General features: G+C 42.6%; 1 protein-coding gene across 2 annotated transcripts; it reads left to right on the top strand.

Annotated features, from left to right (window-relative positions):
* Positions 1 to 20,927: 20,927 nt before the first annotated feature.
* Positions 20,928 to 54,628, top strand: mmp23bb (matrix metallopeptidase 23bb). Of its 2 annotated transcripts, XM_072572117.1 has the most exons (8): positions 20,929 to 21,756; positions 24,550 to 24,692; positions 33,889 to 34,025; positions 37,443 to 37,610; positions 44,867 to 45,031; positions 47,003 to 47,113; positions 49,820 to 49,949; positions 51,967 to 54,628. In XM_072572117.1, the coding sequence occupies exons 1-8, from the start codon at positions 21,607 to 21,609 to the stop codon at positions 52,184 to 52,186; spliced, it is 1,224 nt and encodes a 407-aa protein (XP_072428218.1). In that variant the 5' UTR covers positions 20,929 to 21,606; the 3' UTR covers positions 52,187 to 54,628. The 2 variants fall into 2 exon arrangements, with proteins under 2 accessions (XP_072428219.1, XP_072428218.1); XM_072572118.1 differs by lacking the exon at positions 44,867 to 45,031 and having other exon boundaries at positions 20,928 to 21,756.
* The last annotated feature ends 17,461 nt before the right edge of the window (positions 54,629 to 72,089 follow it).

Below are 72,089 nucleotides of genomic sequence, written 5' to 3'. Positions count from 1 at the left end.
ATGTGGAACCTTATCAAATGTTTTATTGAAGTCCATATATGGCACATCAACCACCTTACCTTCATCCACCTGTTTTGTCACCTTCTTAAAAAACTCTATGGTTAGTGAGGCACGACCTACCCTTCACACATCCGTGTTGACTATCCCTAATCAAATTATTCCTTTCCAGATGATTATAAATCCTAACTCTCATAACCTTTTCCAACACCTTACCCACAACTGAAGTAAGGCTCACTGGCCTATAATTACCAGGGTTGTCCTGATTTCCCTTCTTAAACAAGGGAACAACATTTGCTATCCTCCAGTCTTCTGGCACTACTCCTGTTGACAATGACAACATTTAAGATCGAAGCCAAAGGGTTTGCAATCCTCCCTGGCTTCCCAGAGAATCCAAGGATAAATCCCATTGGGCCCAAGGGTCTTATCTATTTTCAGATCTCCCAAAATTGCTAAAATCTCCTCTTTGTCAACCTCAACCCATCTAATTTTGTAACCTGTATCTCAGTATTCTCACTAACATTGCCCTTTTCCAATGTGAATACTGATAAAAAGTATTCATTAAGCACTTCCCCATGTCCTCAGATTCCACACACAACCTTCCACTACTATTTTTGGTTGGCCCTAATCTTACTCTAGTCTTACCCTCGTCATTCTTTTATCCCTGATATACTTATAGAAAACCTTGGGGGTTTTTCTTGATCCTATCCACCAACAACTTCTCACGTCCCCACTTCTTAGCCCTCTCTTTCGAAGATTTGCTTATAAAGTTGCTGAAGAGTTTAGGGACAGTATTTTCAAAATGCTTACCTCTGTATGCAACAGCGCGTTTCCAGTGGTGATTGTTTCGCACAATTCATTCTGTGCATGCACCAATGTCAACTGCTAATAGAGCAGCTTTCTGAGAGAGGCATTGTATAGAGAGCAGTTTCCTGTGAAAGGTACACTACTCCCAGATTATTGCTTTTTTTCAGAAAAAGTGGAGGGGCACAGTAACAGGAATGTTAGCAAGAGCATCTGGTGATAAAAATTGTGGGTGGTGAACTCAAAAAGGAAGGCTATAACACTAGAAGAGAAGCTAGATATTATAAAGTATTTTGAGTGTAAGGAAAGAATATGTGATATATTTCACTTAACAGGAATGAGGGAGTCTATCTAATGTACAATGAACCTCTATCCCTGCTTTAACAATATTTTTTAAATGTGCTGTGTAAAATTTACTTTTGTTTCATTGATAAATTTGATTTATACCTTCATTCAGGTGCTATACTTTGTGTTAGACATTTGGGTGACTTTTGAGCGATTGTGAGTGATATTTTTTGTTGGTTTACACCTAATCTCACTTTACCCTTGATTTATATCAAGCAATTTTCTATTAAGTGAGATTTTGCTGGAACACAACTATGACATTCAGAAGAATTACTTGTTTCAGTCTTTTTCAGAAAGGTACACCAGTGTAGAAACACATAAAAGTGGTGCAGGAATAGGCTATTTAGCTCTTTGAGCCTGCACCACCATTCCGTGTGATCATGCAATCTCAGTATCCCATTCCCGCTTTCTCTCTGTACCCCTTGATTCCTTTTGTTACAAGGGCCATGGACTGGCCCCATCAGATTCCTGTGGGAGAGCATTCAACAGGTTCACAACTCTAAGTGAAGAAATCCTTCCTCAACTCAAGCCTGAATGACTTGCCTCTTATTCTTAGACTGTGGCCTCTAGTTCTGGAACTTCCCCAACATCGGGAACATTCTTTTCACATCTAGCCTGCCCGGTTCCATCAGGATTTTATGAGACTCCTCTAACTCCTAATCTATCATCATTAACATTTCTTGTTGCTTTCTTTCCTCATGCTTATCGGGCTTCTGTTTCAAATGTATTTATGCCAGTTACCTTAATGATGAGAATGTACAGCAATTATAAGATGTGGAATGAGGTTAAATATGGCAGATGCAATTCAACGTCAGATCAAGAAATGCATTTTGTAAATAAACAGTAATTACAGGCTGGAGATTTGGGCCCGTGGCAGAAGAGTAGAAACATCTGAGGTGCAGCACCTCCGATTGAGTTTTATTTTAACAAGAGCTAATAGTTTACTATGGGGTCTAGAATATATAGTGAAGAATTAATGAGCCTGTGGAAAAATTTTAACAGATTGGTTGAATTATTGTGTCAGGAATTGGGTTTCACATTAATGGAGGTGGATTGAGGCTCCAGGGAGGAGACAGTTGTGATATGTCACCTATTAAGAAGAAATACAAAACCGAAATTGTCAATATGGTCTGTTATCCCATTAAAAGGACAGATATTACATAAAGATATGACCAGTATATAAAGTGATAAAAGAATGGGTTATAGTAGCTTGAGGAATAAATTCTACAAATTACAATGGTTAGACCCAAGGGCTGTAGATGCAGGTTTAATTTTTTTTTAAATCCAGGAGTATATTTGATTCAACTGAGAGAAAAGATCTTGCTGAGAATGAGATTAACTTCCAAAATTTATGATTCCTTTAGGTCAATGTCCAGATGCTGCTTGGAAAGCCAGACGATTAGGTCTGGAAAAGTTTGAGTTGGTGGATGGTCTATTTCAGTGTAGTTCCTATTCATATATGCAAGTTAGTTAAGAAGTGTTTTAAAAGCAATGTTGCAGGTAAAATGCAATGGGTTCAGGGAAGGTGGGCGAGATTTAAATTGAGGTGATTGGTTCAACCTGGCTTCGGGAGAGCTGACAAGAGGGTCGCATTGTCACCTTTTGGGAAGGACTACGACATTAATTGCCAACCAGGCACTTGGCAGTTAAACGACCAGATAATTTGGTGATAATTTACCCAACCCAAGGCCTAGGATTATCCACATGGTTGAATGGGATGGGAGTTACAGAGAGAAGGGAATTGGAAATAAGGGCAGGAGGTGGCTTCCTGATGCTGCATTCCTCAATTAGGTGTTGAGAGTTTTTGAGAGAGGGGTAACAGCAGCTTCTAAAACAATGAGAGTGTCCACGGACACAGCAATTTCGTAAAGAGAAGAGTGCACGTGTGAGAAGGGTAGTGCTGGGGATAAATAGAAAAACAGCATCAGAAAGTCCCTTCAATCTGTTTCTACCTGTCAGGTTCAAAGTGTGACATTATCAGTTAAAAAAAGTCACACAACACCATGTTATAGTCCAACAGGTTTATTTGGAGGTAAACCTGTTGGCCTATCACCTTGTGTGATTTTTAACTTTGTCCACCTCAGTCCATAACCGGCACCTCCACATCATGGACATAATAGGTGATTGGTGAGTATTTTATCCATATCTCTTTATATGGACCAAGTGATTTAAATCAGGAGACATTATTGCAGCTGGAATATAGTTAGGAAACTCAGTCAAAATTTGTAACATCCATACTAATTAATTAAATAAAAGAGATGACTGGGTAGGTGATGCATTGCAGCTGTAGTATCTGGACACAGGTGGATGTTACTGTGATCTCTGATGATAACATTTGCAGCAAGTATAAGCATAAGCTGGAGTCTGAGCTGGGAATATGAAACATTGGTAAGGTACATTGGCACTATTTCAGGAGACGGTCATACTCCTTAGACTTATTACATCAAATTTGGATCATGATCAGGGACAGTAGGGTGTTATTGCAAGGTTAGGCAGGTATGGGACTCAGGAATTTAACTTTGGAGGAGCCTCACCCAGTTCCCCCCTCCAATATAATGTGAGGTTCTTGCTCCTGATTGGATGTGGATGAGGAAGTTGAAGTCAGAGTGGAAGGAATGATTTGATGTGAATTGTTGTTCATAGGTATGAACAACATACTGAGGGATAAGCAGTTCAGGGTGAAGTTAAAAAGGAGAACCACAAAGGTAATAATCTCCACGTTACTACTTGATCCATATGCAAATTGTCATAGAGTAAATAATTATGGAGAGATAAATGCATGGCTCAAAGATTGGTGTGGGAGAAATATGGTTCCACTTCATGGAGAAATGGCAGTAGTACTGGGGAAAGAGAAAGCAGTTCTATTTGAATGAACTTCATTTGAACCATGTTGGACCAGTGTCCTTGCAAATCATGTAACTAGGGTAGTAAGCTAAATTAGTGTGCAATGGTGAGTTCAAGTGAAGGGAAGTTTCAAAAGTTTAAAACAAAAGAGATCAGAAATCAAAGGTAATGAAGAGGAGAATTATTAAAGTATGATAGGAAGAGTATAATATACTTGCAGAAGAGTGCATCAGAAATTAGATCCAGAGTAGAGTCATAGAGTCTGCATTTGGCCCATGTCCCTCTAAGCCTTTCCTATTCATGAACTTATCCAAATGTCTTTTAAACTATATCTGCATCCATCACTCTCTCTAGCAGTTCATTCCACATACAAACCACTCTGTGTAAAAAATATTGCCGATCATGTCCTTTTTGTTTCCTGCCTCCTCAAAAATATGCACCCTAGTTTTGAACTCACCCAACTTATGAAAAGATCCTTGTCATTCACTTTATCACTTCCCGTCATGATTTTGTAAAGTTTGATAAGATCACCCTTCAACTGCCTATGCTCTCAGTAGAAATTCCCAGACTTTCTAGTCTATTTTTATATCTCAAACCCACCATTCCTGGCAACATCCTGTTGAGTTTTTTTCTGAACCCTCTCCAGCTTAATAATATCCTTCTTATAACAGGGCGACCATAATTGCACACAGTACTCCAGAAGAGGCCTCACCAAAGCCCTGCGTGATGTCAACATGACGTCCCAGTTCCTATACTCAAAACATTGAGCAAGCGTGCTAAATGCCTTCTTAACCACTCTGTCTTCCTGTCACGCAAATTTCAAAGAATTATGTGCCCGAGACCCTGAATCTTTTTGTTCTAAAACACTACCCAGGGCCCTATCATTAATTGTAGAAGTACTGGCCTTGTTTATATTATCAAAATGCAATATTTCACATTTATTTAAATTAAACTTCATCTGTCACTCCTCAGCCTACTGAACCATTTGATCAAGATCTCTTTGTATAATAATTGCAAAAATGTCAAACCTTAAGAATTTATTTGAAGGCATGCAGCTATTGTAGTAAGATAGATGAGTTGACAGCACAAATTGAAATACATTCATGATTTAGGAGCTGTTAAGGAGATATGGTTGCTGGATGCCTAAGACTACAAACTCAGTATTCAAGCATACTTGATGGTCAAGAAGACTAGATAAAAATGAAAAGGAGGTTAAGTAGCTTTATCAATAAAGGAAGGTATTAATGCAGTTGCAAATAGCGATATATGTGTTATATACTGTGATGTGGAATCATAGAGTCATAGAGATATACAGCATGGATCAGTTTGGATGGGAATAAGGACTAGCAAAAGAAATAATCTATAGGCCTCTGAAGAGTTGCCTCACTCTAGGACAAAGTATAACTTTGGAAGCAATAGAACATTACAGCGCAGTACAAGCCCTTCGGCCCTCGATGTTGCACTGACCTGTGGAACCAGTCTGAAGCCTACCTATCCTACACAATTCCATTTTCATCCATATGTTTATCTGATGACCATTTAAATGCCCTTAAAGTTGGCAAGTCTACTACTGTTGCAGGAAGAGCATTCCACACCCGTACTACTCTCTAAGTAAAGAAACCACCACTGACATCCGTCCAATATCTATCACCCTTCAATTTAAAGCTATGTCCCCTCATGCTAACCATCACCATCTGAGGAAAAATGCTCTCACTATGCCCCCTATCTAACCCTCTGATTATCTTATATGTCTCAATTAAGTCACCTCTCAACCTCTTCTTTCTAATGAAAACAGCTTCAAGTCCCTCAGCCCTTCCTCATAAGACCTTCCCTCCATACCAGGCAACATCCGAGTAAATCTCCTCTGAACCCTTTCCAAAACTTTCACATCCTTCCTGTATTGCGGTGACCAGAACTGTATGCAATACTCCAAGTGTAGCCGGACCAGAGTTTTGTACAGCTGCAACATAACTTCATGGCTCCGAATTTCAGTCCCTCTACCAATTAAAGCTAAAATACCGTATGCCTTCTTAATATCCCTATCAACCTGATGGCAACTTTCAGGGATCTATGTTCATGGACATCGAGATCTCTGTGCTCATCTACACTGCCAAGAATTTTACCAATAGTCCAGTACTCTTTATTCCTGATGCTCCTTCCAAAGTGGATCACCTCACACTTTTTCACAGGAAACTCCATTTGCCATCTCTCAGCCCAGCACTGCAAGTTATCTATGTCCCTCCGTAATCTACAACATCCTTCAGCACAGTCCACAACTCCACTGACCTTAGTGTCACCCGCAAATTTACTAACACCTCCTTCTACGCCCTCATTCAGGTCATTTACAAAAATGGAGGCATCTAAGAAGGGCACCACAATTGTCATGGGTGATTTTAATCTGCATATTGACGAAACAACTCAGATATGCAAGGGCAACGTGGAAGATTACTTTGTAGAGTGATCAGACCATTTTTTTTTAGAACAGTACATTGCAGAATCTACCTGCAAACAAATTATTTTAGATCTAGTAATGTGTAATAAGGTCGAGTTAATAAGAGTTCTTCTAGTTAGGGATCCTCTAGGGAGTAACAACCATAGCGTAGAAAAATCCTGAAGGCAGTTTGAGGGAGAGAAACCCAGGTTTCAAACCATGGCCTCAACGTAGGTCAGGGCAATTACAAAGTTCTGAAGGAAGAGTATTCTAAAGTGGGCTGGGAAAATAGACTAAGGGGAAGGTCAGTGAATGAGCAGCGGCAGATATTTCACAACATTCAACAAGAATGTATTCCAATTCAAAAGAAGGATTCGATGAGAAGGGTGCATCATTCATGGTTAACAAAGCAATCATAGAAAGTAGCCAATTGAAATCTTCTCAAAACTCGCAAATTGAAATTAAAGATATTTAAAGTGACAAAAATGATTTGTGCGCCAGGTGATTGAGATTGTCTTTAGGAACCAGTAGCAGAAGACTAAAAAGCTATTGAAGATGCAGAGAATCGATTACCAAAGTAAATTGGTTAAAAAAAATGAAGGCTTCTACAGCTATATAAAAAGTGGTACTAAGTGTTCGGCCATTGGAGGATGCAACTGGGGAATTAATAATGGGGACCAGAGTAAATTTAAATGCAATTTAAACCAACATTTTACTTTGCTCTTCATGGTGAAGACACTACACACATTTCTAGATAACAGATAAGCAAACTGCTCATGGAAGAAAACTTCTTACAACAGTCTCTAACAAGAGGGACAAAGTATTTGACAAACTAATTATACTAAAGGCAGACAAGTTGTCAGGGCCTGATGGCCGGCATCTAATGGATTTTACCGAAGTGACTGCAGAGATATTGGAAGCATTGTTTGAAATATGTCAGGACTATCTAAATTCCAGGAGGGTTCCAGTGAGCAGAAAACCATTAATGTGATGCCCTTGTTCAAAAAGAAAGGATACAGAAAGCAGGAAACTCCAGGCCAGTCAGGTTAGCATTTGTTGTTGTGAAAATGCTAGAGTCCATTATTAAGTAAGTAATAGCATGACATTTTGAAAAGCTTAAGGCAATTAAACAGAGTCAGCATAGTTTTGTGAAAGGGAAATTATATTTGATAAACTTGCTAGAGCACTTTGAGGATACACAAGCAGAGTTCCTAAAAGGGGAATATGTAAATGAAGCATATATGACTTTCCCAATGGGCTTCAATAAGCTGCCTCATAGAAGGTTGTTGCACGAGATCGTAGCTCATAATATTAGGGGTAATGTATTAGCATGGATTGAGAATTGGTAAACACACACAAGACAGAAAGTCAGTATAAATAGGTCTGTTTCAGATTGGAAAGATTTACCAAGTGAAATACCACAAAGATCAGTGCTAAGGATTTATTTACCATCTACAGTAATGGCTTCAAGGAGAGAGCATAGTATAATGTTCTCAAATTTGCTGACGATACATTTGCTGATGGGAGGGCCTGCTGAGATGAGGATATAGGAATCTGTAAGGACATACAGATAGGTTGAGTGTGTGGGAAATACTTGGCAGATGGAAATTAATGCAGGAAAATATGAGGTCATGCACTTTGGTCAGGAGACTTAAAAGTCAGGTTATTATTTAAAGGGAGAGAGTCTAATAAATGCGGTACAAATGAATTTGGAAGTCCTTTTACATGAAACAAAGAATTAATATGTAGATGCAGCAATTAATTTAGGCAATTTCACATTTGGCCTTTATTACTAGGAGGTTGGAAATATAAGGAAATCTTGCAGGTACAGGATATTGCTGAGACCACAGCTGGAGTAATGTAGACAGTTTGGTCCAGTTACTGAAGAAAGGATATAAGTGGTATTGGAGTCTATTCACAAGAGATTCACTAGACTGATTCCTGGGATGAAGGATAACTTATCAAAAACAACAAAGCAGGTTAGGTCTGTATTCATTCGAGTTTAAGAGAAGGAGCAATGATCTTTTTGAAACATGCCAGATTCTGAGGGGGCTTGACCGAGCAGATGTGGAGAAGGTGTTTCCACAAGTGGGAGAATGTTGTTCTGGGGGACATAGTTATAAAACAAAAGGACACTGATATATCAGAGATTTGTAGAGGCAGGATCACTGAAAGAATTTAAAGAAGAGGTAGACAGACTTTTGAAATATCGGAGAATTGAGGGTATACAGTAATGAGTTGGCTTGAAGGAGGAGTCGAGGCCTGCCGTTGATCAGTTGAATAAAGGGTTCAGGCTTGAGGGGCTGAATGGCCCCTATTTCTTATGATCCCTCCTTCCCCTACCTGTAAACCCCAACAGGATTTGTTTTTCGAGCCTCTTGCATGCTGAGCCCTCTGCCCACTGCTGGGTGAATGCCAGCTGCAACAGAATGAAAGCCTTAAGATGAGAAAACTGTCCACAGATCTTCCCACATAGACTTAATCAAGGCCCATGTAGGTAGGATGCCTAACTACTGCCTGATTAAATCCAACCCATCTCCAAGCTCACCCTTGCAGACAAGGTTAAATGTCCCTGCTATATTGTTAATATTTAAATTCCATTTTAATGGCACCTTAAGCAAAGTGTACTAGCTATTTTTCATAAGTTTAAAGCCCTGTAGAAATGCAGGCTATTATTAACCATGATGTTCTGCCACTCATTACCTAACCTGTCCATTCTCACTGCACACCAGATTTCTGCAGCCAATTGGGAAGCAATCAGATTCTTTCAGCATCATCATTGGCGGTCCCTCGCAGATGAGGATGACACTCATCCACCCACTGGCTGAGTCTGTAGGTGGCTGTACAGTTTGATGTGGCTATCGCAGGCTCTGGTAATGCTTGGGTCAAGTAGTAGTCACGGGAAGAGGCATTGGTGTGCCAGAGTTCTCCTTTTGCAGTTTTTACCTGGCGTTCATGTTTTGCCGACGGGTAAGTCTCAAGCTGCTCGACGACTTCCCAAATGCTCCTCCTCCACTTGGGGCCAGTGATTTTCTGTGGAAATGGTGCACATCGTCAACAAGACCTTGAGAGTATCCCTGAAGCATTTCCTCTGTCCTTCTGGGGCTCACCAGGAGTTTGGAGCTAGGAGTAGAGCACCTGCTTGGGGAGTCTCGTCTCAGTCACAGGGACGACGTGCCCAGCCATCGCAGCCAATTAAGGGGGCCCAGTGCCTTGACGCTGGGGGATGTTGGACTAGTCAAGGACACTGGTGTTGATGCGTCTGTCTTCATAGGGTATTTACAGGATCTTGCCTTAAGTACCTTAAGCTGTCTGCTGTAGCCATACATGAAACACCACAGCTCTATAAACCATGATCCTGATGTTGGACCCGATGTTGTTGGTCTCAAACGCCCTTTTCCTCAGGCAGCCAAAAGCAGCGCTAGCAGGCAGGTGGCAATGCTGGGTCTCTTCATCAATAGCTGCATTTGGCCGACAGGATGCTTCCAAGGAATTGGAAGTGGTCAATGTTCTCTAATGATTTGGAGATGCCGGTGTTGGACTGGGGTGTACAAGCTAAAAATCACACAACACCAGGTTATAGTCCAACAGGTTTAATTGGAAGCACACTAGCTTTCGGAGCGACGCTCCTTCATCAGGTGATTGTGTGACAATCACCTGATGAAGGAGCATTGCTCCGAAGGTAGTGTGCTTCCAATTAAACCTGTTGGACTATAACCTGGTGTTGTGTGATTTTTAACAATGTTCTCTAAGGCCTCCCTGTGGACGTTGATGATCAGGGGTTTGATCCACAATGCCAGGCCGGGTTGATGGAAGGACCTGAGTCTTGCAGATGTTCAAAGTGAGACCTACATTCTCATGTGCCTCCGTAAAGGTGCTGACGGTGGACTGGAGTACATCCTTGGAGATTGCACATACACAATCATTATCTGCATACTGCAGCTCAATGACACCAGTTGGGGTGACTTTGGTTTAGGTTTGAATAGACAATAGCTGAAAATGTGTTGCTGGAAAAGCGCAGCAGGTCAGGCAGCATCCGAGGAGCAAGAGAATCGACGTTTCGGGCATGAGCCCTTCTTCAGCTTCGAGCTTCGAGCTCATGCCCGAAACATTGATTCTGCTGTTCCTTGGATACTGCCTGACCTGCTGCGCTTTTCCAGCAACACATTTTCAGCTCCGATCTCCAGCATCTGCAGTCCTCACTTTCTCCTTGAATAGACAATAGACAATAGGTGCAGGAGTAGGCCATTCTGCCTTCGAGCCTGCAACACCATTCAATATGATAATGGCTGATCATCCTTAATCAGTATCCTGTTCCTGCCTTATCTCCATAACCCTTGATTCCACTATCCTTGAGAGCTCTATCCAACTCTTAAATGAATCCAGAGACTGGGCCTTCACTGCTCTCTGGGGCCACCGCTCTCTGGGTGAAGAGGTTTCTCCTCATCTCTGTCCTAAATGGCCTACCCCTTATTTTTAAGCTGTGTCCTCTGGTTCGGCACTCACCCATCAGCAGAAACATGTTTCCTGCCTCCAGAGTGCCCAATCATTTAATAATCTTATATGTCTCAATCAGATCCCCTCTCAGTCTTCTAAACTCAAGGGTATACAAGCCCAGTTGCTCCAGTCTTTCAGCGTAAGGCAGTCCCGCCATTCCAGGAGTTGACCTCGTGAACCTACGCTGCACTCCCTCAATAGCCAGAATGTCTTTCCTCAAATTTGGTGACCAGAACTGCACACAATAATCCAAGTGTGGTCTCACCAGAGCCCTGTACAGCTGCAGAAGAACCTCTTTGCTTCTATACTCAATTCCTCTTGTTATGAAGGCCAGCATGCTATTAGCCTTCTTCACTACCTGCTGTACCTGCATGCTTGCCTTCATTGACTGGTGTACAAGAACACCCAGATCTCTTTGTACTGCCCCTTTATCTAAATTGATTCCATTTAGATAGTAATCTGCCTTCCTGTTCTTGCCACCAAAGTGGATAACCATACATTTATCCACATTAAACTGCATCTGCCATGCATCTGACCACTCACCTAACATGTCCAGGTCACCCTGTAATCTCCTAACATCCTCCTCACATTTCACTCTGCCACCCAGCTTAGTATCATCAGCAAATCTGCTCATGTTATTGATAATACCATCTTCTATATTATTAACATATATTGTAAAAAGCTGCAGTCCCAGTACTGATCCCTGCGGTACTCCACTGGTCACTGCCTGCCATTCCGAAATGGAGCCATTTATCACTACACTTTGTTTCCTGTCAGCCAACCAACTTTCAATCCAAGTTAGTACTTTGCCCCCCAATACCATGCGCCCTAATTTTGCTGAGTAACCTCCTATGTGGGACTTTATCAAAAGCTTACACGACATCTACTGGATCTCCCTTGTCCATCTTTAGAGTTACATCCTCAAAGAATTCCAGAAGATTAGTCAAGCATGACTTTCCCTTCATAAATCCATGATGACTCTGTCCTATCCTGTTACTGCTATCCAGATGTGTCATAATTTCATCCTTTATAATAGACTCCAGCATCTTTCTCACCACTGAGGTCAGACTAACCAGTCTATAATTCCCTGTTTTCTCTCTCCCACCTTTCTTAAAAAGTGGTACAACATTAGCCACCCTCCAATCCGCAGGAACTGATCCCGAATCTATCGAACACTGGAAAATAATCACCAAGGCATCCACGATTTCCCGAGCCACCTCCTTCAGTACCCTGGGATGTAGACCATCAGGCCCCGGGGACTTATCAACCTTCAGACCTAACAGTCTCTCCAACACCAATTCCTGGCAAATATAAATTCCCTTAAGTTCAGGTCCTTCAGCCACTGTTACCTCAGGGAGATTGCTTGTGTCTTCCCCAGTGAACATAGATCTGAAGTACCAATTCAACTCTTCTGCCATTTCTTTGTTCCCCGTAATATATTCCCCTGTTTCTGTTTTCAAGGGCCCAATTTTAGTCTTAACCATTTTTTTGCCTTTCACATACCTAAAAAAGCTTTTACTATCCTCCTTTATATTTTTGGTCAGTTTACCTTCAAACCTCATTTTTTCTCTGCGTATTTCCTTCTTAGTAATCCTCTGTTGTTCTTTAAAATCTTCCCAGTCCTCCGTTTTCCCACTTACCTTTGCTATGTTATACTTTTTCTCTTTTAACTTTATATGTTTCTTAACTTCCCTCGTCAGCCACGGCCACCTATGCCTCCTCCTAGGATCTTTCTTCCTTTTTGGAATGAACTGATCCTGCAACTTCTGCATTATACACTGAAATATCCGCCATTGTTCCTCCACGGTCATCCCTGCTAAGGTATTGCACCATTGAACTTTGGCCAGCTCCTCCCTCATAGCTCCATAGTTCCCTTTATTCAACTGAAGGTGGTGGAAGTTGAATAATTTCCTGCAGGTTCTGTAAGTTAGCTCCACTCCAACGGGGAGCTTATCGGTGGCTGGGTGAAGCATTACAGCAAGGTAGATGGAGAACAATGCTGGGGCGATTATCTGATTGGGTGCTTTTTTGACGCGTGGTCAATCAGTTTTAAACTATCTCCAAATTATTAAACTAATTGATGAATTGGCTAACAAAATGAGGGGAATTTCATTTTTAATGTCTCTATTGCTATGATGACAGTTAAGAACTTCAAAAATATTTATAGATATTTCTTAGAATCATAGACATGGAGATGTACAGCATGGAAACAGACCCTTCGGTCCAACTCGTCCATGCTGACCAGATATCCCAACCCAATCTAGTCCCACCTGCCAGCACCCGGCCCATATCCCTCACAACCCTTCCTATTCATATTCCCATCCAAATCCCTTTTAAATTTTGCAATTGTACCAGCCTCCAGCACTTCCTCTGGCAGCTCATTCCATACACGTACCACCCTCTGCATGAAAAGGTTGCCCCTTAGGTCTCTTTTATATCTTTCCCCTCTCACTGTAAACCTATGCCCTCTAGTTCTGGACTCCCCGACCCCAGGGAAAAGACTTTGCCTATTTATCCTATCCATGATCCTCATAATTTTGTAAATCTCTATAAGGTCACCCCTCAGCCTCCGACGCTCCAGGGAAAACAGCCCCAGCCTGTTCAGCCTCTCCCTATAGCTCAATTCCTCCAACCCTGTCAACGTCCTTGTAAATCTTTTCTGAACCCTTTCAAGTTTCACAGCATCTTCTCACAATTTCTTCTCATTAGAAAATATATTTTCTTAACAAAAGAAAAGGACTGCTACAGAAGGGGGAGAAATTGGATATAAATTCAGTCCAAAACAAAAGCAAAATACTGCAAATGCTGCAAGCAGAGTCTGAAAATGTTTAAAGAAATGCCATACTGAACTTGAAATATTAATGCTATTTCTCTCTTCACAGATGTTTGCTGGACCTGCTAAGTTTCTCCAGTATTCTCTATGTGTTTTTGATGTAAATTTAGTGACTTGTAAAATCCTATGGGAAGCCCATGGAATGTTGCGCTTGCAAAGTGCCAGGAAAACCTCAGGCAGGAAGAAGCTTAACAAGACGCGATAATCAGGGGGGTTTTACTATCGTCTGTCTCAGCAGAAAGCAAATCTTTGCAAATGTATCTGTTTTACCTTCCAAAAATAAGCAAAATAAAACGGTCTGCAGCACTAGTCTGCATGTGTTGTTGGCTGGAAATTCTAGTGTGTGGACTAGAGAGCTGTGAGAGGCACAGTATTCAAAACAAGTACCTGCCATTTTAAATATACCTGCACTGCGAACCAGAGGAAAAGATATATATCACTCACTTTGTTCACTGGAATTCAGCAACTGCAGCAAATAATCTGAACAAAACAAATTTCTGCCAACCTGCAGCACCAAGTGTCTCAATTGTCTGTTCAACAGCTAATGTCAATGCCATTGGGTCCATTCAAAACCCCCTGCAACCTTGTCTTAGCTGCTCTTCAGAAACAGTTCAGCAACCGATCCTTCTTTTCACTTTTATCTTTTATACCTTGCCTTAATGTTTCTTATGTTTAGCAATTAACAAACTCACCCTTTTTGTTAATTTTAGGCAGCCTGGCTAAATTGGCTCCTTTTAAAAGTTAAGTTCACTTGGTTTGAGAAAGAGGTAGCCACAAGGGAAGGAATATGTTTTTAAAATGAGACTTATGACAAATTGAGGAGACAACAAACCCAAACAAGCAGACAAAACACGTCCAGAAACCCTAGCCATTACCCCTACATCAAAGACATCTCAGAAATACCAGACTACTCAGACCCCTTGGTACCATGGTAGCCCACTAATACAGCAGCTAATGAACTTGAAAGATCCTATACAGACAACAAGCAAAACTAACAAAATATTGTACAAGGACTGTAACAAACACTACATTGGCCAACAGACAGAAAACTAGCCACCAGGATACATGAGCATCAACTAGCCACAAAACGACATGACCCACTCTCACTAACATCCTCATATACAAATAAGGAATGACACCACTTCAATTGGGACAACACATCCATCATAGGGCAAGCCAAACAGAGACATGCAAGAGAATTTCTAGAAGCTTGGCATTCCAACTGGAACTCTATTAACAAACACATCGAGTTAGACCGCATCTACCACTCTCTGAGAAAAAGAACAGGAAATGACAACACCACAGGAAATGACATCACCAACTCAAAGAAACCCAACATATAAATAGAAAGCAGGAATCAGCAGCAGTGCTTCGCCTGGAGGCCCACTGAAGATGTTACCTAGTAGGGTGATGAAACATCTGGAAGTGAATCTTTCAGCTCAGCGAGCAAACCAACATCCAGAGCTCCTTAAGAATCCTACCTGTTTCAATGATTTTACTTCTCATTCTTTTAATTTCCAATGAGTAGGATCCCAACTTTGTTTAATGTTTGCTCATAAGACAATCCCTCCAAACCTTGGATCATCCTACTGAACCTTCTCTGAACAGTGTTCAATAAACTAATATCGTTCTTCAGGTGAGGGGGCCAAAACTGCTCACTGTTCACCAGATGTGGTCTCACGAGCACTTTGCACAGCTGCAGTAAGACTTCCCTACTCTTACACACCAAACTCATTAAAAAGCAGAGGAGAAGATTCATCAGAAAAAGAGAGCTAACAACATACATTGTAGACAGTCTAGATGAGTGCAGAAACTACAAAGATCAAGTTAAATAAAAGGAATGAGGAAATCAAAGAGAGGACATGAAAAGTATTAGCAAGCAAGATAAAGAAAAACCCAAGGGTATTTTACCAGTGCATAAAGAACAAAAGAATAACTAAGGAAAAAGTAGGACCTACCAGAGATGTAGAAGGGAACTTGTGTGAATATGTGGAGGATATGGGAAAAAATTAAATTTTTTTTGTTGTTTTCATATTAACAAAAAGAAAGGAATGATGCAGATAAAGTAATCCAAGACATGACGTGTGAAATATTTGACAAAATAACATTAAAGATAGTGGAAACATTGGAGGAGCTGGAATCCTTGAAAGTGGATAAGTTGCCAGTGCCAGATGGATTGTTCCCTAAGATGTTGAAGGATGTCAGGAAGGAAAAGGCAAATACTCTAAGGCTTATTTTCCAATCTTCATAAGACACAGCCAGAGGACTGGTGGAATGCAAATATAGTTTCATTGTTTATAAAGGAAATGCCAAACAATTATAGGCCAGTTAGTCTTACTTCAGTGGTGGGCAAATTGTGAGAATCGATCTTGAGAGATTGGATAAACTGTTACTTAGACAGGCATGGATGAGTTAGGGACAGTCAACTGGCTTTGTTGGCTTAGTAACAGGAAACAAAGGATAATAGTACATGTATTTGGAAAGGCAAGGACTGACTAGGGATAGTCAACATGGCTTTGTGCGTGGGAAATCATATCTCACAAACTTGATTGAGTTTTTTGAAGAAGTAACAAAGAAGATTGATGAGGGCAGAGCAGTAGATGTGATCTGTATGGACTTCAGTAAGGCATTCGACAAGGTTCCCCATAGGAGACTGATTAGCAAGGTTAGATCTCATGGAATACAGGGAGAACTAGCCGTTTGGATACAGAACTGACTCAAAGGTAGAAGACAGAGGGTGGTGGTGGAGGGTTGTTTTTCAGACCGGAGGCCTGTGACCAGTGGAGTGCCACAAGGATCAGTGCTGGGTCCTCTACTTTTTGTCATTTACATAAATGATTTGAATGCGAGCATAAGAGGTACAGTTAGTAAGTTTGCACATGACACCAAAATTGTAGGTGTAGTGGACAGTGAAGAGGGTTACCTCAGATTACAACAGGATCTTGACCAGATGGGCCAATGGGCTGAGAAGTGGCAGATGGAATTTAATTCAGATAAATGCGAGGTGCTGCATTTTGGGAAAGCAAATCGTAGCAGGACTTGTACACTTAATGGTAAGTTCCTAGGGAGTGTTGCTGAACAAAGAGACCTTGGAGTGCAGGTTCATAACTCCTTGAAAGTGGAGTCGCAGGTAGATAGGATAATAAAGAAGGCATTTGGTATGCTTTCCTTTATTGGTCAGAGTATTGAGTACAGGAGTTGGGAGGTCATGTTGCGGCTGTACAGGATATTGGTTAGGCAGCTGTTGGAATATTGTATGCAATTCTGGTCTCCTTCCTATCAGAAAGGTGTTGTGAAACTTGAAAGGGGTCAGAAAAGATTTACAACGATGTTGCCAGGGTTGGAGGATCTGAGCTACAGGGAGAGGCTGAACAAGCTGGCGCTGTTTTCCCTGGAGTGTCGGAGGTTGAGGGGTGACCTTATGGAGGTTTACAAAATTATGAGGGGCATGGATAGGGTAAATAGACAAAGTCCCTTCTCTGGAGTCAGGGAGACTAGAACTAGAGGGAATAGGGGGTTTAGGGTGAGAGGGAAAAGATATAAAAGAGACCTAAGGGGCAACTTTTTCACGCAGAGGGTGGTACGTGTATGGAATGAGCTGCCAGAGGAACTGGTGGAGGCTGGTACAATTGCAACATTTAAGAGGCATTTGGATGGGTATATGAATAGGAAGGGTTTGGAGGGATATGGGCTGGGTGCTGGCAGGTGGGACCAGATTGGGTTGGGATATCTGGTCGCATAGACGGGTTGGACCGAAGGGTCTGTTTCCATGCTGTACACCTCTATGACTCTATGACTCTAAGTGCTCTTGCAAATGGAAAGCTGTTTCAAGTGGTGTTTTGCAAGGCTTGGTGTTGGGAATCCTGCTGTTTGTTTCATACTTTAAAGATTTGAACCTGAATGTGGGGGGTGGTGGGGGTGAGGTGTGGTGGGCACAATTGGGAAATCTGCAGATGACAGAAAACTGGCCATGTAGAGGGTAACTGTGAGCTCCAAAATGATATGGATGAGTTGTTAGAGCAGACAGGAAAGTGGCAGATGGAGTTCAACTCAGATAAGTGTCAGGATTTGGAGATGCCGGCGTTGGACTGTGGTGTACAAATTTAAAAATCACACAACACCAGGTTATAGTCCAACAGGTTTAATTGGAAGCACATTAGCTTTCGGAGCGAAGCTCCTTCATCAGGTGATTGTGGAGGGCTCGATCGTAACACAGAATGTATAGCAAAAATTTACAGTGTGATGTAACTGAAATTATACATTGAAAAATTGATTGTCTATTAAGCCTTTCATCTGTTAGAATACAGTGATAGTTTCACTTCTTTCATGTGTAAATCACAAAACCCTTTTTTTTAAAGTTGCATTCTCGGGTTAGCTGTTAACAATGGTGATAGATAGACAATATGTTGAAGGTGTTAGCCCCCTGTGTTCTCTGTCTATGACCTGATGTTTAGATTGATTCTAATCTAAAATGTGAGATAACAGAGTTTTCCATAAGTTCATGCAGTTTTTGAGCTCAGGGTTCCTCATGAATGTATGCAGTTTTTGAGCAAAGTGCAATGTAACTCTGCAAGTACAAATTCACCCCACAAAATATATGTGTGCATGTGGGTCTTTGTCTGTCTGTGTGTGTGTCTGTCTGGGGTGGGGGTTGTGAGTGTGAGAAAGTGTGTGTGTGTGTAGTGAGTGCAGAGTGTCTTAAGTCTGTGAGGGGGTGTATGTGTGAGTGTGGGAGTGTGTGTGTCTATAAGGGTGTGTGTGGGTGTCTGTGTGCGCGTCTGTGTGTACCTGTGTCCGTGTGTATGTGAGAGTGTGTGTGTGTGTAGGAATATCTGTGTGTGTGTGTAGTGCAATGGTGGTCACCTGTAATGTGACATGAACCCAAGGTCCCAGTTGAGGCCCTCCCTATGGATACCGAACTTAGCTATCAGCCTCTGCTCGGCCACTTTCCTCTGCTGCCTGTCCCGAAGTCCACCTTGGAGGATGGTCACCTGAAGGTCCGAGGCTGAATGTCCTGGACCACTGTCTGGTAATACATTGAGGGAGGTCAGGTAGTAGGAGGGAAGGCATCATAATGGGAATATACTGAGAGGGGTAGATGAAGTGGGAGATGCTGGTCTGCAAGTAGACAGATCCCTAAAAGTAGCAGCAGAGGTAGATTATGTTGTAGAGAAGGAAGAAGGAATGCTCACCTTCATCAACAGAGGCATAGAAACAAAAGTAGGGATATCATGGGGAAACTGTATAAGACCCTGGAGCGAGCACAACTGGAGTATTGTGTGCAGTTCTGGTCACCACATTACAGGAAGAATGTAAATGCTCTGGAGAGAGTGCAGAGAGGATTTACTAGAATGTTGCCGGGCTGGAGAATTGTAGAAGCTAGGAGAGATTGGGGATGCTTCCCTTGGAACAGAGAAGGCTCAGGGATGACAAAAATGAGGTATTCAAAATTGTGAGGGGTAGAGATGCAGTAGACAGAAGGAACTTGTTTCCCTTGGCAGAGAGTTCAAAAACCACGGGTCATAGGTTCAAACTAAGTGGCAGAGGATTAGAGGGCAGGTGAAGAAAACCCTTTTTTATACATAGGGTGGTAGGCGTCTGGAATTTGCTGTCTGCATTGGTGGTGGAGGCAGAGACCTTAAACTCTTTTTAAAATACCTGGATCTGCACTTCAAGTGCTGTAAGTTGCAAGGTTATGGGTCATGTGCAGGAAGATGGGATTAGAAAGGGCATCTGGGTGTCTTTGGGTCAGCATGGACAAGACAGGCATGTAATCACGAACATTCCATTCGCCCTCCTGATTACCCGCTGTCCTGTATGCTAGCTTTCTGTGTTTTATAAACAAATATTCCTAAGTCCCTTTATGTTGCAGCTTTCTGCAGTTTTTCTCTATTTAAATATTTTCTGCTCACTTCAAACAACTTCACATTTTCCCGCATTACACTCCAATTGCTGACATTTTGCCCCTTGCTTATCCCATCGTTTCCACACTGTAAGTAATCTAATCTATCAATATCTCTCCGTTAACTGTTTGTATCCCTCTTGCAATTTGCCTTTCCGCCTTTATGTGTCTCATTTGGCTTCAGCACATTCACCTCCTTCCCCCATGTCATTAATATATATTGCAAACAATGTGATCCCAGCACATATCCCTGTGGAATCCCACTGGTTACGTGTCAACAACCTTAAAAAAAAACCCTTATTCACACTTTTTGTTTCTTGTCCATTAGTTATTTTTCTATGCAATGAGTGTTCTCACAGAGTAGAAAACAAAATGTATTATTTATACCTTTTTTGGTTCCTCAAGAATGGAATCAAATCTCTCCACACCATAATTTAGGTGCTGTTTTCAAAGAACGTTTCACTTTCCAGCCAGCCGGAGAAAACTCTGCAGACATCTACCTCATGGATTTTTGCCCTCCCTTTTCTGACATTGATTCATAATAACATATTTCCAGAAAGCAAAAATGTGTTTCAGATTGTCATATAGGAATAACAAGCATCAAGTTTCATTGAAATGTATACATTCCCTGGATGACTTTTAACAATCGTATTACTGGTTGATTTCATCTTTCAGATACAAGTAAAACGAATTTTTTTTCTTTAGTCCCGTGACTCTGGCTGATGAGACTCGAATACAAATAGGAAGAATTTATGATGTTTTATGCATCACTTGGCCAATATCTTTTTGAACATTCACCTCAGCAGCGCTCTAGACTTTGAACTGATGTCTCACCCACATAACAAAAAACTTATCACTAAAGTAATTGCACGATTCAATTTATAGATGTTTGACTGGGGGAAGTAGCACTTCTAGGCCAGAGGAGGGACTGTACTGCGGCACCAGAGAAGCCCGGAGCATTCAATTTCTACATAACAAAAGCCCACAGTGAGATTAATCACCAGATAAGATGTTATTGCGACAGCTTAGGTACTTATATTGACCAGGTGAAACTTCTCTGCATATAGGATCATGGGGCGGGCTCTTGTGGCACCTCTGAGCCAGGAGGCCCACATTCAAGTCACGCCCTGCTCCAGGGATATGTAATAATACTTCTGAAATATTTAAAAATGGGTTAAATGTATAAAACTTAGGACCTGAGAGAAAGGGCTCTTGTGATGCGGTGGTAGTGTTCCTATATCTGAGCCCAGGAGGCCCAGGTTCAAGTCCCATCAGCTCCAGAGGTGTGTAACATTATCTCTGGACCGCTTGATTAGGAAGATATCGAGTGCCACTTCACGCTGCCTCAATTTATCGTCTCATTCAAAAGAAAGCAGCACCTTCAGCACTATGCTGCTTCCTGCGGGCTGGACTGAGCCCAGTGTCAGCCTGGCTTCCAGTCTCGAGGATTGAACCTACGACCCGCCGGCAAGATTGCTGCTTGCTCTGCAACGTCTGGGTTTCCTGGAGAACTCAATGAAAAACCCAGATTATGACCCAGAGTCTGACAGACTGAAAGGAAAATGCGCTTTATTCAGTCACAGTGAAACTTTTTTGTGAGAAGAGTCGCTGCCGGTGTGTTTTGCTGGTCGGAATATAGCACAGGGACCAATAATGACCATATAAAATAAGGAGGCCGGAGTGCTGCGCTGGCAGGAGTCTCACTTGGCATTCTCTCCAGTTTCTCACAGCTGCTTTCAATCTGGGGAGGTGAGTCTGAGAGGGAGCCTGCCTCTCAGGGCTTTTCATCCACTCCTGATATTTTGTGAATGTTATCCCATTGTGGCAGAAATGTGCAAGAACTTGCCCCTAACTCACTGCTAGTGGAGCACAGTGTCAGCGACTGTGAAGCCTTTTTATTATTGAAGAGCCACTGTCCAGTTGCCCGCTGCATTAGATATAAAGAGAAAGGGAATGTGCAGACAATCTCGAAGAGAAAGTTGTAGGTGTAAAGGATCTAATTTCGAAATATTTCCTTGGAGTTTCTCTTTTTTCTTGTTGCTCTGGATGTCTGTGAAGTTTCTTGGTCCGGCTGAAGCTTTTCCACCGTGGAAGATTGAGTTGGTAAGAATGGATTTTACAAACATTCACAAAAGCGATTCTTTGTTCACCCAGAGTAAAACAAAAACAAATTATCGAGGGAGAGAAATCTTACCGAGAGAAAACAGCCATCTTGAGATTAAATTGCTTTCCAGAGATTTTAAAAATAATTTGATATATTTCTGTCTATCTGTAGGAATTAGGTTTCAAACAATGAAAGATACTTGTTATTTCATGGTTATGAATACTCTGTCCCCATATGTTTCCCAGTGCATCTTGAACTTGTATTCATTTAAGATAGCAAATAGGGTAAACTTTTGCAGAGATATTTAGATTTTGGCTCCAATACCGACCAGAATAAATCTCTCCCTCTTCCTGTTTACATTATTGCTGTCAATGTTTGTCAGCAACTGGTATTGCCATTCGTTCACAACTGGGCTGGAATGTCCAGGAAATAAAAATAAATCTCCTGAACCCAGCTGTGAGTGAAGCCCAGAATTGCAGGGGCATCTCAAACGTTGTTTTTAATTAGCTTTAAATTATTTTGTTTGAGTTGTGTAAATACTGATGGTTGAAAAGAAGACTTGCATTGACACAGTACTTTTCACAAACTAGGCTTTAGAGCAGGCGAAGTAGTTTTGAAATGTAGTCACTTTTGTAAAAAAGGACAGGAGGCAGCTGACTTGCAGAAAGTGAGGACTGCAGATGCTAGAGATCAGAGTCGAGAGTGTGGTGCTGGAAAAGCACAGCCGGTCAGGCAGCATCCGAGGAGCAGGAGAGTCGACGTTTCGGGCATAAACCCTTCATCAATCCCACAAGCCTCATTCCTGATGAAGGGCTTATGCTCAAAACGTCGATTCTCCTGCTTCTCGGATGCTGCCTGACCGGTTGTGCTTTTCCAAGCACCGCACGCTCGGCAGCTGACTTGCATATAGCAAACTCTCAGCATTTGCTATGTCTAATGTTCAGATTACCTGTTTTTGTGATTTTGATTGGGGGTAAACCTTTTAGACAATAGGTGCAGGAGTAGGCCATTCTGCCCTTTGAGCCTGCACCACCATTCATTATGATCATGGCTGATCATCCTTAATCAGTATCCTGTTCCTGCCTTATCTCCATAACCCTTGATTCCACTATCCTTGAGAGCTCTATCCAACTCTTTCTTAAGTGAATCCAGAGACTAGGCCTCCACTGCCCTCTGGGGCAGAGCATTCCACACAGCCACCACTCTCTGGGTGAAGAGGTTTCTCCTCATCTCTGTCCTAAATGGTCTACCCCGTATTTTTAAGCTGTGTCCTCTGGTTCAGCACTCACCCATCAGCGAAAACATGTTTCCTGCCTCCAGAGTGTCCAATCCTTTAATAATCTTATACATCTCAATCAGATCCCCTCTCAGTCTTCTAAACTCAAGGGTATACAAGCCCAGTCACTCCAATCTTTCAACATAAGATAGTCCCGCCATTCCAGGAATTGACCTCGTGAACCTACGCTGCACTCCCTCAATAGCCAGAATGTCTTTCCTCAAATTTGGAGACCAGAACTGCACACAATATTCCAGGTGCAGTCTCACCAGGGCCCTGGACAGCTGCAGAAGAACCTCTTTGCTTCTATACTCAATCCCTCTTGTTGTGAAGGCCAGCATGCTATTAGCTTTCTTCACTACCTGCTGTACCTACATGCTTGCCTTGTTGAGGACATTGGCCAAACTCCCTTTTGTGCTTCAAAAATGGAGGCATGCAATCTTTTCCCTCCATTTGTATGAACAGGTGAGGCCTCAGTTCAGCACCTAGAAGATGATGCCTTTGAATGTGCAATTCCCCATCAGGATTCACAGAGTTTTGTACTTGTTATCCTGAAGTCAGATTTAAACCTGCAGCCTTCAGGTCAAGGGATTGGAGAAATATACCTACTGACCAATTCTTGACAATCAACTGGGTAGTGACATATCTGTTCACTTTCAACTTACTGGTTAGGTAGAGCAGTGTAATATTGGGTGACCAGTGATTAGTGGATGTAGACAGAGCAGTTGGAGTCAGGAGCTTAAGTATTGGTATCTGCAAGAATCTAAAATTAGTAATCCTACCACTGATCTGATGACAAGACCTTGTTAAACTCCAATGATGTCTCAATGTTAATATTTTAATGTGTTGTCCACACAGGGAGGGTCCACATCACTGGCTTGGAATTCGATATTCGAAAAGTAATATTCTTCTGAAAGTTCACCAGTTGTGAATAACTATATTGATGGGTCTATTGATGTTAACATTGGAGGGGTAAATTTTTATAAAACGTGTTAGCATCTGTCTTGCATCCCAGCCGTTTTAACCTAGAAGCCTTATACTATCAAACAGCAAGTCTGGAGATACATAGAGAAGGATGAATGGGAGCCAAGGATCACTGAGATCCTACACTGGGCACTCGGATATCTATGATATCAACTGTTATAGAGTATTTGTTTAAAATGGATAAATGTGTCTGCTTAATAGGCTGTCATAAGAAAGGCGTAGCCATTTGGTTACTTATGCTGTTCTATTAACTTTTACATGAGTTGGCAACCTGCTCCTGCTACCTGACTACATTAACTGAACCAGAAGTTATAGATTTAGGTCAAGGTCAAGGACAAGGCATTAATAATGTGGCTAAACGGGTTTATTACCAAATTGTATATCCTTCCATTGCACACCAATGGCAGCTGGTCAGTCCTGGAGAAAGTCTAAGATTTCCATCTTTTCCTCTTATCGATCATCGGTTTGGCTCGATCCTTTCTTCACCACCTTTAGCTGTTGTTTAACAGAGTCCTTGCCATTGTGTTTCCAGCAAACAGGAAGAACTGCGTTAAGAAAATCATATCAGATACCTACCTCACCAGAAGAGCTACCCAACACATTCTTACGGCGTCAGAGACGTTATGCCATTAACCCTTTACTGCACAAATGGGACCACTTCAACATCACCTACAAGTGAGTGAGCATAAGAGAGTAGCCAAATCGTGCCACAGATGCAGATATATGATGTGATTAACTTATATATTTTAGTAACATATGTTACGTGGCCTGGAATGAATCTGTCCTTTGTAAAGAGTGAGGATCAGGGCCAGCAATTTAAGTCAGGAACCCCAGTACTGCTGCTGACCTAGACCAGCAACCCTGACTATACCTAGATGTAGAAGACCCGCTGAGGGCATCAAGATCAGATTTTAAGACCCTGACATGTCCTCCTGTCTCAGGCTATGGTGAGAACACGTCCACACATTGTATCCCTTAAACCCTGCTGCATTCTTTCCTTCACCAATCAGAGCTGCCTTGCCCAGTTTGAATTTAAGCAAAAATTTGGGAGTTAAATGTTGCTTGGTGCATTCTCCATGGCATCATTTGTACCACTTGTCAGCCAATCAGCATCTCTTTGCATGCAGGATTTGTTGGAGTTTCCTTTGAGATATTGTATTCTTGTGAGCCAGTCCTGATGGCTTTACTTTCAGTGATACAAATCAATTTTCACCTGGAGTCAGTGCAGCAAATTGACACCTGAATCATTTAGGCAAAATCCAACATTAAGCAGATGAATAAAAATATGCCAACTATTTGTCAGATACTTTAGGGACATTTAAGTGACTCTTGGATAGGTACAAGGAAGTTTGAACAATGAAGGGTATGTGAGTTAGTCTGATCTTAGAGCACGATAGATGGCCAGCACAACAGCGAGGGCTGAAGGGTCTGGATTGTTCTATGTTCTGTTCTTCCATAATTCCATTGATTAACTATCCTCAAATTAATCTCACTCCAAAGTGCAATACTGAGCAGCATTGTACAATGATAGACTGGTCCCCACCACTATTGTACCCCAGTGTTACACAGTGACAGGCCAGTCCCCACCAACACTGTAACCTAATGTTATACAGTAAAAGACAGTGCCCTATCAATTGATTCAAAATCCTGAAATTCTCTCCCTAAGGACATTGTTGATCAACCTACAGCACATGGACTGCAGTGGTTAGAACCAGCTCACCACCACCTTCTCAAAGGTAACTGAGGGCAGGCAATAGATGCTGGCCAGCCCATGTCTCACAAGTGCATAAAAAACAAATATTCTACCACCATCGCTCAAGCAGCTCAAATGTATTTTGCAGTGCAACTCAGCTTGAAAGGAAGTTAAACCTCATGGTTTGACTGCTTTTATCTCTGTTGATTATCAGAATGTACTACTTTTGAGCTGCTTCATGAGCTGACAGATGAGGATTTTAGGATTTGTATCTACCCTAATAGATGCACAGATAATCCCAGGCAACAAATGCTTGATTTTCCTGTTGTGCCCAGATGTGAGCATCACTCTTGAGCCTTCTCACCCTGTTGACACCCAGCAAGGGTTTGGCCTGCCAATTCGAGTTATCACACTCCTGGAAATTCCATCACATTGTCTCCTGCCCTGTTCAATCAAAGGGTTTCTTTGTGTCATCTCCAAAATTTCAGTTGCACGCACACGCACACACAGATACAGACACAGACTCACAGACACAGACACACATTATATCCGTAATGGGAGCTGTATCGGGTGGCCTGTCTTTCAGTCCATCAATGACATTGTCAATTGCTACCTTCTGAAAGGTTTCATCCTGCTATCGCCACCGATAGTTAACTGGCTGAGGGAGGATCAGATCCAGTAGGCAACCAACATAGTACCCCTGCAAGGGTGATGGCAAGCCAGGGGCTGCAGGAGGGGGTTGTTACCTCCATCCTCCCCTGCCATGTTCTGTTCCCTCACCCACACAGGTTGCTATCTCACCATGACCCCTCAAGCTCCAGTCTCTACATCACTTTCTCCAAGGACATCCAGCTTGGCACCCAGTGAGCTCACCAAACACTGACCCAGTGCTACAGCCCCACTGATGACAAGTGCTGGTGCGCTGCTGGGATATAGTGGTTGGCTGGCTGCTCTTTGAGGCAAGGCTTCCAGTTGCTGAGGGATTGAACTCCTGACTCACAGCTCCAATTAGCCTTTAAATGGCTGTGGGGCCACACATTTCCAACTCAATGCACACACCACCTGGAGAGGGCAGTGTGTCCAGTGCTTCATATATTCAAACCCAACATTTAGCTTTTGAATGTGTGTGTGCGTATGGAAGAGATACAGATATTCAAGATCATAAGGACCCCAGGCAGAGAGCTATGAAGTTGAAGGTGTGTACCGTGCCTTTGAGAGAGAGTGAATGCTGTTTTGCATATGTCATAAGCACCTGTCATATGACTAACTAGCAGTCCCGGATTGTACTGGAAAGTTGAAAATATGTAACATTTGACTGAGAAATAGATACCTGAGATGGTTGCTGTTTTGACAACAATTTGAGTTTAACCAATCAGTTTAAATTATGATCCAGGGTACTAAAATCCATTTGAATTCAAAAAAGGCAGACAGTTTGAAAGTCAGACAGAGTAACTTCCAATGAGAGAGCAGCTGCCATTGACAGAGTAACTGCCATTGAAAAAAAACTCTGTCAAAGGTACCTTTCTGTATGAAACAAATTCATAGTAAAAAGAAAACTGATGACCCAAGGAAATCTTTAGGTGGAAGAAGAAAGACACTTGAAATTAAATTGATGTAATTTTAATAAGTGTTTTATTGGAACAGTACATTGTTAGAGTTGGAGGCAGATAATAAGCAGTTAAGAGAAAGAGGGGCTTAGAGTTGTGAATAGTCATTGTTTAATGTTCACTTTTAGAGTTAAAGAATAAATCGATCTTATTTTGTTTAAATAGTGGAAGTTGGTAATTCTCTGTCATTCATGTTTTAACAGAATACGAGGTGAGGTGAGCTTTTCTGGTGTTGGGCTTAATTAACAGAGGGGTTCACCATCACGTCATAACAGGTTGGGGGCTCCGATCCGTGATTTGTAAAGGTTTAGACAGATCCTGTGTGAAATTTGGACAAATTTGAACAGATTTGGGGTACAAAAGCTCCCAGCAGATTTAAACACTTGCCAGTAAGTGTTCCAGATCTTTAAATAAAATGTAAGTGAGACAATTTGTTTAATTTTAGTTACTTGTAGTTGTTAATTAAAAGTAAGAGTAATGGTTCTTAAGATTGATAGAGGTTCTAGAGAACATAGAACATAGAACAATACAGCACAGAACAGGCCCTTCGGCCCACGATGTTGTGCCGAACTTCTATCCTAGATTAAGCACCCATCCATGTACCTATCCAAATGCCGCTTAAAGGTCGCCAATGAATCTGACTCTACCACTCCCACGGGCAGCGCATTCCATGCCCCCACCACTCTCTGGGTGAAGAACCCACCCCTGACATCTCCCCTATACCTTCCACCCTTCACCTTAAATTTATGTCCCCTTGTAACACTCTGTTGTACCCGTGGAAAAAGTTTCTGACTGTCTACTCTATCTATTCCTCTGATCATCTTATAAACCTCTATCAAGTCACCCCTCATCCTTCGCCGTTCCAACGAGAAAAGGCCGAGAACTCTCAACCTATCCTCGTATGACCTACTCTCCATTCCAGGCAACATCCTGGTAAATCTTCTCTGCACCCTCTCCAAAGCTTCCACATCTTTCCTAAAGTGAGGCGACCAGAACTGCACACAGTACTCCAAATGTGGCCTAACCAAAGTCCTGTACAGCTGCAACATCACCTCACGACTCTTGAATTCAATCCCTCTGCTAATGAACGATAATACTCCATAGGCCTTCTTACAAACTCTATCCACCTGAGTGGCAACCTTCAAAGATCTATGTACATAGACCCCAAGATCCCTCTGTTCCTCCACCTGACCAAGAACCCTACCATTAACCCTGTATTCCGCATTCTTATTTGTTCTTCCAAAATGGACAACTTCACACTTGGCAGGGTTGAACTCCATCTGCCACTCCTCAGCCCAGCTCTGCATCATATCTAAGTCCCTCTGCAGCCGACAACAGCCCTCCTCACTGTCCACAACTCCACCTATCTTTGTATCATCTGCAAATTTACTGACCCACCCTTCGACTCCCTCATCTAAGTCATTAATAAAAATTACAAACAGCAGAGGGCCCAGAACTGATCCCTGCGGAACTCCACTTGTAACTGGACTCCATGCTGAATATTTACCATCTACCACCACTCTCTGACTTCGACCGGTTAGCCAGTTTTCTATCCAATTGGCCAAATTTCCCTCTATCCCATGCCTCCTGACTTTCCGCATAAGCCTACCATGGGGAACCTTATCAAATGCCTTACTAAAATCCATGTACACTACATCCACTGCTCTACCCTCATCCACATGCTTGGTCACCTCCTCGAAGAATTCAATAAGACTTGTAAGGCAAGACCTACCCTTCACAAATCCGTGCTGGCTGTCCCTAATCAAGCAGTGCCGTTCCAGATACTCGTAAATCCTATCCCTCAGTACCCTTTCCATTACTTTGCCTACCACAGAAGTAAGACTAACTGGCCTGTAATTCCCGGGGTTATCCCTATTCCCTTTTTTGAACAGGGGCACAACATTCGCTACTCTCCAGTCCCCTGGTACCACCCCCGTTGCCAGTGAAGACGAGAAGATCATTGCCAACGGTACTGCAATTTCCTCTCTTGCTTCCCACATAATCCTAGGATATATCCCGTCAGGCCCGGGGGACTTGTCTATCCTCAAGTTGTTCAAAATGTCCAACACATCTTCCTTCCTAACAGATATCTCTTCTAGCTTATCAGTCCGTTTCACACTCTCCTCTTCAACAATACAGTCCCTCTCGTTCGTAAATACTGAAGAGAAGTACTTGTTCAAGACCTCTCCTATCTCTTCCGACTCAATACACAGTCTCCCACCACTGTCCTTGATCGGACCTACCCTCGTTCTCGTCATTCTCAGGTTTCTCACATACGCATAGAATGCCTTGGGGTTATCCTTGATCCTATCCGCCAGGGATTTTTCATGCCCTCTCTTAGCTCTCCTAATCCCTTTCTTCAGGTCCCTTCTGGCTATCCTGTATCCCTCCACTGCTCTGTCTGAACCTTGTTTCCTCAACCTTATGTAAGCCTCCTTCTTCCTCTTTACTAGACATTCAACCTCCCTCGTCAACCAAGGCTCCCTCACACGACCATTTCTTTCCTGCCTGATCGGTACATACATATCAAGGACACGTCGTATCTGCTCCTTGAAAAAGTCCCACATTTCCACCACATCCTTCCCTGACAGCCTATGCTCCCAACGTATGCTCCTCAAATCCTGTCTTACAGCATCGTAATTTCCCTTCCCCCAATTGTAAAAACTTCCTTGTTGTGTGCACCTATCCCTCTCCATAACCAAGGTGAAAGTGACAGAATTGTGGTCGCCATCACCAAAATATTCACCCACTAACAAGCCCACCACTTGTCCCGGTTCGTTACCGAGTACCAAATCCAATATGGCCTCCCCTCTGGTTGGACAATCTACATACTGCGTTAGAAAAGCTTCCTGGACACACTGCACAAACACCGCCCCATCCAATCTACTTGATCTAAAGAGCTTCCAATCAATATTTGGGAAGTTGAAGTCGCCCATGACTACGACCCTGTGGCTTCTGCACCTTTCCAAAATCTGTTTCCCAATCTGTTTCTCCACATCTTTGCTGCTATTGGGGGGCCTATAATAAACACCCAACAAGGTGACTGCACCTTTCCTATTTCTGACTTCAGCCCATACTACCTCCAGAGGCAGATCTCCCTCAAACTTCCTTTCTGCAGCCGTTATACCATTTCTAATTAGCAATGCCACCCCCCCTCCTTTTTTACCACCCTCCCTAATCTTACTGAAACATCTGTAACCAGGAACCTCCAACAGCCATTCCTGTCCCTCATCTATCCATGTTTCCGTGATGGCTACAACATCGTAGTCCCAGGTACCGATCCATGCCTTAAGTTCACCCACCTTATTTCTGATACTCCTTGCATTGAAGTATACGCACTTGAGCCCATCTCTGTGTCCGTAAGTAGTCCCTGTCAGTGCTACCTTCTCCACAGCCTCCCTACAGTCTTGGACATCCTGACACACAGCTAGCTTACTTGCTGGACTACAAGTCCGGATCCCATCCCCCTGCCAAATTAGTTTAAACCCCCCCGAAGAGTGCTAGCAAACCTACCCCCCAGGATATTGGTGCCCTTCTGGTTCAGGTGCAACCCGTCCTGTTTATACAGGTCCCACCTTCCCCAGAATGCAGTCCAATTGTCCAAATATCTGAAGCCCTCCCTCCTACACCATCCTTGCAGCCACGTGTTCAACTGCACTCTCTCCCTATTCTTTGCCTCTCTGTCACGTGGCACCGGCAACAACCCAGAGATGACGACTCTGTCTGTCCTAGCTTTTAGCTTCCAGCCTAACTCCTTGAGCTCTTGAATGACCTCCCCGCCCCTCTTCCTACCTATGTCGTTGGTGCCAATGTGTACCACGACTTCTGGCTGCACACCCTCCCCCTTAAGGATTCTGAAGACACGGTCCGAGACGTCTCGGACCCTAGCACCCGGGAGGCAACAAACCATCCGAGAGTCTCGCCCATGTCCACAGAACCGCCTGTCCGTCCCTCTAACTAGAGAGTCCCCTATAACTAGCGCTCTCTTCTTCTCCCCCTTTCCCTTCTGAATCTCAGAGCCACAGACCCCTTCACTGCAGCTTACACCTGCAAGGCTGTCCCCCCCAACAGTTTCCAAAGCTGCATACTTATTTTTTAGGGGAACGACTACAGGGGAACCCTGCACTGCCTGTTTCTTCCCCTTCCCACCTCTAACTGTTACCCAGCTACCTCTGTTCTCTGGCGTAACTATGTCCCTGTAGCTTCTATCGATCACCCTCTCAGCCTCTCTAATAATCCTCAGCTCATCCAGTTCCAGTTCCAGTTCCCTAACTCGTTCGGTGAGGATCAGGATCTGACTGCATTTCCTGCACACGAAGTCGGCAGGAGTATCGGTGGTCACCCCTACCTCAAACATCCTGCAGGAGGAACATTCCACCGCCTGTGCTGCCATGACTGTACACTGTCTCCAAAAACAAGAACACTGAGTCAATAACCTGGGGTCTAGAACACACCCACTCAAATACTAATCACTTACCTTCCCGCCCAGCTATGCGCTCCAACCTCACTTCCGCTGCCCGCTACAGGTAAGTAAGGTTCTGTTTGAAGATAATTCCCAAATTTGCCAAGAAAGGCAGAGAAAGGCTATACTTTTAGAATTAGCAAATAGATTAGAATTGGGTCTTACCAGGGACAAAAGAAAAGCTTAAATTGTAAGGGAGTTGGTCAAACACTTAGATGTGTCAGAGAAACAGCCAAGTTCAGTAGAGTTAAAAAAACAACTTGCATTACAATTGAGGAAAATAGAGTTAGAAGATAAAGAAAGTGAAAGAAGAGCCGTGAGAGAGAAAGAGAGAGAAGAAAAAGATAGAGAGGAAAAAGAAAAGGAGAGAGAATTTGAACTTCAGAAGTTGTGTGTTAGTCAGGAAAGTCAAGTTAACAGATGTAGATGAAGAGAGATGTATACAAATATGTTAAAATATTGCCACATATGGATGGGATAGATGTCGAAGCCTTCTTTGTTTCATTTGAAAGATTGGCTAGGCAGATGGAGTGGTCAGCGGACTTGTGGGTAATGCTAGTTCAGACTAACCTGGTAGGCAGAGCTAGTGAGGTATTTGCAATGCTGTCAGGTGAGGGGTCAAGTGATTATGCAGATATCAAACAGGCTATTTTGAGCGCTTATAAATTGGTATCAGAAGTGTTTAGACAATGGTTCAGAAACATAAAGAAGGAACCAGGTCAGACTTATGTTGAGTTTGAAAGAATTAAGCATACTAATTTTGATACTAAGGTGTGGGCCTTAAAAATAGATAAGAGCTATGAGGCTCTAAGAACTGGGGTTAAAAAAAAGGCAGGCAGTTTGCAAGTCAGACAGAGTAACTGCCATCGGAACATTCTCTATCAAAGGTACCTTTTCATATGAAACATATTCACAGTAAAATGAAAGAAGACGACCCAGGGAGATCTCAGCTGGAAAAAGAAAGACACCGAAGCCCACAGCTGCTGTATGGTTTTGAAATTAAGTTGATGTAATTTTAATAAGTGTTTTATTGGAACAGTATATTGTTATTGAGTTGGAGGCAGGTAATAAGCAGTTAAGAGAAAGGGGAGCTTTTTTGGGTGTTTGGTTGAATTAACAGAAGGGTTCACTGCCATGTCGTAACAAGAGCATGAAGAAACTTTGTTTATCCCCTTTTATTTTTTCTCTGGTGTCCTGACCTCTATATTGCAGAGGCTGAGTACCAGCACTCAGATACCTCCTCCTATATCTCCCTAGATCATGACCACAAAGGGGAGCATCAGGCCATGATATCAACTGAGGTCACTAACAAAATAAAAATCAAAACAACTGTGGATGCTGTCATTCAGAAACAGAAACAGAAATAGTCAGAAATGCTCAGCAGGTCTGACAGCATCTGTGAAGAGAAATCAGAGTTAATGTTTTAGGTGCGGTGACTCTTCCTCAGAACTGAATTTATTTATAGAGTCATAGATTGGTTCATGCACAAAATGAGACCTTTTGGCCTGCCATCTATGTGCCTGTCTTTTGAAAAAGTAATCCCCCTTGTGCCACTCCCCTGCCATTTTCAAGTAGTTCTGAACATTTTCCCTTGCCAGATCACGAAAGAAGAACTAATTGACTTTCAAAAGATGAACTGAGGAGTTGGAAAACTGGAGATAGGTTAGGTAATAGGGAGGGATGGGATGATGGGTGGGAAATGCTAAATTGCTCTTTGTAGAGGGTCAACACTTCGCTGGGCTATGCTGTGATCATTCTGTGATTCTAATTCTTGAAGACTCCAGAACCATCCTGAAAAGATGGCAACACTATCGAGAATAGTGAATTTTGAAAATCAGTTTTAGTTTGATCATCTCCCACAGGTTTGATTGAAATCCTCAACTCCTTTTGAAATTATGTTTTTTAACCAATAAAGTTAAAGATAAGTAAGTCTGAGCCATTGAGCAGATGGGAGAGACGGGCAGCAGATGGCTCCTGCCAGACCATTACACTTGTGTCCAAAGTCAGTGTCACTCTCACTGAGACAGAAATATCATCATAAGACCATTGTAGACCAATGGGTTAGAGACAAAGCCTTTTCCAAGCTGAAACTCTTGTATTTCTCCACAGGATTGTGCAGTTTCCAAGCACTCTGAATAAACATGACACCAGGAAGGCCATTGCCATAGCGTTTGTAATGTGGAGTGATGTGTCACCTTTGACTTTCACAGAGGTGCCACCAAAGAAGGATGCAGATATCAAAATCGGTGGGCTCTGATTTCAATGCAGTTTCTTTCCATTTCTGCTGAGGCTGTTGCCCTTTGTGTATTGACTTTACAATATGGCATATTCTCTTACTTAGTATCACAAAAAGACACGTTATTTAGTTATTACTGCAGACATTTTAAGTGGGATTGTTGTTTGCACTTGGTTGCCATGTTTCCTATGTTACAAATACTTTAAAGTATCTATTTGGCTGTTTTAAATGAAAACCTCTCTGATGTAAGGTGGTTATGAAAGTGCAAATCATTCTTTTGGCCGGACAGGATTCTGAACCAGTGTCAGTTTCTAGCGTTAGTGCTGTAGTTGTTATGTTTCTGAAACTAACAATCTTGCTGCTGTGGACAAATGATCCTAAAACATATGGGTTCAAATTCCACATGTAGTTGTCAGATTTCCAATGAAGGAGCTGCTGGAATATTGTAAAAATGCAACTCTTTCCCAAATTCCATGGAGAGTAAGAGGAGGCCATTTCGGAAAGCTCAATCCTGCTCCATCATTCAATAAGAGCACGGCTGGTCTGATTGTGGTCTCAACTCCACATTCTGCCACACCTTCCAGGGTAATCTTTGCTCCCCTATTCATCAAGAACCTCTTTGCCTCTGCCTTGAAAGTATTCCATGACCTTGCTTCCACCATTCCCTGGGGAACAGTTTCAACCACCAAAATGTAAGAGGAAAGAATTCTCCTCTTCTCTGTCTTAACGAAGGCATTTCATAATAACACCGTAATAAAATAAGAACAAGAGCAGGCCATTTGGCCCCTCAAGCCTGCTCTGCCATTCAAAAAGGTCATGGATGACCCAATATTCCACATGTCCACTTTCTTGCCCTTTCCCTGTAACCCTTCATTCCTCTACCCATCAAAAATCTCTCAGTCTTAAATATATACAATGCCCCCACAGCTGTCTGTGACATGGAGTTCCAAAGACTCTCCATATCAGGAGAAATTCTTTCTCATCTCAGTCTTAAATTGGCACCTTTTTGTTTTCTGCAACACTGCCCTCTAGTCCTAGACTGTCCCATGAGGGGAAACCTCCTCTCAGCATTTACCCTGTCAAACCTCCTAAGAATCCTATCTGTTTCAATAAGATCACCTCTCATTCTTCTAAATGCCCAATAGGTAGAGCCCCAACCTGTTTAGTCTTTGCTCATAAGACAATCCCACCATCCTAGTGAACATTCTGTGAACTGCCTCAAATGAAATAATGTATTTTATTGGATAAGAGCACTGAAACTGCTCACAGCACTCCAGCTGTGATCTCACTAACACATTGTACAGGTGCAGTAAGACCTCCTGACACTTATGCTCAAACCCCTTTGAAATAAGGATCATATTCTATTAGCCTTCCTGATTGCTTGCTGCCTCTGTGTGCTGGTTTTCAGTATTTTGTTTGCAAGTATTCTCACATCCATTTCTGTTGTGGTTTTCTGCAGTATTTCTCCATTTAAGTAGTATTCTGTTCCTAAATCCCCAGACCCCTGTTGAAAGTCTGTTCCACGTTGCCCTCTAGTGAAGGACATCTAGATTTTTTTTAACCTCAAATCTGATAAATTATTCTGTTTCTTTTACACAAAATTCAATCCCTGATTTTAGGAATCAAGCTCATGATGTTTCTCTGCATCATGTCAAGTCTGAATATCTTCTCTACAGTCATCCAAACCCTCTCCTTTTGGTATTCTTGCTGTTGGGAAGCTCTCTGCTGTAAAGCAATTGTCAGCTACAATGGATGATTCTTATCTGGCGACATGGGTTGGAGATTAGAGTGGTGCTGGAAAAGCACAGCAGTTCAGGGTGTCCACACCAATCAACCACACCGCCCTGTGGCCCAACATTTCAACTCCCCCACCCACTCAGCCGAAGACATGGAGGTCCTGGGCCTCTTTCACCGCCGCTCCCTCACCACCCGACGCCTGGAGGAAGAACGCCTCATCATCCGCCTCAGAACACTTCAACCCCAGGGCACCAATGTGGACTTCACCAGTTTCCTCATTTCCCCTTTCCCCACCTCACCCCAGTTCCAAACTTCCAGCTCAGCACTGTCCCCATGACTTGTCCTACCTGCCTACATTCCTTTCCAACTATCCACTCCACCCTCCTCTCTGACCTATCACCTTCATCTCCACCCCCATTCACCCATTGTACTCTTTCCTACCTTCCCCCACCCTCCTCCCTGACCTATCATCTCCATCCGCATCCCCATTCACCTATTGTACTCTATTCTACTTTCTCCCCACCCCCACCCTCCTCTCATTTATCTCTCCACCCTGTCGGCACTTTGCCCCTATTCCTGATGAAGGGCTTTTGCCCGAAACATCGATTTTCCTGTTCCTCGGATGCTGTCTAAACTGCTGTGCTTTTCCAGCACCACCCTAATCTAGAATCTGGTTTCCAGCATTTGCAGTCCTTGTTTTTAGCTACATGGCTTGGAGGTAGGGAATGCAGAGGAGGTTCTTACACATGACTGTCCAACCATCATGGATTATGAGGTGGATCTAACCTCTAGCCTGCCAATTCTAGATGTGCATGTGTGAAACTGGCCAATGCACAAATTACTCATGACAGGTGGACAAGGTGGTTATGTGGTAGTGTCATGAGGGTAGTAATAAGAGGCCCAGGCAAATAGGAGTAGGCTATTCAGCCCTTCAAGCTTGTCCCACCATTCAATGCAATTATAGCTGATCAAACACTTCAATACCTTTTGCTCACCCTATCCCCCTAACCCATATGCCATTGGTAATCAGAAATCTATTAATTTCTACCTTAAACAGACTGAGAGACCTTTGTGGTAGAGAATTCCAAAGGTTTGTAACCTTCAGTGAAAAATACTCCTAATTTCAGACTCTTGTATCAATTCCCCCTTACTTTTAAACTGTGTCCCCTGGCTTTTGACTCCACAACCAGAGGAAACATTTTACCTTCATCTAACCTGTATTTTCCTTAAACTATTTTGAATGAGATCACCTCTCATTCTTCAAAACTCTTGAAAATAGAAACCTGGGGAACATGGGTGTTGCAATCTGGGCTTGAAATGCTCGTCTCTGTGGTGATCACAAAACTAAGGACAATAGTTGTAAAAACCCATTTGCTTCACAAATTTCCTTTAGGGAAGGAAATCCACTGTCTTTACTCAGTCTGGGGTACAGTCGTGACCCCAGACCCACAGCAATGCTTCACTGCTCTCTCTGAAATGGCTGAACAAACTGTTCAGTTCAAGGACTATTAGGGTTGGGTAACAAATGCTGGCTTTGCCAATAGCATCTGTGACCAATGAGGGGATGAAGAAGCCACAACAGGTATCCCAACAAGTAGTAAGAAATGCACTCCACAAAACCATTTGTGGATAGAATGAAGCTCAAAACAATTTTTAAAAAAAATTCAAGCAGACTTTAAATGCTTTCCAGGGTTTTACACGTTTAATCACACTGACTGCTGGTTCGCTCCACTTCACCCTTGCTTCGATGGCCTCAATGGTGAGCTTGGTCATGCTTTCCTGCCACCACTTGGTGAGATTCACTTCGACAACCATGAGTTCTGGATCCTGGGGAAGTCCCGATTCAGCTGGAAACAAGGTATTGACGGTAAACGTTTTGTATCAAGTAGCACTCTTTCCTCTGCATTGAGAGGTAATGGGTATTAAGGCTGCTGCCGAAACCTGAACTCAGAATCCAGGTTCAGAGTCTCACTGCAGTACTGAGAAAGTGCTGTCAGGCACCGGTGACCCACATCTCCCCTTTGCGGTGGGGACCAGGATAATTTAAGGCACTAATTCAAATCCCTGCTGAGATGCTCAGCTGATCATTACGTAAAAAAATGCGTATTCTTGTGAAATTCTTTGGTAGAAGCAGTAAGAGGAGAAAGTGAGGACTGCAGATGCTGGAGATCAGAGCTGAAAATGTGAAGGGCTCATGCCCGAAACGTCGATTCTCCTGCTCCTTGGATGCTGCCTGACCTGCTGCGCTTTTCCAGCAACACATTTTCAGCTCTAGAAACAGTAAGATTCTACCACAGTTGGTTAGAAACTAAGTTGCTGTAAAAATATTGAATCACTACAGTGTGGAAAGAGGCCATTTAGCTTTTTCAGTCTGCACTGACCCGCTGAAGAGCATCCCATCCGATCCCCATAACCACACAGTTACCGAGGCGATCCCACCTAGTCTGTATATTCATGGATTTTAGATTAGAGTGGTGCTGGAAAAACACAGCAGGTCAGTCAGCATCCGAGGTGCAGGAAAATCGACGTTTCGAGCAAAAGCCCTTCATCAGGAACGGAGGCAGGAGCCTCCAGAGTGTAGAGACAAATAGGGAACATCTCCAGGACACCTGCACCAATCAACCCCACTGCCCTGAGGCCCAACATTTCAACTCCCCCTCCCACTCTGCCGAGGGCATGTAGGTCCTGGGCCCCCTCCACTGCCGATCCCCCACCACCCAACGCCTGGAGGAAGAACACCTCATCCTCCACCTCGGAACACTTCAACCCCAGGACATCAATGTAGATTTCACCAGTTTCCTCATTTTCCCTCCTCCCACCTTACCCCAGTTTCAAACTTCCAGCTCAGCACCGTCCTCATGACCAGTCCTACCTGCCAATCTCCCTTCCCATTCATCCGTTTCACCCTCTTCTCTGACCTATCACCTTCATCCCCACCCCCATTCACCTATTGTACTTTTTGCTACCTTCTTCCCAGCTCCCCCCCACCCCCCTCCATTTATCTCTCCACCCTAGCGGCTCCATGCCTCCATTCCTAATGAAGGGCTTTCCCCGAAATGTCGCTTTTCCTGCTCCTCGGATCCTGCTTGACCTGCTATGCTTTTCCAGCACACTCTAATCTAAACTCTGGTTTCTAGCATCTGCAGTTCTCACATTTGCCTGCATATCCATGGAGACTACAGTACAATTTAGCATGGCCAATCAACTTTACCTGCATGTCTTTAGACGGTGGAAGGAAACTAGAGCACCCGGAGGAATGCCATGCAGACAGGGGACAGCATGTAAGTTCCACACAGACAATTACTCAAGGCTGGAATTGAAACCTGTTCCCTGGCGCTGGAAGGCAGCAGTGCTCACCAATGAGCCACTGAGTCACCTAGATGGAGTGTCACCTCAGGTAACAAAATATGCATTGCCATTTTCAATAGACAACAATTATCTGTCATTCTGAGGTGCAAAGCAGTTCAGAATGACCCACAGTAGCATTCTACCCTCACGTTTGATGTGTGCCAGTTTCAACTGCCTGACCTGCAGTTCCCAGTGCCAGGGAACAGTGTTCAATTCCAGCCTTGAGTAACTGTCTGTGTGGAATTTACATGCTGTCCCCCTGGCGGCACGGTGGCACAGTGGTTAGCACTGCTGCCTCACAGCACCAGAGACCAGGGTTCAATTCTTGCCTCAGGCAACTGTCTGTGTGGAGTTTGCACATTCTCCCCGTGTCTGCATGGGTTTGCTCCGGTTTCCTCTCACAGTCATAAAGATGTGCAGGTTAGGTGAATTGGCCATGCTAAATTGCCTGTAGTGTTAAGTGAAGGGGTAAATGTAGGCAGAATGGATCTGGGTGGGTTGCTCTTCAGAGGGTTGGTGTGGACTTGTTGGGCCGAAGGGCCAATTTCCACACTGTAAGTAAGTAATCTAACTGCTCTTCTCCAGCCAAGTTATTAAATTGGGAAAAAGATGGTCCTGAGGAGGTCCAGCTCCTGATCAGACAAAAAAAGTTGTTTCCTCATGTTTTGCAATCAGTGGAATCTTGAAATCTGTGCATAAATTTATCAGGGATGTAAGAAGATGAGATCAGCCACTCTCTTCCAGTATTTGAAGTAGGAATTAACAGGAAATTAGAGTAATTTGCACTATAATGGCTTTAGATGTAGGGAATGACATTAAAGTGAGAGTTAGGTTGTCAGGGATTATGTCAGGACGTTTTGAAGGATAGTCACATTGGACTCGAAACATTAACTCTGTTTCTCTCTCTGCAGATGCTGTCAGATCTGCTGAGTTTCTCCAGCACTGTGTTTGTTCACGATATCTGATTTCATTACACATGAAAATCAGAAGCTCTCTCTCAAATAGCTGCTCTGTTGGGGGTTAATTGAAAGTGTCAAGAACGAGCTTGCAGTGTTTTTGTTGACTAAGATATTAAAGATATTGAATCAATATTCTGTTGTTGTGAAAGTGACGGACCAGAGTCTTGAAGCACAGCAAAAATCAAAACTTCATCACAGGACCCTGGTGTCATACTGGATGAAGCCACTTGATCATTCTACAAATGTGGATTTTCCTGAGCCAAGTGGTTCGGTAAAGTCCCAAAACAATCCTTTATGCTAGCACCACCAGGTACAGCAGCAAGGAAGGAGAATGTTGATTCCCCACTCCTCTGTCAGAAACTAGGCCTTCATTTAACTGAGAAACATTCCCTCTGACAATGAGGCCACTGTGAGTATACTGTCCCAAATACAGTATTTCACTGGGATGCCAACCTCAATTGTCTTGTCTCTGGATTAGGACTTGAATCCTTAACCTATGGACTCTGAGGTGAGATAGGTGCCACTGAGCGAAGGTTGGCTCTAGAAGCTGAGTTACTGGGATTGACACACTGAGGTGTTGAATATAAGGGCTCCTCCTGCTCTTACAGAATGTTTAGTCACTATCCATTCATAGAACATAGAACATAGAAAATTACAGCACAGAACAGGCCCTTTGGCCCACGATGTTGTGCCGAGGTTTAATCCTAATGTAAAATATAATAACCTAACCTACGCACCCCCCAAATCACTGCTGCCCATGTGCATGTCTACCAGTCGCTTAAATGTCCCTAATGTCTCTGCTTCCACCACCACCACTGGCAATGCATTCCATGCATTCACAACTCTCTGCGTAAAGAACCTACCTCTGACGTCTCCTCTATACCTTTCTCCTAATATCTTCAAACTATGACCCCACATACCAGTCAATCCTGCCCTGGGGAAAAGTCTCTGGCTATTGACTCTATCTATTCCTCTCATTATCTTGTATACCTCAATCAGGTCACCTCTCATCCTCCTTCTCTCCAGAGAGAAAAGTTTGAACTTTTTCAACCTCTCTGCATAAGGCAAGCCCTCCAGTCCAGGCAGCATCCTGGTAAACCTTTGCACCCTCTCCAAAGCCTCTACATCTTTCATATAGTAGGGCACCCAGAACTGGACACAATATTCCAAGTGTGGTCTCACCAGGGACTTGTAGAGCTGTAGCAAAACCTTGCGGCTCTCAAACTCGATCCCCCTGTTAATGAAAGCCAAAACACCTTATGCTTTCTTAACAACCCTATCCACTTGGGTGGCAAATTTGAGGGATCTATGTACTTGCACACCCAGATCCCTCTGTTCCTCCACACTGCCAAGAATCCTGTCTTTAATCCTATATTCAGCATTTGAGTTCGACCTTCCAAATGCATCACTTTGCATTTATCGAGGTTCAACTCCATCTGCCATTTCTCAGCCCAGCTCTGCATCCTGTCTCTGTCACGCTGAAGCCTGCAATAGTCCTCAATACTATTGACGGCAACCTTTGTGTCATCTGCAAATTTACTAACCCACCCCTCAACCTCCTCATCCAAGTCATTTATAAAAACTACAAAGAGCAGAGGCCCAAGACAGAGCCCTGTGGGACCCCACTCAACACTGACCTCCAGGCAGAATATGTTCCATCTACAACCACACTCTGCCTTCTGTCAGTCAACCAATTCTGAATCCAGATAGTTAACTCTCCCTGTATCCCATACTTCCTGATGTTATGAACGAGTCTACCATGAGGAACCTTATCAAATGCCTTGCCGAAGTCCACATACACCACATCCACTGCTCGACCTTCGTCGACCTGTCTTGACACTTCCTCAAAGAACTCAATAAGATTTGTGAGGTATGACCTGCCCCTCACAAAGTCATGCTGACTGCCTTTAATCACACTATGCTTTGCCAAATAATCATAAATCCTATCCCTCAGAATTCTTTCCAAAACTTTGCTGACCACAGACATAAGACTGACTGGTCTGTAATTGCCAGGGATTTCCCTATTACCCTTATTGAAAAGAGGAACAATGGTCGCCTCCTTCCAATCCTCTGATACGACTCCCTTGGAGAGTGAGGAGGCAAAGATCCTCTCCAGTGGCTTAGCAACCTCCTTTCTTGCTTCCTGGAGCGTCCTCAGATAAATCTGGTCTGGCCCCCTGTGGACTTATCAATCTTAAATTTTTTCCAAAATTTCCAGCTCATCAACTTCATCAATGTTGTGGTTCTGTTCGCCGAGCTGGGAATTTGTGTTGCAGACGTTTCGTCCCCTGTCTAGGTGACATCCTCAGTGCCTGGGAGCCTCCTGTGAAGCGCTTCTGTGATGTTTCCTCCAGCATTTATAATGATTTGTACCTGCCGCTTCCGGTTGTCAGTTCCAGCTGTCCGCTGCAGTGGCCGGTATATTGGGTCCAGGTCGATGTGCTTATTGATTGAATCTGTGGATGAGTGCCATGCCTCTAGGAATTCCCTGGCTGTTCTCTGTTTGGCTTGTCCTATAATAGTAGTGTCGTCCCAGTCGAGCTCATGTTGCTTGTCATCTGAGTGTGTAGCTACTAAGGATAGCTGGTCATGTCGTTTCATGGTTAGTTGGTGTTCATGGATGCGGATGGTTAGCTGTCTTCCTGTTTGTCCTATGTAGTGTTTTGTGCAGTCCTTGCATGGGATTTTGTACACTACATTGGTTTTGTTCATGCTGGGTATCGGGTCCTTCATTCTGGTGAGTTGTTGTCTGAGAGTGGCTGTTGGTTTGTGTGCTGTTATGAGTCCTAGTGGTCATAGTAGTCTGGCTATCAGTTCAGAAATGTTTTTGATGTATGGTAGTGTGGCTAGTCCTTTGGGTTGTGGCATGTCCTCATTTCGTTGTCTTTCCCTTTGGCATCTGTTGATGAAATTGTGGGGGTATCCGTTTTTGGCGAATACATTGTATAGGTGTTCTTCTTCCTCTTTTTGCAGTTCTGGTGTACCGCAGTGTGTTGTGGCCCTTTTGAACAGTGTTTTGATGCAACTTCTTGTGTGTGCTGGGGTGGTTGCTTTCGTAGTTTAGGACTTGGTCTGTGTGTGTGGCTTTCCTGTATATCTTTGTGGTGAATTCTCCGTTCGGTGTTCTCTGTACCATCACGTCTAGGAATGGGAGTTGGTTGTCCTTTTCTTCCTCTCCAGTGAATCGGATTCCTGTGAGTGTGGCGTTGATGATCCGGTGTGTGTTTTTAATGATTACAAAGGTATCATCCACATATCTGTCCCAGAGTGGTGGATCATCAACGCCACACTCACAGAAATCTGATTCACTAGAGAGGAAGAAAAGGACAACCAACTCCCATTCCTAGACGTGATGGTACAGAGAACACCGAACGGAGAATTCACCACAAAGATATACAGGAAAGCCACACACACAGACCAAGTCCTAAACTACGAAAGCAACCACCCCAACACACACAAAAGAAGTTGCATCAAGACACTATTCAAAAGGGCCACAACACACTGCAGCACACCAGAACTGCAAAAAGAGGAAGAAGAACACCTCTACAATGTATTCACCAAAAACGGATACCCCCGCAATTTCATCAACAGATGCCAAAGGGAAAGACAATGGAATGAGGACATGCCGCAACCCGAAGGACTAGCCACACTACCATACTTCAAAACCATTTCTGAACTGACAGCCAGACTACTGTGACCACTAGGACTCATAACAGCGCACAAACCAACAGCCACTCTCAGACAACAACTCACCAGAACGAAGGACCCGATACCCAGCATGAACAAAACCAATGTAGTGTATTAAATCCCATGCAAGGACTGCACAAAACACTACATAGGACAAACAGGAAGACAGCTAACCATCCGCATCCATGAACACCAACTAACCATGAAACGACATGACCAGCTATCCTTAGTAGCTACACACTCAGATGACAAGCAACATGAGCTCGACTGGGACAACACTACTATTATGGGACAAGCCAAACAGAGAACAGCCAGGGAATTCCTAGAGGCATGGCACTCATCCACAGATTCAATCAATAAGCACATCGACCTGGACCCAATATACCGGCCACTGCAGCGGACAGCTGGAACTGACAACCGGAAGCGGCAGGTACAAATCATTATAAATGCTGGAGGAAACATCACAGAAGCGCTTCACAGGAGGCTCCCAAGCACTGAGGATGTCACCTAGACAGGGGACGAAACGTCTGCAACACAAATTCCCAGCTCGGCGAACAGAACCACAACAACGAGCACCTGAGCTACAAATCTTCTTCCAAACTTTGAACTTCATCAATCTTGATCTGGTCAAGCCTGTATCCCAGCTCCTCAAAGTTTTCATTCACAACAAGATCCCTTTCCTGAGAGAAAACTGAAGCAAAATATTCATTTCGGGCTTCCCCTATCTGCTCAGACGCCACACACAAGTTCCCTCCTCTATCCCTGGTCGGTCCTACCTTCTCCCTGACTATTCTCTTATTCCTCACATATGAGTAAAATGCCTTTGGGTTCTCCCTAATCCTTCTTGCCAAGCCTTTTTCGTGCCCCCTCCTGGCTCTCCTCAGTCCATTTCTGAGCTCCTTTCTAGCTAGCCTGTAATCCTCTAAAGCTGTGCTAGATCCTTGCCTCCTCCAACTTACGTAAGCTGCCTTCTTCCTTTTGATGAGAAGCTCCTCTGTTCTCGTCATCCAAGGTTCCTTAAACCTACCCCTTCTTACCTGTCTCAGAGGAACAAATTTGTGCTTCTTGGCCCTCTCTGTCCTGCTGGACTCTGACTGGCTGCACTCTGCTCTTTTGACAGGTGTTTGGCTCAATGATTTGGTGCAGGTAGCGGCTCACGAAATTGGGCATGCACTTGGGCTGATGCACTCCCGCAATGCGAGTGCATTGATGCATCCCAATGCAACCTTTACGGGACAGCGAAGGATCACACAGGATGACATCTGGGGAATCCAGAGATTGTACGGTATGATTATTATTTACTCCAATTGGGAGAGTGCAACCTGAAAAGGGAAAATGATTCAAGGATAACATTCAAAAGGGAACTGGGTAAGTACTTTAAAAAGGAGCAGAGGGATAGTGGGAAGTAGTTGGACAGACAGCCAGCATAGAGGGAATGGACCAAGTGATCATCTTCTGTCTGAGAAAATTCTGTATTTATGGGTCAAATAATGATATATTTTACAAAGGAAGAAATGAACTAGCTTCAGTCTCTCAGATTAGAAAGATTTTGCGAATCATATTATAATATTGCAACATCTGGAGTTAGGCCTTGTTTAATGTAGCAGCTGCCAGTTACCTGCTCATCTATATGGCTTGCTGAGAATTGCAGATGCTCATGTGATGAGTTAGATTAATGATGGCTATATTTATAACTGTCTGTTCCGTATAGAATGTTGCTGATTATACAAATATCAGGGATATGAATATTAATCAAATTCTAGTATTTTCATTTCCACAGTATTGTACTAAAGTGAAAGAAGCCATTTGGCCCATCAAGTGTGAGTTGGCTCCCTGAAGCTATCCAATCAGTATTGTTTCCACACCATATGACAATTTTTTCCTTCTAATATTTTTCTAAAAGGAAGTGGAAAGATGTGAATTTCATGTACAGCGTCTATCGCTGTTTTTCTCTCATTCTTTACTCCTGCAAATGTGACTCCTTCTTATGCCAGGGGTTGACAGTTGAGGTCCTTGCCCAGGTCACTGTTCACTACATATTTATTTATTTATTTTTGTTCACTCATGGGATGTGAATGTTGTCGGGAAGGCTAGTATTTATTGCCTGTCCATAATTAATTGTCTTGGATTCTGTGAAAAATGGCACTCTTTTGTGAAGAAACATTGTCCCAGAGTAAGATGCCTTCTGGTACACCCAGTGTTAGGTAGTGTTACCCACAATGCAGTTAGGGCCGGTGTTCCAGAATTTAGACCCCACGACAGTGAGGGAATGGTGATATGTTTCCAAGTCAGGACGGGGAATGGCTTGGAGGGCAACCTGCAGGTGGTGCAGTTTGCAAGGTTGGAACATGATGTCTAAGGATCCTTGATGGGTTATTGCCGTGCATTCTATAAATGATACATACTGCTGTCTTTGTGTGTGTTGGTGGTGGGAGTTAATGTTGAAAGTGTTTAATGGGTTGCCGATTAATCGGGCTGCTTTGTCCTGAATGGTGTTTTGAGTGTTGTTAGAGCTGCACTCATCCAGGCAAGTGGGGGAATTCCATCACACTTTTGACTAATGCCTTACAGATGGTGGACAGGCACTCGGGGTGGAGAAGCGAGTATTCTCCACAGAATTCCTAACCTCTAACCTGCTCTTGTGGCCACAGTTTTCACATGGCTAATCCAATTCAGTTTCTGGTCAATGGTAATTCCAAGGTTGTTGATAAAGGAGGATTAGGAAATGGTAATGACATTGAATGTCAAGGGACAATTATTGGATTCTCTCTTGCTAGTCATGGTCATTACTAGGTACTCATGAGATGTGAATGTTATTTGTTCGAAATGTCGATTCTCCTGCTCCACAGATGCTGCCTGACCTGCTGTGTTTTTCCAGCACTACACTCTCTATTCTGATCTCCAGCATCTGCAGTCCTCAGATTCTCCTACTTCTCAGCCTAAACCTGGATACTGTCCGGGACATGAGCTGCTTCAGTATCTGAGGGGTTACAAATGCTACTGGACATTGCGCAATCATCAGTGAGCTTTCCAATTCTGGCCTTATTTTGGAAGAAGGTCATTGATGGAGTAGCTAAAGGTGACCCGACACAGGAGTATGATTTGCTTTCAAACAAATGCTCAGTTACAGTACATGCCTAACTAGGTTATGAGATGGTCACATGACATTAACCTGGGTGATTTTTCACTCTCTGATTCTGGTATGTTATCTGCAACAGGCCATCCTACAGTAATACTCTTTCTCCATCCCCGACAGGATGCATTGATAAGAAGAGGCTATGTGATCCCTGGGCTCGTCTTGGATTCTGTGAAAAACGACGCTCTTTCATGAAGAAGCATTGCCCCAAAGTGTGTGACCTGTGTTTTGGTGAGTTTCAATTCAGCCTGAGATCTGCAATGAAAATGCTCTTTCAGTCAGAGCAAATATTGTGGGGTCTGAAATTCTGCATCATGGAAGCATTCTTTATTGCAACTACCCAAGTCCCTGCTTTTACAGGTGGAGAGGGTGAGAAAACAAGTGGATGCTAGATATCCACGTGCACTATGGAAACCCAGACCTACCAGCTGTTTGATTAGAATCTATGATGGCACCTACCTTTTGCATAGTGCTTTCAATGCACATCTGCAGGAGGCCATTCAGCCCCACAAAACCATTCTGTTTTCAATTCAATCATGACTGACTGGTGTGTTGGCTCCATGTCACCAACTTGTTTCTTAATAGCCTCTTCTAACAGTCTCAGTTTTGAAAATTTAATCACTTTAAGAAGGTATCGCTAATGTTTGGCAGGGTTCCCAATATCTGCAGGTGTTTCCTGACATTGCCCCTGAATAGCCTGGTATGAATTCCAAGTTCATGGCTCCTTATGCTGAAGTCTCCCATCCAAAGGAAATAGTTTCTATCCAATTACTCGATAACATTCTTTAATGATCATAATGTTTCAATTAGATCAAGCTTTAACCTTCCATGCACTGGTGAATACAGTCCTGGTCTTTGCAACCTTTTTTCAGAACTTAATTGTTCTTAGTCCCAGTGTCATTCCAATGAATCCATGCAGAACACATTCCAAAGTCAATTGCTCCATATGGAAAGGCAGTGCCCAGCTCAGACAAACCCTTTCAATTAGACCCTTGAATAAATTACAGCCCCCTTCAGATAAAGCCAACATTGAATTAGTCTTTTCAATTGTCTTTTGCAGTTGCCCACTAGCTTTTAGTCACTAGTACTTGGGCTCCTAAATCTCTCACTGCTTGATGGCTTCTTCACATTTAGAAAGCTATTATTTCGATTGATCATTCTTGTGTAAAAGCTGCTACTTGGAATTTCCAACCCTGGTCCCATATATTCCTGGAATTTTCCCCACATGATCGTCCACCTCCAACTGTCTCACTCTTGCCATGGATGGCTTGACATGCCGATCTTGCAATGCAGTTGTACCAACAGTGATGTCTCTTGTTGAATAATTCATGACTGTCTGTTAAACATTTGCTCCCAATCTTCAGTACTTTCAGAACTAGTAATCCATCAAAGAACAATCAATTACTTCTCAAGTTTCCTGTGAGTTTTCTCCTGCATTTTGCTTATAACAGTGCCCCGAGTGGTTAATTTTCAATTCTTGGAGACCTGTAGGACAATCTTGGAAGAGAATTTAACTTGTTTAAATAAAGACCGAAAGAGCTTTGAATGCTGAAATCAGAAGCAAATACAGAAATTGCTGGAAAAGTTCAGCAGGTCGGGCAGTATTTGTGGAGAGAAGTCAGAGTGAAGATTCCGTTTCTTGTGACCCTTCGTCAGAACTGGACAGAATTTAATTTAATTCGTTTTGTGTCCCATCACCTACACCTGGCACTCCAAGCAGGAGTCAGAACTGTTAAAATATTAATGAAAGATTAAGGGCAAACCAAAAAAAAAATTTCTTTTAAATAATCACTAAGGAGAATTCATGGTTAATTTTCAATTTATAAAATCTTTGGTTTTGGGGCTCCTTTTATTTGCTTTATGTTTGATAATTTCAGTTCCACTTTCAATTTGGTGTCCATCAGGGCCACTTGGCTCCTGAACTCTTCACAAGTTTGGTCAAAATATGAACAAACCCCCAGAAGTGAGGTGAGAGTGCCTGACTTTTCCATGGCATTTCCATCACAGAATCTCCTACTATCGAATACTTGGGTGTTACCACTGACCAGATGCTAAACTGCATCAGCCATATAAATACTGTGGCTACAAGAGGCGGTCAGAGGCTAGGAATTCAGTTTTCAGTAACTCACCTTCTGACTTTCCAATGCCTGCCCACCATCTGAAGTGCACAAGTCAGGAATGTAATGGAGTACTCCCTACGTGCTTGGATAAATGCAGCTCCAACAACCCTCAAGCTCAACAGCACCTAGGACAAAGTAGCCGGCTTGATTGTAACCGTATCCACCACCTTCAACATTCACTTCCTTCATCACAAAGAAGTATAAGGGCAGCAGGTGTATGGGAAAACCTGTAAGGTCCCCACCAAGTCCCTTCACATCATGATTTGGAACTGTTTTACAGTTCCTTTACTGCTGGATGAAGATCTTTAAACTTATTTCCTAGTGGCACTGCAGATTGCAGAGGTTTAACAAGTCTGCTCACTGTCTCCAGTACAACTAGTGATGGACAAAGAATGCCAATGACCCCACATTCCATGACCAGGTTAGAAAACAGGTCCAACTGCAAGTAAACTGAGCAATAGATCCATGGATAGATATCTTGTTGCTGGAGAAGTACGCAATCCTGACTTCGTAACAGACTTTAGGCAAGGTCTTTTTCCTGGGATGGGGGAATCCAGAACTAGAGGATTTAGTGTGAGAGGGGAAAGATTTGAAAGGGACCTAAGGGGCAACTTTTTCATGCAAAAGGTGGTGCCTGTTTGGATTGAGCTGCCAAAGGAAATGGTGGACTCTGGTACAATTACAACATTTAATAGGCGTCTGGAAAGCTATATGAATAGGAAGTGTTCAGAGGGATCTGGGCCAAATGGATGAGTTGGACTGAAGGCTCTGTTTCCATGCTGTATATCTCTATGACTTTATGACTATTTGCATTCAGAACCACCAGATACAGCAGTTACGACCACTGCTCTCCCTCGGAATATCAGGATGAAATATGTGTCCAAAGGTCGTATAGTGACCTTCAGATGTGGAAAAACTCTCTCACGTGCAACTCCTCTCAATGTCAGGTGAGTTTCATTGAATCAAGTGTATTGTAATTGTGCATTAATGCTGTGGAACCCTGCTATATTGTATACCATTATTCAAAGAGTAGCAGAGAATTGTCCCAGTATCCTGATGACCATTTCTCCCTCTGCCAATAGTAGTACAGCACAACAACAGCAACATGGGCTCACAGAGCAGTTTTAATGTTTTCCAGTGCAATTCATTGTCAGTTTGAAACACACACCAGAGACCTAAGCACCCATCACAGACAGATGTCTGAGTGCAGCACTGTCAGAACACTGTATTGTCAGAGATACTGGCTTTTGGATGAGGCATTGAATCAAGGTCACATTAGCTGTCAAATGGATATAAGAGATCTAACAGCAGTATGGAAGAAGAAAAAATGCCTTACCTGTCAATCAGTATCACGAACACAGAAGCCTGGTCATTATCAGGTTGCCACTTGTAGGATCTCTTATGCAAATGACCTGCTGCGTTTCTGACATTACAACAGTACTACAGCATTTCAGAAAGCACTTCATTGCCTGTAAAGCACTTTGGGATGTCCTAAAGCCATAAATAAGAAATAAATACACATCTTACATTTTTTCTAACACCCAATTGAAAGCAGAACTGCAAAGCTATCAGCAGCAGATCATTTCCACATGTTATGGATCTCTCAGGGAGTCGAAGTTGCTATCACAACATGCACTTTTATTTGCATGTTGCAGACAATGCATAGTGATGATCAAGATTCCAAAGTTCTTTCCATCATTTAACCAATCATGAATCTCTCCTGGGCTTTCTTTCTTATACAGTCAGAGTCGTACAGCATAGAAACAGGCCCTTTAGCCCACCAACACAAAACTAACTAATCCCATTAACCTGCACTGGGTCCTTAGCCTGCTATGCCCTGGAAATTTAACTGCTTATCCAGATGCTTCTTAAATGTTGCAAGAATACCTGTCAGCGGCGTGTTCCATATATCTACTACCGCCTGGGTGAAAAAGAGGAACTACGTTAGTTATCCTCCAGTCATCTGGCTCTTTGACTGTAGCCAGTGAAATATTAAATATCTCCACCAGGAACCCAGCAATCTCCTGCCTTCCTTCCCATAGCAGCCTAGGATACATTTCATTAGGCACCAGGATTTAATGCATTTGTACACCTGCTAATACCTAATACCTCTCCCTTATTAATCTTAATGTGTTCTAGAACCTCACCATCCCAATTGAAATCCCTAGCTAGCATGTCTTCTCTGTGAACACAGATGAGAAGTACTTATTGAAGACCTCACCCATGTTCTCAGGCTCCACACACAGGTTGCCCATTTGGTCTCTAACGTCCTGCTCTTTTCCTGGTAATCATCTTACTCTTAATGTACTTACAAACAGCCTTGGGGTTTTCCTTGGTTCCATCTGCTAAGGATATTTCATGGCACCTCTTTGCCCTCCTGATTTCCTTTTTAGACAATCTTCTAAACTCTATACTTTGGAAGGGCTTCCCCTGTTTGTAATGCACTAAATTTCCTTCTTTTTTTCTGAGCAAACTCTCAATATTCCTTGATGTCACTGGGCTTGCTGCCCCTGTCCTGCTTTGATTCAGTTTCCTGTTTGACATTGACGACTAAGGCTGGGTTCTGAACACACCTTCCTTGACCAAAAGGTCCTGGAGTGAGACTTGAGCCTAGATCTTGAGCCTGTGAGGCAGGGACACTGCCCACAAAACCTCTTTATTGATTCTATATCCAGGACAGTTTCTATTACATGAGGCTCATATGATTATTGAGCAACCTGCTGTATTGTTCTTCTTGTATCCTGGTTAGGATGCCTCATTATAATCCACAGAAGTTTTTAGTTCTTAAAAACAAAATTAGACTATCCATTCATCTTACTATTGTTTGCAGATGTAATGTGTAAAATGAATAAAATATTTCGCTTGAGACTTCTCAAAGAATTTTTCTTTTGGGATATTGTGCGAAATAAATGCGGGTTTTCCTCATCCTGCTACAATAATTAGTATTTGGCTTGTTTCTTTCAGTTGGTACAAGGATGGAGAATTATTGGCCAGTTCAGTGCCTGGATACTTCATTGTGAAAAACCAGGATCTCAGCATTGTAGCAAACGAGTTTAATGAGGGGCTGTACACATGCCAAATCCGACAGAAAACATTAACGATTCAGGCCAATTCTTGGTGGATCAGAGTCAAGGAAGACAATGATATTGATAAGCCACAAGGTCTCAACTCCCACTCGGGATGAGTGAGAGTGAAATTGATCCAAACCATTGTAAAAATGTAAAGATGACCAATTGTTTGACAATGTCATTGGACAGTCACTCAACCAACATCAGCGACTGCCCAACCAGATGGTCATGGATTTGAATCATGCTGTTAACTGAAACTGTACATTTAATCAGCTTCATATGAATTCCCTGAGATTGTTGGTGAGCACTGTGTATGAGGAAAACATTCCCATTTGGAAAGGGGAGAGCAACACATTCTGTCTGCTTTGCAATGGGATAAGTGAGTGCAAAGCCAAGTCAAAGAAACATAGAAAATAGCTGCAGGAGTAGGCCATTTGGCCCTTCGAGCCTGCATCACCATTCAGTATGACCATGGCTGATCACGCAATCTCAGTATCCCATTCCCACTTTCCCTCCATATCCTTTGTTCCCTTTAGCTGCAAGCACCACCTCCAGCTCCCTCGTGAATATATCTAATGAACTGGCCCCACCAGCTTCCTGCAGGAGAGAATTCCACAGGTTCACAACTTTGAGTGAAGAAATTCTTCTTCATCTCCATCCTGAATAGCTTACCCCTTATTCTTAGACTGTGAATCCTTTGTTCTGGACTTACACAACATTGGGAATATTTTTCCCTCATCTAGCCTGTCCAGTCCCATCAGGATTTTGTGTTTCTACACAAATCCCCCTTCATTCATTTGAATTCCAGTGAATACAAGCCAAATTGATCCAGTCTTTCCTCATATGGCTGTCCTGCCATTCTGGGAATCAGTCTGGTGCACAGTCAATCCTCATGAAGATTGATGTATCCTGACCTCGATTCCCTTCTCTTGAACTGGGAAAGGGAGAATAGAAGATTCTGTGAAATAGGAATGTGAAAAAGGGAATTTTTCAGGTTATTACACTTTCGTATGTTATCACACAAGAATTAGTCTCATAGAGTCACACAGCATAGAACAGACCCTTTTAGCTATTGAGCAAATGAAGAATCAACAAAGTCTCATATTCCTTCGGAAATTGCAAGATTAAATTAGATGACAAGTTTACCCTAAGACATAGGAATGGAAGTAAGGCCATTTGGCCCATCGAGTCCACTCCGTCATTCAATCATGGCTGATGGGCATTTCAACTCCACTTACCCGCATTCTCCCCGTAGCCCTTAAATCCTTGAGGAGAAAGTGAGGACTGCAGATGCTGGAGATCAGAGCTGAAAATGTGTTGCTGGAAAGGCGCAGCAGGTCAGGCAGCATCTAAGGAACAGGAGAATCGATGTTTCAGGCATCAGCCCCTCTTCCTCGAGACAATAAGAATCTATCAATCTCTGCCTTGAAGGCATTTAGCGTCCCGGCCTCCACTGCACTCTGCGGCAATGAATTCCACAGGCTCCCCACTCTCTGGCTGAAGAAATGTCTCCGCACTTCTGTTCTGAATTTACCCCCTCTAATTCTAAGGCTGTGTCCACGGGTCCTAGTCTCCTCACCTAACGGAAACAATTTCCTAGCGTCCACTCTTTCCAAGCCATGTATTATCTTGTACGTCTCTATTAAGTCTCCCCTTAATCTTCTAAACTCCAATGAATACAATCCCAGGATCCTCAGCCATTCCTCATATGTTAGACCGACCATTCCAACCATTTACATGATGGATCCGGCTCATTTTTCTGCCCTAAATGACGGGAAAATGTTTACAGTTCCATTATAGATGTCCACCTTTATTTCTACACTTTAACCATACAATATATGGTGAGAAATATGACCCATGTGTTCAGAGGTGAAGTGGGAGGACTGTTCTAACACCTCTTAGTTCGTTTCCCCAGTCAGCCATATCACCACAGATAAGCAGCAATGCAGAATGAGTGTGGTCACTTGTGTAACTGTGCCATTTCATTAATAAACATCAACTTGCACTGAAACAATAAATCATTTGGGGAAGGGCATTTAGACATGGATAATGAATGTTCACCACACAATGCCAGCCATTTCACATGAAAAAAAATTAAATAAAAGTAAGTACAGAAGATACTGGTAATCACTTGGGGGTGCTCTCAGCCATGTTCAAGAATCCCAACCCTAACATCTGTCCAGTCAAACGACCCATTGTTTCATAGGTAAATGCTGTGGAAAGAAAGGGAGATAGGTTTAAAGTCTCATTCAAGGAAAAAGCATTTCAACGTTATACAAGAGTGTCAGCCTAGGTTATGGGTTTCAGTCGCTGGAGTGACATTTGAAAACAAACCCTTCTGATATTTGAGTCAATGATGTCGCCAATGTGTCCGAACTGGTTGAATGGGGGAAATCAATGAGTTTGTGACTTTTTCTCTCCCTGACAAAGGACCTTTGTCAGCAATGGTCCCTTCACTGATATTCCCTAACGAGTTTGTAATCCTGTAATGTTTTAGCCACCAACCACAGGTGACAAATTGTATTTCTCATTCATAAATAAAAACAATGCGTAACTGACCCTGGCTCAGGGCTATGATCTGATGGCTCACAGTGTTTGCATGTGAATTCTTGTATATTTGTTTGGTAAATGAGTTAGAAAGCACTGGTCAAATGTTTTTGGCTTGTGTTGAGATCTTTGGTCACTTGGTGACTGGACAGTGTCAAAGAATCATACAGCACAGAAATAGACCCTTCAGTCCAACTTGTCTGTGCTGATCAGACATCCTAATTTGAGCTAGTTCCAGTTTTCAGTGTTTGTCCAACGTCCCTCTGAAGCCTTCTTATCCATAAACCCATTCTGATGCATTTTAAATGTTGTAATTGTACCTGCCTCTACCACCTCCTCTGGCAACTTGTTCTGTACATGCACTACCATCTGTGTATAGCAGTTACCACTTTTTAACTGTTTCCCCTCTCACCTTAAACCTATGCCCTCCAGTTTTGGGCTCCCCCACCGTAGAAAAAGACTGTGGTTATTCACCCTATTCATGCCCCTTATGATTTTGTAAACCTGTATGAGATCAGCCTCCAACGCTCCAAGGGAAAAAAAAACAACCTATTTAGGTTCTCCCTATAACTCAAACCCTCCATCTCTGTAAGTCTTTTCTGAACCCTTTCAAGTTTAACAACATCCTTCCTATAGAAAGTATTCTAAAAGCCTGACTAATGTCCTGTTTAGCCATAACATGACATCCCAACTTTTATAACTCGATGTTCTGCTCAAGGAAGGCAAGCGTGCCAAATGCCTTCTTCAACACTCTGCCTACCTGTGACTCCACTTTCAAGAAACTATGAACCTGGTAGATGCTTGTCATGTTGGCATGCACATGGACAGGTAGTTTTGCCTGTGTTATGTTGTGCACATAAAGTTACTAAAATAGTGCATATGGCTAAAGCAGTGTCACTGAACCATATTAGTTAGTCATTTCTGCTCAATAGCATGGGGTAATGATTAAAGATAAGAAGACAACTGACAGGCTTAAGCAAAGATCTGATCACAGAGCAAATGTAACAGATTGTGAGGGTGCCCAGAACAAAAGACAAAGGCATTGCTAATGGTAGTAAATAGGGGGGCAAATGCAGTTGTGAAAAGGAGAAGATGGGTCTACTGTGCTGAGGGCAAAGACAACAAGACAAGAAACAAACAAGACATTACCAGCATGGGAACGATTGGAGGGGGAAGCAGTGCAATAAAAACGAAGGACAGAGGTCATGCTCTGAAGTTATGAAACTCAATGTTGCGTCCTTGATGCTGCAAAGTGCTTAAGTGGAAAATGAGGTGTTGTTCCACCAATTTGTGTTGAGCTTCATTGGAACATTGTAGCAGGCCCAGGAAATGGAGCATGAGAGAAGATAAAATTCCCTACAGTATGGAAACAGGCCCTTCGGCCAAACAAGTTCACCCTGACTCTCTGAAGAGTAACGCACCCAGACTCATTTCCCTACATTTACCCCTGACTAATGCACCTAACACTGAGCAATTTAGCCTGTTCACCTGACCTGCACATCTTTTTGGAATGTGGGAAGAAACTGGAGCACTTGGAGGAAACCTATGCTCACACGGGAAGAATGTGCAAACTCCACACAGTCACCCAAGGCTTGAATCGAACCCGAGTCCCTGGCGTTGTGAGGCAGCAGTGCTAACCACTGAGCCACAGTGCCACCAAAAGGTGGTTTATTGAAATGACATGGAACTGGAAGGGCAGGGTCATCCTTACAGAGTGAAGGCATTCTGTAAAGTGGTCATCTAGTCTGCATTTGGTCTTGCCAATGCAAAGGAGAGTAGCAAATACAGTAGATTAGGTTGAAGAAAGTACAAGCTAAAAGCTGTTTCACCTGGAAGGTGTGAATAAGGGCTTGCACAGTGAGGAAGGAGTTTTTTTGGCCCTAGTCACCTCCTGTACACCATGTAAGTGCAAAAATATCACTGAAAAGAGACCTGAACAGTTCCCATCCAACATACCCTCCTTCGCCTGGCTGAGCTCATTCTTACTTTACACGACCTTTCCTTTAACTCGTCTCACTTTCTCCAGGTCAAAGGGGCAGCAACTGGGAATTATTTGTGGCTCTTTGTCACAGACAGTGTGGAAACTGCTGCACAAAAACAAACAAGAACTGTCCATCTCACTCCCTATAATCTCAGCATCACATTGTACACATATTAGCCTTTCCTGATTTGGGAACATCAGCCTCTGGGTTCATGTCCTAGTCCAAGGTTTGTGTACAAAAATCAAAATTGACACTTAGTTGCAATACTGAAAAGATGCTGCACTGACAGAGATGCTATCATTTGGATAAGATATTAAATCTAGACTTCACTGCTTGTTTGGGTCAATATAAAAGATCTCATGACACTATTTTAAATACAAGTAGAGGTTCTACCAGACCAATATTTATCCCTGAATTAACTTAATGAAAAGAAAATCACAAGAACATAAGAACATCAGAAATTGGAGCAGGATTAGGCCGTCTGGCCTATCTACCATTCCATAAGATCATGGACTCATCTCCACCTGCCTGCCCACCATAACACTTAATTCCTTTACTTGTCAAAAATCTATCCTTGCCTTAAAAACATTCAACAAGACAGCCTCAACTGCTTCGCTGAGGCAAGGAATTCCATTTATTCACAACCCTTTGGGTGAAGAGGTTCCTACTGAACTCAGTCCTAAAACTGCTCCCCCTTATTTTGAGGCTATGCCCCCTATCCCCCAGAGGAAACAACCTCCCTACTTCTAGATTATATATTCCCTTCATAATATTACGTGCTTCTATAAAATTCTCCCTCATTCTTCTAAATTCCAATGAGTATTGTCCTAATCTACTCAATCTGTCCTAATAAGTCAGCACTCTCAACTTTGGAATCAACCCAGTAAACATCCTCTGCACCCCTTCCAGAGTAAGTAATCCTTTCTCAAGTAAGGAGATCAAACTGTACACAGCACTCTTGCCTCACCAACACCCTGTCCAGCTGCATATTATCTTCCTGTTTTTGAACTCCATCCCTCAAGCAATGAAGGACAAAATTCAATTTGCCTTCTTAATTACCTGCTGCACCTGCAAACCAACTTTATGTGATTCATGCACAATGGCATCCAGGTCCATTTGCACAGCAGCATGCTGCATTTTTCAACATTCAAATAATAGTCCATTTTGCTGCTATTCCTACCAAAATGGAGATGGTCTGGTACAGTTCCCACCAGTGGAGGGTAGCTAATGTAGCCCCACTATTTATAAAGAGAGAAAACAAAGAATTAGAGACCAGTCAATCTGATGTATAGTAGTAAGAAAGATTTTAGAGTCCATTATCAAGGATTTTATAACACAACAGTTAGAAAACAATGATAGAATCAAATATAAAATTAAAGTGCATGGGATTGGGGTAATGTATTGAAATGGATAGAAAGTTGGATAGCAGACAGGAACTAAAGAGTAAGAATAAATGGGTCTTTTCTGAATGGCAGGCAGTGACTAGTGGGGTACTGCAATCATTGGTACTAGAATCCCAGCTACGCACAATATATGTTACTGATTTATATGCAGGAACAGAATATATCACAAAACTTGCAGATGACACAAAGCTGGGTGGAAGGGTAAGCTGTGAGAAAGATGCAGAGATGTGCAAAGAGATTTGGACAGACTGAATGAATGGGAAAATTGCATTGCACTGTGGATAAATGTGAGGTTATTCACTTTGGTAGCAAGATAGAAAGGCTGATTATTATTTGAATGAGTGCAAATTGAGGGAGGGGAATATTCATTGAGTCTTGGATGCCCTTGTGCACCAGTTACTGAAAGTAAATGCACAGGTGCAGCAGGCAAACTGTACGGTGGCCTTCATAGTGAAAGGGTTTGAGTTCAAGAACAGGATTGTTTTGCTGCGTTTATACAGAGTGTGGCATTGGTGAGGCCACACATCTGGAATATTGCGAATCATTTTGGTCTCCTAATCAGAAGAAGAATGATCTTGTTAAAGAAGGAGTGCAGTGAAGGTTTACTAGATTGATTCCTGGGATGGCAGGGCTGACATATGAGAAGAGATTGAGTTGGTTATTTTATTCACTGGAATCTAGAAGAATGAAGGGGGATCTCATTGAAACCAATAAAATTCTAACAGGACTGGTCTGGTTAGATGTAGGGAGGATGTTTCTGATGGTGAGCAGGTCCAGAACTGGAGTTCGTAGTTTAAGGAGAAGGGATAAACCTTTTAGAACTGAGATCAGGAGAAATGCATTCACCCAAAGAGTGATGATCCTGTGGAATTCACTATCACAGAAAGTGCTTGAGGCCAAAACATCACATGTTTTCAAGATGCATATAACTCTTATGACTAAAGGGATTAAGGGATATGGGGGGCAGGGCACGATTAGGGTTTTGAGCTCAGTGATCGACCAAAGTCATAATAAATGATATAGCAGCCACAAGAGATCGAATGGCCTACTCCTGTCCCTGTTTTCTATATTATCACTTAGTTATTTGTGGGGCTTTGCTGTATGCAAATTGGCTGCTATTGTTTGCTAAATTTCACAGACACATAGAAAGATTATAATACGTGAGGGGTCTTCTGTGGTGACAATGACTACACAACAAAAAATTGTCTATAAGAGACACCTGTGGGCATAATAAACTTTATAAAAATGCAAGTCTTATTTTTCCTTCCAAAAGTAACAAGGTTGTTGATGAATCAATCAGTCAGTCAGTTTATGACAGTCCCAGAAATACATGCCAATTTGTACAGCATCTTTTTACATCTTGCCTAGATGCTCTAGCACATGCAAAGAAAGCATGTTGATTGTTGTTATGTGGGCTAGCAATGCATATATCCCATGACTGAAATCATCAATAAATAGAGTCATAGAAGAAAAATTCCTACAGTGTGGAAGCAGGTCATCTGGCCCATTGAGTGCACACCAACCCTCTGAAGAGCATCCCCCTATAACCCTGCATTTCTCTTGGCCAATCCACCTAACTTACACATCTTTGAACTGTGGGTGGGAACTGGAGCACACCCATGCAGATACAGGGAGAATGTGCAAACTCCACACAGACAGTTACCCAAAAGTGGAATAAAACTCAGGTCCCATATGCTGTGAGGCAGCAGTGCTAACCACTGAGTAACCGTGTGGCACAGTGTGGAAACAGACCCTTCAGTCCAACTCATCCATATTGATTAGATACCCCAATCTGACCCACTCCTACTTGTGGCGAGGGGGATAAAAACAGACTTGGAAGCCAACCTCTCAGTGAAGATTTGCAACAAGACTCATGGTGGGAAACCATGCTGCAAACCAAAAAGATGCTGGAGAAGACCCACTCTGACCTTGAGACCCACCTTTATGGAAGAGAGTCAAGTCTACCTCAGAGAGGAAGGAGATTCCCACAGCCTGGTTTAAATGCAGCTTATTGCAGGTAATATCCTTTCGCAACCTGATGGAGCTAGATACAGAGTAAATATTGCGGGAATTTGGGAAATGCTCACACAGTGTTTTTAATAAGGAATATTTTACTAACAAAATCAAATTGAGTTGTAGCCAAATTCTGTGTCCCTTTACTGACAACAGCGCTTGGATAAAATGTTTTTAATACATAAATTGGTTGAAGTGTCCAAAGTAACTCAAATACCAGTTAATGAGGAATGGCAATGGTCCATCAGATGGCAGTTCCATCTGAGAATTGTTACAAACTTTTATGAATGGCTTCTGAAGTTCCAAATCCAGCCAGTGACACCCACATACCCTGAATGAATAGAAGATCATCAGCTTATGTAACATTGAATGAACTTTATAAATGCTGTTGTTGTTTGGAATGAAAACGGCACCTGTTTTCATAAAAATATTTATTGAAAAATGTTTTTTCTTTTACAAAAGAAAATGATAAATTATAAAAGTACAGAAATACAGAAAAGTAGAAATAATATTACATTATTATATTACAGTAACGTGAACAATGAACTGCCTACTACTCTTCAAGATATAATCGTCTCATATTTACTTTACTTAACTCAAATTAAAATAAACTCAAATTAAATGAAATAGTATCAAATTAAATTACAATCCAATAAAATAAAATTACATTACATGACATTACATTACTCCACTTGCCGTACCTCCACTGAAGCTCACGTCCACGGGAGTAACAGTAATTATATCTGTATTTACTAGGCCTCCTCCCCTGGGGTCCCCAACCACCTCGTGGCTATATAAAGGCCCTAACCAGTACCGCCGATAGGTCCATGTCTATGTAATTTAGGAAGAACTGCAATGTCTTACAAAATTGCTCTCTTCCCTTGGTGCACCATACTTGTCAGATAATCTTGGGGGATGTGCTCCATCACAAGTCTGTGCCACCCCGCAAGACCTGGAGGTCTTTCTGATATCCAGTTCATCAGAATGTTCTTCCTGGCGCAGTATGTTAGAATGCTAGATAACCTCTACCCGTGCTCACCCAAAGAGGGCGGATTCGGTAATCCCAAATGAAAGGATACCGGATCCTCCTTAACTTCAATTCCCAGGATCCTCTCCAGCTGATTCACTAGGGCACCCCAGTCTCCGCGAATCTTGTTGCAGGAGCAAAAGCAATATATGAGGGTGCCTATGCTGATTTTATATTTGGGACATGTCAGAGAAGATCCTTTCTCAAACTTCTGTGGGAAGTTAGAGAAGTGATTGCTAGGCCTCTTGCTGAAATATTTGCATCATTGATAGTCACAGGTGAGGTGCCGGAAGACTGGAGGTTGGCTAATATGGTGCCACTGTTTAAGAAGGGTGGTAAGGACAAGCCAGGGAACTATAGACCAGTGAGCCTGATGTCGGTGGTGGGTAAGTTGTTGGAGGGAATCCTGAGGTACAGGATGTACATGTATTTGGAAAGGCAAGGACTGATTAGGGCTTTGTGTCTCACAAACTTGATTGAGTTTTTTGAAGAAGTAACAAAGAGGATTGATGAGGCTAGAGCGATATATGTGATCTATATGGACTTCAGTAAGGCGTTCGACAAGGTTTCCCACGGGAGACTGATTAGCAAGGTTAGCTCTCACGGAATACAGGGAGAACTAGCCATTTGGATACAGAACTGGCTCAAACATAGAAGGTGGTGGTGGAGGGTTGTTTTTCACACTGGAGGCCTATGATCAGTGGAGTGCCACAAGGATCGGTGCTGGGTCCTCTACTTTTTATCATTTACATAAATGATTTGGATGCGAGTAAAAAAGGTGCAGTTAGTACGTTTGCAGATGACACCAAAATTGGAGGTGATGAGGGTTACCTCAGATTACAACAAGATCTTGACCAAATGGGCCAGTGGGATGAGAAGTGGCAGATGGCGTTTAATTCAGATAAATGCGAGGTGCTGCATTTTGGGAAAACAAATCATAGCAGGACTTATACACTTAATGGTAAGGTCCTGGGGAATGTTGCTGAACAAAGACACTTTGGAGTGCAGGTTCTTAGCTCCTTGAAAGTGGAGTCGCAGGTAGATAGGATATGAAGAAGGTGTTTGGTATGCTTTCTTTTATTGGTCAGAGTATTGAGTACAGGAGTTGGGAGGTCATGATGAGACTGTAGAGGACATTGGTTAGGCCACTGTTGTAATATTATGTGCAATTCTGGTCTCCTTCCTATCAGAAAGATGTTGTGAAACTTGAAAGGGTTCAGAAAAGAATTACAAGGATGTTGCCAGGGTTGGAGGATTTGAGCTGTGAGGAGAGGCTGGACAGACTGGGGCTGTTTTTCCTTGGAGTGTCGGAGGCTGAGGGGTGACCTCATAGAGGTTTACAAAATTATGAGGGGCATAAATAGGGTAAATAAGCAAAGTCTTTTCCCTGGGGTCGTGGAGTGCAGAACTAGAGGGCATAGGTTTAGGGTGAGAGGGGAAAGATATAAAATAGACCTACAGGGCAACTTTTTCAAACAGAGGGTGGTATGTGTATGGAATGAGCTGCCAGAGGAAGTGGTGGAGGCTGATACAATTGCAACATTTAAGAGGCATTTGGATGGGTATTTGAATAGGAAGGGTTTGGAGGGATATGGGCCGGATGCTGTCAGGTGGGACTAGATTGGGTTGGGATATCTGGTTGGCATGGATGGGTTGGACCGAAGGGTCTGTTTCCATGCTGTACATCTCTATGACTCTCTGGTGTTATAGGGGCCTTGCATCACTTGTGTTTTATTGTATATTGAGATTTTCTTTACATTTCCTCATATATCCTTCCATATTTCTGATGAGAGTTCTTCCCATAACTCCTGATTCCAGATCCCATTGAGTCTCTCCATATCCCACATTCCGTCTCTGCAGATGATATATGGTACTAACCGAGAGAGTGCCCCCACATCGGAGTACTCTTCTCTCTATATCTAACTTGTAGGGCTGAGACAAGAGCATGATCTTCCTCTATATATAATCCCTAACCTGGAAGCATCAGAAAAAGTCTCTATTAGGAATCCCGTATTTCTGACTTAATTGGTTGAAAGACATCAAGACCTCTACCTTGAATAAATCTCCCAAACAGGAGATTCCCTTACCCTCCCATGCTCTAAAGCCAGAGTCCATTGACCCCGGCCTAAATCCTGGGGTTCTACTAATGTGGTGAATGGAAAGGTCTTAAGCAAATTGTGCTCACCCTGCTACATTATCCTCCATGATTTCACCATATTTACGATAATCGGGCTCTCACAGTGCTCAGCCACAGATCTCATCTTGTCCATAAACAGTAAGTTGATGAGGGGACACCTCGCCTTCAAGGCCTCAACATCAAGCCATATTGACCTTGAGTCCTTACACACCCATTCACCCACATATGACAGCAATGTGCCTATTTGGTTTCTCTTCAGATCTGGGAGGTCCACTCCCCGATATCCTGCGGAAGTTGCAGCTTGGTAAGTTTAATTAGGGGGCACCTATGGCACCAGATAAATGATCCAAGCCAACCGGCAAACCTCTGCAGCACCTGTCTGGGTAATAACAATAGGAGCATCCTCATAAGGTATAATAACCGAGGAAGAGCATTCATTTTAATTAAGGCTATATGGCCTAACCATGATATGGGTAGTCCCTAAACTGCACCATTTTAAAGGATCACATGGCTTACATTGGTGGCTTGGTTGTATTCAAACAAACTTCAGGAGAATATTTACAATTCTCAGCTGAACTGTCTGATTGTCTACAAAGTGCAAACTTTTTTTATAATTCTAGCTAAAAGCAATTGGCCAAAGCAAAAGTGACTTATTTGGGCCACACTGTGAGGCAAGGTTAAATAGCACCTGGAGAAGTGAGAGTAAGAGCCATTTTTGATTTTCCTGTGATTAGGTCAAAATTGAAAATTTTGGAATATGTTAGCATGAGTGTATTTTGAAAGATGTTTGTTTCAAACTTCAGCGTTATTGTTCCATTGATAATTTTTTTAAAGAAAGGCAAAATGCATCCATTCAGATATAAGAATACCAGGGTGCCTTTGGTAGCTCAAAAGCTGTATTGGGGCAACTGCTCCAGGTTTTATGGTGCCAAGTTATTAAAACCCATTTGACCAGTGACATCAGTGTGGTGCCATTTTACTCAAAGACGATGAGATGGTTATTGAATAGATTTGAATGCTGCAAAACATTTAAGAAGGGAACAGCATGAATCAGGACACTGTCCTATCCTGAACGCTAGCATTCAGCCTCAGACATAAGCCACCTCACAACTACTGAATCTCAACTAATCTGCAAACATAAGAATCATGAAACCAACTGTTCAACTACCAGTGTGAATGCTATTGGTAACCTTAACTTTTCAAATATCTGCTCTTCACAAACAATTTAAAGATTGATTTATTTTTTAAAAACCTTTCAATCACCTCATTTCTAATCTGATAATGTATGCTGTGTTACTACCCTTATCATGCTTAGTAATGAATAAAGTCAGTCTTTTTAAACTCAAGAAGGCCTGAAGTAGTTGGCTCTTTTTCAAAGTCAATTTGGGAGAAAAAGATCCATAAGGAAAGAGATAAGTCATTAAATTATGATTGTGACAAACCCAGTGAAATAACTCCGCTGAGGCTGACATCCTGTCACCAAGTCACCCTGTGTTTGTACATGAACAGTCCTTTCCTTTAGTACTGTCTCAATCAGAGTCAGCTACCAGAATGTCAGCATCTCTGACATTTCGCTATTTTTAGTGTCAGCCACGGCTCCCTGATTGGACCAAATTAACAGCCCCAATCAGTGAACTCATATTCTATGAGACCCAGCTGACTGATATTTGAACAATCACTACAGCCAGGAAATGGATGAATAAAGAGGGGGAGGCAGTTCATGCCCCCCCCCCCCCCAACAGGAGCTTAGTGGTTTAGGGTATCCTGTCTGCCTCTAAAACAAACTGGGCAATCTCACTGGGGTCTGAGTATAACATATCACAAGGGTATGAGAATAGAAAATTCCATCAGACAGGAATACAAAGGTGCATAGGCTACAGTGAGAAATAGGTGGCGCTAGAATATAGGGGAATAACTTAATAAAAAAGCAAAGAACTGCAGATGCTTCTGACGAAGGATCATTGGATGTGAAACGTTAACAATGCTTTCTGTCCACAGATGTTGTCAGATCCGTGGGTTTCTTTGATATTTTGCAATAACTTAATAGATGGACAAAGTTAAAAATCACATAACACCAGGTTATAATCCAACAAGTTTATTTGGAAGCAATAGCTTTCAGAGCACTGCTCCTTCATCAGGTGATTGGGACTAACACGGACACTTTCTCAAAGAATTGCAGTTCTGTGTATTAAAGATTCTTGGATACAATTTGTTTCGGAAAGATATGAAAGGAGTAAAAAGGGGACGGAGGGGTTGGTGGTTCATTAAGGAGAACATTGCCTTGCTCAAGAAACTGATGTCCCAGAGGGCTCAAAGACAGAGAACAAGTCAGATAGAGGTAAGGAAGAAGAACTGAGCAATTACATCATTCACTATTGTCTACTCAACACCAACTACTGGGGATGATGTAGAGGCAAAGATTTCCAAGGATATTCTAGAAAGTTGCAAGAATTGTAAAGTTACAATGAGAAACTTTAACTATCAGAATAAAGACTGTGATGGTAACAGTTTAAAAGGCAGAGAGTGTTCTTGGATGGTTTCAGAGTAAGGGCTTGCTCATTTAAGACAGAGATATAGAGAAATTGTGTCTCTTCGAGGATAGTGAATCTATGAAATTCTTTACTGCAGAGAGCTTTTGAGGCTGGATTGTTAAAATTATTCAAGGCTATGTTAGACAGTCTTTTAATCAAGAAGGAAATCAAGGGGTATGTAGCAAAGGCAAGAAAGTGATGCTGAAATAATCAGGTCAGCCATGATCTCACTGAATTGTGGAATAGACTCCATGGGTCAAGTGGCCTGCTCCTGCTCCTGCGTCTTATAGCTTTATGGTCTTACAATTTTTAGAGGAGTTTTCCACATCATTATGAGCCCAATCTATTTGGACTGAGAGGCAATCATGTACAAATGTCCTTTCTAGTCTGCCATAGTCATGTGGCCTCTACAATGTGACACCCACACTGAAGGCAGTCACCTTAAGCTCACTCAATAATTACCTCATGTTGAACATGCTGATACATTACATGGAGGAAACATTGTGCCAGAAGTGAAACTGACGAAAGGTTTATCCAGCTGTGGGTTGTCACTAAAGACAAAAATGAAGAACAATGAAGCAAGGCACAATTAAAACATGGATAAAGCTTTTTTCCTGAACAGCTCCTCTTTTATTTTAGATTAGATTCCCTACAGTGTGGAAACAGGCCCTTCGGCCCAACCAGTCCACACCGACCCTCCAAAAGGTAACCCACCCAGACCCATTTCCTGCTGACTAATGCACCTAACACCACAGGCAATTTAGAATGGCCAATTCACCTGAACTGCATATCTTTGGACTATGGGAGGGAACCCATGCAGACACTGGGAGAATGTGCAAACTCCACAAAGACAGTCACCCAAGGCTAGAATCAAACCTGGAACCCTGAGACAGCAATGCTAACCACTGAGCCACCGTGCCGCCCATCAAATGACAGGGAATATGAAATGTAACAGGATGGCAGAATTAAGCCATCACAATGCATTTGTTGAGCAAACCAAAAGTTGCAAGTCACAGCGCTACACTTTAATCACTGTTCAGAGGAGACAGTTTCAAAGTAAATTCCACTCTAAATCTCTCTGAAGAGATATGAGAGCTACAAATTAATATTTTGATCAGATATTGTGTTATTTAGACACTGATGGAATGATGCGTTGATGTTGAAACAAGTGTGATGTATCTGACTTCAACCAGTCATAATGATGATTGGCTAGCTTCAAACTGAGGAGGTTACACACCCTGGCGTACAGCTCATGTCAAGAACCTGTACATGGAGCCTTTTAATGATATGGAGAGGCTTTTGTAGCTGCTACTACCACAGGGTTCTGGCTGACCAGGGAACACATTCACTTTTATTGCTCACCATGGCCATGTTGGAAAGAATTATAGGTCGATCTTCATCAACCTGTTTCACCATGTTGTATACACACCTTCTCTGACCATTAAGTACCAGATTGGAACTCAAATGCAGGACTTCTAGTTCAGAGGTAGGTGGTCAACTACATCACCACATTACCGACTACTGATAACTAATAAAGATTAGTAACTGATATAGCTCAAATCATCGGTGGGCGATGGATATTATCATTTCTACAGGTTCATTACAATTGCTTACAGGTTTGAATGCATCTGTTTTTCCTACTTTATATATCAAAATGAATGCATCAAAAATCAGTTTCCATATTAGAATGCTGAAGTTAAAATAGTGAATTATTGAACAATCTGATGAGAGCCTGTACCTTTTTAATTGTTAGATTAATCATTTCTATCCAGAGACCAAGAAGCTCTTTAGGAGAAAGCTCTCCAGAGTTTGAAACATCTTTAAGAGGCAGAATGTTTAATTAACATTAACAATGTCTATAAATAAATGAATGAGGCAGCTGATACCCTTTGGGAGAGATCTTTGCTGATGAAGTGGCAGAGGTCCATATATTTTAGTGATTTTTTTAATGCATTGACAGTGCAGAGAACTCCATTAGAAATAAGCACATCTGTGAGAATTGTTGACACACTAACTATGTTATTAATAAGCGTTTAGTGCATCAAGGCAATGGGAGTGAATGTACATCTGTATCTATATATCTTTTAATCCACCATTATGCTAAAGAGTAATGATTAACGTGGGTGGAGGCATGAAGAGTTATGGTGTAGTTGTAGTATCACTGAGCTGGTAATCCAGAATCTCAGGCAAATGTTCTGGAGGCATTTAAAACCCACCATGGCAGATGGAATTTGAATTTAGTAAAATAGCTTGCCTAATGGCAGCTATGAAAGTATTATTGATTGTTGTAAACATCAACCCTTTAGGGAAAGAAATCCACCATCCCTACCTGGTCTGGACTACATGTGGCTCCAGACCCACAGCAATGTGGCTGACTCTAAACTACCTTTGGGGCAATGAGGTATGGAGAATAAAAGCTGACCTTTGCAGTGATGCTGGCACCCTGTGAACAAAAAAAATAACTTCCAGATGTTAGGATTAAACCTGAAACTTCACTTCCAAATCAGAATTTTCACAATGTGTTTTTCAGAGTTGAAAGCTGTTAAACAAAGTTTGCATCCTGAAATGTAACATTCTGTAATATCAAATATTACTAAATCCCCCTTGATCTGATGAAAGATCATTGACATGAGACATTGAGATAACCTTTCCCTCCAAGGGCAGCAACTTGAAACAATCCACTAATCTAAGTTGCTGAAACTCAGCACCATGGAGAAACAGTCATTGGCTGTGATTACTATGGGAGATGACCTTTAATTGACCAGGAAACAGGTTTGCCATCCGATTAAAGATGGCAGAGTAGACTGTTAAAGCTGGATGGTGAATTAGCTTGGAAAGAGAAAGATGCTGAAGTGTGAAGAAGTAAATATGACAGAGATGCTTCAAGATGGAGGCAAGTCTCACACTTAAACTCAGCTTTTGCAACCAATACACCACAGTGGAGCAGGGTCGAGGCAGATAGGGAGGGCATCGTGGCCTATCTGGATCACTGCCTCTAACATAACTTGCCATTGGGTTCCCATTTCCCAAACTGACTCCTGCTACTACAGGAAGCCAGAGGCAAGCTGCAACGTCCATTCAATCACTTTTTGTGAGCCTCAAGTCATTCTTATTGAGGCATATAGCCCGGCATTGCCCCTTCAACCTCTTCACACCTCCTGATCCCAGAGGCCGAAAGGCGCAGGGCAATACGCAGATCAGGGTTATCCATAATTCCTTCCAGCTTCTATTACAGGCCTGGGAGCATCCAAACTTACAGCTCCTTTACTGTTTCTCACTGAGATGCATGGGGTGGGTGGCTGGATGAATGGTTGATGTAAACAATGCTACAGCGAATGATTTCAGACATGAGTGCAGATACATTCTCCAAAATCTTTTGGAAATTCTTCACATGTAGAGACAGACACAACACTTATTTTTTGCACAGCAAAGCCTGGGAAGTAGCAATGAGATACACAGCTGATTGGTGCTTTTTCAGAAGGAAAAACCAGTAATACTGGCACCATTACTTTGACAGTATTTGAAGACCTTTTCAGCAGTAGCTTGAGTCTGTAAAGTTGGTGATGTTGCCTGTGGTACCAGAGCCATTAATGCTGTTGTTGCTAGCAAAACTGTTAATAGTGTCAGCAGTGTCACTAATGAGTTTGATGACAGTGCCACTATTATTGAGGAAGTTAGAAAGCCACAAGGGATCAGTTCCATGTTTTACTTGTCCTTCAAGGCACATTGGGATTCAAGGATTAAACATTCCACTATCAAAGAGACTCACTGCAGTAGCAATTGGAAACCTGTCTTCTTACAATATAGACAGAACATCTCAGTAGGGAGGAGACTGACTGTATCCCAAGAGGACCCTAGTGGAGCCACACATGTGGATTCTCCTGTAGCCTCAGACAGAGGGGTTTGTCCTTCTCAGACAAGACTGATAGCTTTGGCCACAACCCTGTTAAATTGCCTCCTGCTCCCACTGTCTCACTTCCCCTCCATATTAGCATAGATATGTGAATCCCCCATTTAGAGCAGGCAAAACTCTTCTGTCTTAATCTCTTCCAATCAACATATAATCATGAAGAATACAATAATCAGTTCCTGTAATCCATTCACATGTTATCACAGGACATCGACATCTATCGGATTTTGTAAATTCATAATTACCTATCTTAAACTATGTAATGACAATCGACCAAGTGACTGATAAACCTTTTGTTTAATCTCTATAAAAGGTACTGCCTTTGTGTGTAGAGCAGAGGTTTATGGAGAAGTGCCACCACAAGTAGACACAAGACTACTTTTGGGGACATTTTGAATCCCTTGCCAGCTCTCCGTTAATAAAGCATCTACTGTTGTACAGAAACTTGTGTCGTCTGAATTTGTGGAACAAAATATACATCACCATTATTGGTAGTGTTGACATTAATACGGACATCCAATTGGGAACCTCCTGTAAGTTGGTCATATTATAGACCTTGAAAGTGGAGTCACAGGTGGATAGGATAGTGAAGAAGACACTTGGCATGCTTGCCTTTATTGGTCAGTGCATTGAGTACAGGAGTTGTGAGGTAATGTTGCAGCTGTACTGGATGTTGGTTAGGCCACTTTTGGAATATTGTGCGCAATTCTGGTCTCCCTGCTATAGGGAGGATGTTGTGAATCCTGAAAGGTTCAGGAAAGATCTACAAGGATGTTGCCAGGGTTGGAGGGTTTGAGCTACAGGGAGAGGCTGAATAGGCTGGTGCTATTTTCCCTGGAGCATCTGAGGCTGAGGGATGATCTTGTAGAGTTTTATAAAATCTTGAGGGGCAGGGATAGGGTAAATAGACAAAGTCTTTTCCCTGGGGTGTGGGAGTTCAAAACTAGAGGGCATAGGTTTAGGATGAGCGGGGAAAGATTGAAAAGGGACCTGAGGGGCAACTTTTTAATACAGAAGGTGGTACTTGTATGGAATGAGCTGCTACAGGAGGTGGTGAAGGCTGGTACAATTACAAGATTTAAAAGGCATCTGGATGGGTATAAGAATAGGAAGGGCCTAGAGGGAAATGAGCCAAATAATGGCATATGGAACTAACTTTATTTAAGATATGTGGTCGGCATGGACGAGTTGGACTGCAGGGTCTGTTTCCTTGCTGTATATCTCAATGACTCTCTGTTGCTGGTCTGAACTGTTTATCTTTCCAGTTTATCTTCTTGTATTTATTACCAATGCACTTATATTTTTCAAGCTTAAATGAATATCAATGAATGGCAATAAGCTACTGGCAGTAAGTATGTAATGTTGTGTGTGTGTGCGCGTGTGTGTGACAGAGAGAGAGAGAGAGAGAGAAAGTGCTCTGGTTTAATATGAGCCTATGGTTCAGCAGAATTTGGGGTTACATCTTCCTTCATCCAGATAAAACACTGAGAATGAAATTCTGAATCAGAATTGTGGCCAGGGCACTGGGAGAACTCCCTACTGCAAATCCAATAATTTTTTTAGATCATTAAAAATACGGTGAAACAGCTTTACCATTTCATTTGAAGGCCAAGTCGTCCAACACAGCAACGCTCCTTAGAATCAGCCACAATAATGTACTTGAATCTTGGAACGAGACTTAAAGTCAATCCTTATTCATGCCCTGGAAATTCCTTAGTTTGTTTTAGCATATGATAACAAGCACACACATCTGATTCTAGGGCCAGGGGTTCTTGGTTTTTATCCAGAGATGCACACAAGCCAATTCCATGCTTGTCTGATACTGGCCCTCAGCTCAGTAATACTTCAAATTAAAAATATCTTCTTCAGGTTTGAGTCCTGTGAAGTTCCTGCTCTTCACCCATTACGTAATCTCTTTCAATCCTACTCCTGAACTTTTTATTTTTCGGTCTCTGATCACTTGTGCATTTTTTCTTCTTCTAATGTAGTACTGACAGCTATGCCTTAAGTCACATTTTAAAATTCAGTCAGAGACATGCAAATTGCTGACTAGGCCAGCATTTATTGCCCATCCCTATTTCTCTTTGAGAAGGTGGTGAGCTGCCTTCTTGAACTGCTCCAGTCCATGTATTGTTTCCCTAAAACCCTCTGTCTAGCCTCCCTCTTTCAAAAGCCTAATTTTTCACCAAATGAATGACAGATCCTTCTGTTTCCTGTCTCTTGGCTCGTGTCGATTCCTCGCTCTATATTGCAAAGGTTTCATTTTGCTGCATGTGCTATATCCTATAGTTTTCAGTTCAAAGAAGAAAAGATTTGTGATGGAAAATATTATCAACAGTGCTATCAAGCAGCACCTTTTTAGCAACAACCTGCTCAATGATGCCCAGTTTGGGTGCTTCCCGGGGCCACTCAGCAACTGATGTCATTTCTACCTTGAGTTAAATATGGTCAAAGGAGCTGAGATCCAGA

The sequence above is a fragment of the Chiloscyllium punctatum genome, chromosome 6 (assembly GCF_047496795.1).
Source record: "Chiloscyllium punctatum isolate Juve2018m chromosome 6, sChiPun1.3, whole genome shotgun sequence".
NCBI classification, from domain to species: domain Eukaryota; kingdom Metazoa; phylum Chordata; class Chondrichthyes; order Orectolobiformes; family Hemiscylliidae; genus Chiloscyllium; species Chiloscyllium punctatum.
This window is presented reverse-complemented; position numbering and strand designations above follow the sequence as displayed.

Coding starts and splice junctions, on each gene's coding strand:
- mmp23bb (XM_072572117.1), top strand. CDS start 21,607: ATGTGCAGACAATCTCGAAGAGAAAGTTGTAGGTGTAAAGGATCTAAT. Junction 21,757..24,549: donor CACCGTGGAAGATTGAGTTG/GTAAGAATGGAT, acceptor TTGTGTTTCCAG/CAAACAGGAAGAACTGCGTT. Junction 47,114..49,819: donor AGTGTGTGACCTGTGTTTTG/GTGAGTTTCAAT, acceptor ATTTGCATTCAG/AACCACCAGATACAGCAGTT.